The sequence below is a fragment of the Carlito syrichta genome, unplaced genomic scaffold (assembly GCF_000164805.1).
Source record: "Carlito syrichta isolate Samal-C Ts95f unplaced genomic scaffold, Tarsius_syrichta-2.0.1 Scaffold305794, whole genome shotgun sequence".
NCBI classification, from domain to species: domain Eukaryota; kingdom Metazoa; phylum Chordata; class Mammalia; order Primates; family Tarsiidae; genus Carlito; species Carlito syrichta.
In genome coordinates, this window is record NW_007249890.1 from 695,731 (window position 1) to 767,819 (window position 72,089).

A 72,089-nucleotide genomic window follows, 5' to 3' on the forward strand; every position below is an offset into this window, starting at 1 on the left:
ATTGGTTGATTTATCTACTCATTAGAAATGGAGTTATTTATTTATTTATTTATTTTGCTTCTTTGAATGCCTGGTCATTTTTCTTAGCTATTAAGCATTGATAATTTAACTTTAATAGTTGATGACTATGTTAATATTTCTATACTTTTTCTTGATCTTTGTTATGGGAAGCAGTTAAGTTACCTGGAAACAGTTTGATCTTTCAGATTTGATCAAGATGTGTTAGGTGGTATCAGAGCTATCTATTGATGATTTTTCCTACATGCTCATTAATTTCTTCATGTATATATGCTGATTCTTATCCAGAGATTACTTGAGGGAGATCCTCTGCAGATTTCTTAAATTCCCTTGATGCATTGCCGGAACTCTTATTGGAACTCTGTCCTAAAAACTTTAGGCCACCTTGTTCTACCTGGACTCTCCACTCCATCTCATAATCTCAGGAACTCTGGATTATTTCCCCCTGAGTCACAACCTGGATACTCTCTCATGGCAGAATGCTGGGTTATCAGATGCCTCATAAACTTTGTTTTCCCCCTTTTCTCAGGGATTACTGGTTTTTTTGGCTTATGTTTAGTTTTTTATGCCTAATGTTTTGTGTGTTTTTCTTATTTCAGGTGAGAGTATGCATCTGTTTACTGTTACTTCCTCTTGACCAGAAGTAGAATAAGAGACTTTAGTACTAAAAGTGACTAGAAATTTATGAAATCTGACAAGAATATTGTTAAAGAACAGTAAGAAGGATTTGATAGAGCATGGCTAAAAGCGTTGTTTGGAAGAAAATCAGAGTGTCTTATGGTAGTTCACCTGATTAACTGAGATTTTTTAATAAGCTAGTTACGTCTACTACACATAGCAGTGCATGCTGTGTGTGTGTGTGTGTGTGTGTGTGTGTGTGTGTGTTGTTTTTTATTACTACCTTAAAAAAACCCAGTGGAGTAAAATCTTATTATTTGAATTTCACAGTACTTTTCATTATCTGACATTATTTTATTTATTTACTATATATTGATTGGTTAATTTATCTACTCTTTAGAAATTGAATTTTTTTTTTGCTTCTTTGACTGCCTGGTCATTTTTTCTTAGCCATTAAATATTGATAATTTAACTTTAATAGATGATGACTATATTAATATTTCTATGCTTTTTCTTGATCTTTGTTATGGGAACCAGTTAAGTTACTTGCAAACAGTTTGATCCTTCAGATCCTTGTCTGTCTCTATCTAACTGAATGCAGTCTCTGTGGGAATAGGGCTTCATTTGTCTGGCTCACTTCTATATCCCTAGGTACCAGAAGGTGACGGACATATGGAATGGATGTCATCAATTGTCAATTCAGATGCAATGAATGTTATCAATTGTCAATTCAAAAAAATGCAGTCATCTCTCAACAAACCTTGAACAGGACATGATCCTAAGTGTTAAGAATTTTACTTTCAAGTCACTTAAAATCTATATAGACACAGATAACTAATGGCCATAGCAAGTCAGGGTTTGGTGTCCAAGGAGGGCTCCAAATACTGGAATTCTGAGGATGGACATGCTAATAATTTGGAAGATGTTGACATCTTCTAAGCAATTTTGTAGTGTCCATATGACTATAAGGGTAATATTATCCACTTAAAAGTAAATTGGTGTGTCTACTATGAGCCAAGAAATCTCGTGGGGCCTGAGTTGCAATAGTAAAAGAACAGACAAAATTTGTTTCTGCCCTTGTAAAGTTCATGCTCTAATACAGATGTAATGTCATTACAAAAAATTATTTAATTCTAGTTGGGATAAGTATCTACCCAATGATTTCTAATGGGAAAAAACATGTCTATACAATACAATGGCAGTAAATTCCTATTTTAAAGATAGGTAAACAGGCCAAAGAAGTGAGAAATTGTGCTTGTCGGGAATCTCAAGGTAGCTAAAAAGCATCAAGCCCAGAGTACAGTCTTTTTGTCAGATCCAGCAACTCACCGCTTCTGGGACCCAAAACAAGAATTTGTAAAGTGCACATCTCGCACATTCTGGGGTCTCAGTCAAAAGGATCTCAATGCCACTTCTTCTACAATAGTGGCTCCTGGTGTCTGGTCCACCTAACTATACTGCCAATAGTTTATTTTTATTTTTTAAAATTTAATTTATTAAACATTAAAAAATTGACAAAAATTATATGTATTTATTTTGTACAATATATTGTTTTGAAATATGTATATATTTTGGAATGGCTAAATCTAGCTAATTAACATATGCATTGCCTCACTTTTTTTGTGGTGAGAACACTTGAAATCTATTCTGTTAGTACTTTTCAAGAACACAATACATTGTTATTAAACACAGTCACCACGTTGTACAATAGATCTCTTTAACTTATTCTTCCTGTTTAACTAAAATTTTGTATTTTAGACCAATATATTCCCAACCCTTTTCTCCCCTGCCCCTAACACTGGTAGCCACTATTCTACTCTCTACTTCTGTGAGATCAGCTTTATTAGATTACAGAGAAGTGAGGTCTTACAGTAGTTTTCTTTCTGCACTTGGCTTATTTCACTTAATGGAATGTCCTCCAGGTTCATCCATGTTGTCGCAAATGACAGAATTTTCTTCTTTTTTAGGGCTGACTAGTATTCTCTTGTGTGTATAAATCACACTTTCCTTATCCATTCATTTGTTGTTGTATGTTCCCCTTTATACATCCCCAAATAATCTTGACCTTCTTTGTAAAACTTGCACACTGCTTTTTAAATGCATGTCTTTTTTGTCGGGCAGAAAAATTCATAAGGATGGGGACCGTGTTTTCTGCTCACCAATGGTGCTTTCATGGACAAGCACATTATCAGAAATATACTCAGTAGGCACTCAGAAAATACTTGTTGAATGAGTGAATCAATGGAAATGTGGAAGGAGAAGAGTTTCATGTTAGTATTAGAACCAATAGATGAGGTCTTAAGGCTGACATTGTAGAAATTCTGTACAGTAAGATTTGATATTATCCCTCACGGGGACAAAAAGTAGGAATTTACTTTTTTTTTTTTTTTTTGAGTTGGAGTCTCACTCGGTCGCCCAGACTGGAGTGCAGTGGTCGCTCCTGGCCACCGCAGCTTCGACCTGCTGGGCTCCGGCGATCCTTCTGCCTCAGCCTTCCAAGTAGCCGGAATTACAGGCATGCGCTACCACGCCCGGCTGATTTTTTGATTTATTGGAGAGATGAGGTCTGAATTTACTTTTATCTCTTCTCTCTTGCTTATAAATTCTCCAGATTGTTAGTCATGGCATTATTGTTCTTACCTTTCAATATAGCTTTTAGTTATAAACTCCTTGTTAAACCTTGGTCTCCAGATTTTGATACAGGAAGATTTTTCTTGTTTATTCATTTTTCCTTAATCTTCTTTGTCTGTCACTTTGACTTACCATCAATGACACTCAAGCATAAGTCAATGCTGTTTCCCTGGGTTTTAGCATATAAACTTAGGCATCAAGAAAAATAAACAATTGTTTCTTCTTTTAGGTAAGGAAAGCAATCATTGTAAATACTCATCCCAATGAATTTCCTTCTGCACAGGAAGCAAAAATACTGTGCGTCAATGAAACTGAAATAATCAGACTTGTCACTTTAGCTGCAACTAATAATACATCTAGTTTTTCCCCAGAATATTGGCTTGTATCTATCACCCTAAGTCTACATTTTCAAAAGATTGCTTCTAACTTGGAACAAGCTTGGATTTACCTAAATCATTTTAAGGTCTGTACAATAATTGTTTTGTATATTGATGCCTCATAACAAATTATTTGATAAATAAATTAGCATAAACTTTGTTTGATCATTTAAAAATGTCCTCAAGTTTTGCTCTTTTCTCTGCCTGAAAGTTTCATTTTCTAAATATCTTCAAGCCTTTCCCTCTTCCTTCATACTCTGTTTCATTGTAATTTTTATAGTGAGCCTTACCTGGCCACATTTTATAAAAAAATGAGTTTATACCATCACCCCAGCCCATGGCATTTTCTATTCCCTTCCTCATCCTCTATTTTTCTCCGTTAGACCATGACCATTTGAATTTCTATATATTTATATGTCTATTTATTCATTTTCTGAGAAGAGTGCTGGGTACATCATAGGTGCTGCTATGATTTGAATGTTCAACTCCAAACTCATGTTGAAATTTAATTGCTACTGTGATGGTATTAATAAGTGAGGCATTAAAGAGGCCCCCATAAGGGTCCTACCCTCGCAAATGGATTGATGCCATTATTGTGGGAGTGGATTAGTTATCAGGGGAATTCAGATCCCTCTTTTCCTTGGTCTTCTGTGCTCTTGCACTCTATTGCCCTTACTTGCCATGTGATGCCTTCCACCATGATATGATGCAGCAGGAGGGTCCTCACTAGATGCAACCCCTTGACCTTGAACTTTCCAGCCCCCAGAAACACGAGAAAAACAAACTTCTATTGCTCATAAATTACCCAATCTGTAGTATTCTGTTTAGCAGTAGAAAACAGACTAAGATAGGTGCTTCATAAATATTGTTGAATGAATGAATGATTAACTCGATACACATTTATTGGCATGGCTCAATCATTAATATGTTGCATAGTTTTTAGACATAAATGGTGAGAGGTTGCAAAAAAGGACAATAATTAGTACTACTTTTAATGCTAAGTGTCACAGGAGAGAGGCTAACAGGGATCTATAGATGAAGAAGGAAGCTGAATTCAGTGAAGAAGTAACTGGTTTTGAAGCTTTTGTAAAGATACTTATATCCTTAACAAAAAGGTTTCTTCATTTTCTGTATTTGGGCTGTCAGAGTAAGTGCACAGGACTAGAATCCTGAGGCTGATGATTTGTTTCCCCTTTATTAAGGATTGAGAAATGAAAATACCTAGGAGTTCAGGCACTTCAAATAAACTGATGAGCTAAATAAATTAGGAGAAGGACAAATGCCTCCTTCTGAAAGGAGAGATGCCTAAGGGTTTTTGCCTATTTACCCATCTTTAAAATGGGGATTCACTGCCACTACCTTTTAAAGATATTTTTATTTTCTATTAGTGGTTTTTGGGCAGGTACTTATACAACTGCAATTAAATAAATTTTGTGCAATGATCCTACATCGGCATTAGAGTATAAACTCTATGAAGGTAGAAACAAACATTGTCTGTCTTTTTACTATTGTATCTGTAACACTTAATAAATTTCCTGGCTCATAGTGGATATGCTAATTTTCTTTTCTTTTAATTAGATATCATTATCCTTATAGCTATATGGATACCACTAAAATGCATAGATGATGTCGGCATCTTCTAAATTCTCCTCTCCCTCCTCAGAATTTCAGTATCTGGGACTCTTCTTGTATACTTAACTCTAGCTTTCTGTGGTCATTAGTTGTCTTTTCATATATATTGTAAGTGTCCTGAACGTAAAAATTCTCAGCATGTAAGTTAATGTTCTGTTCAATCTGAGGGTTCAAAAAAGTATGTTGAGACATGGTCATATTATTTCAAATTGGCAATTGGTAATATTTGTATACTCCCTTTTCCTTTTCCGAGCAAGTGCTACCTCACAGATCTGGTTTCAGAATCAGGAATTTTAGAGAAACATGTTTGGGATAGCCATACAGTATTGTTGTTCAAGCTATGACAGAAACCTGTTTTGTAGACTCTTCTCTGTAGAGTGTGCTCCAAAATGTTGGAGGAGTGAAGTTGAAGGGTTGAATTTTGTAAGGCAGGTCTGGCAGGAAATTAAGGATTTTAGAAACTTGTGAAGCTTGTTGGTTCCAAGATACATAAATAGGAAAAGCAAATCGAAGGCAAAAGTAGCTGACCAAAAGGGGGGCACACCTCAACAACAAGGGTACCTGCACAATGAATATTTGTATACCTAACCCTTAACTGGACCCCACAACTTTAAAATAAAAAATATATATATTAAAAAAAAATAAGGAGATTCAGGCATGAGAGCACCTGAGTGCCATGAAGGGACAAGACATTGTGGCCAGTGTTTGTGATAATTAGAATGTATTGTTTCATAGGTGGAGCAGCAGCTAGAGGTTGTTTTCAAGCCTAGCTCATGGCTGTGGAAATGAGTTTTGGAAATAAAGTTCATTGGAGCTAAAAATGGCAATGACTTTGGGGTAAAATCATTCATCTATTTAGTAGTATAATTAATCCTGGCACTTGGGTCTGTTAAATCCACAGTCAGAGATTTCATTTTGAGGCAAGTGTGAATTTATACACAAAGAATGGTTTGATATTAGTGAAGAATCCACACACAATGTTCTTTGTACTATTTCCTCACGACTTTACTTCCCTTATTTAAGAATCTTTTCATTACTTTTTTCATTCAAGCATCTTTTTTTGAAGAGACAATCATTTTTAAGTTTTTTTTAAAGAAATAACTCACTGGATAAAAAAATGTGGTACATATACACAATGGAATATTATGCAGTCATAAAGACAAACATATGGACTTTGCAGCAACTTGGGTGGATTTGGAGTTGATCATACTCAGTGATCTATCACAGAACCAAAGAGTAGAGTACCATATGTTCTCACTCATAAGCAGACTTGAACAATTATAATACTATAAGAAAGAGATTGGCAGTAGTGGGAAACTGTCAGGGGAAGGGGATGGGATTGGCAGTTGAGGGAAACTGCTAGAGGAGGGAGGGGCATACCTCATCAACAAGGGTACCTGCAGAATCAATGTTTGTATACCTAACCTGAATTGTATACCATATCTTTAAAATAAAAAAAGAAAAGAAATCACTCAACTCCCAAGAAAGATAAATCTGTCCTCCAGAGGCATTTGAAAACAAAATATCTTACCTTTAAGTGGAGGATATATGAATGGGGGATGAGTTGAGGCATGATGCAGGGTGTGAATCTTTTAAAAACCATGTTCTGAAAGGCAAAATTTTAGCGTGGGTGGAATAGGTTATTTAAAACTGAGATTATATTGGAAAATCTGGAAACATTTCTCTTCTGGGAACTGCTCTGAAATAACCTTATCTTGCAGAAGGCTTGCCTAAAATGATTGTGTTTATTGACATGACTTTTTTTTCTCTAACATAAATGTAGCTTCTTCCCCTTTCTTCATGAAAACACATTATTTGAAGCAATGTTATGTGTTAGTTAAGGACTTGTTCATTGATTTAGTCAACAAACAGATGATGAGATACTAACTAGTAAGAGCTAAGTAATATGACTTTGTGCAAGCTACTTAACCTCTCCAAATCTAAAAAAAGTAAATGTGCCATTCTGTTTGAAGTGAGCCTCAACTGATCACTAGTTTTCTTTATGGTTGCAAACATTCAACACACACACACACACACACACACACACACACACACCACATGTTTGAGACGATAGATGTGCTAATTACCCAGATCTGATCACTATATATTATATGTACTGAAACTATGGGGTTCCTAGTGATGTATCCCATGAATATGTACAATTATATGTCAGTTAAGAAACTGGTAATTGCAACAATAATCCACTTAATAGCATTATTGTTGTGAGGCTGAAACAGAACAACATGCATGTAAAACACTAAGCACAGTGGCAGTGACTGAAGGGTACCCATGCAATGCTAGCATTAAAGCTTGTGGCTTTGGCTTAATGCCAACTAACAAAACCTCATTTTTCAGTCCTGACAAACCTTTAGAGTTTAAACCAGACCTGGACAAATATCAAGTTTTATGTTTTAAAAATTATGTGCAAACTTTCCCTTTTCTATTTTAGTAGTCCTTCTCAAGCAGTTGCATTAGGTAATTGAAGAGAATATGTCTTGATTAAAAAAATAACCTAAGAAGACAAATAATAACAGCTTTAGTGTTTGATTCTTAATTACTAAAAGATTAATCTAAGACTTTTAAATCTGAAAAGAAAAAAAATCAGGTATATGGTGTCTTCAAGAACAGTCAGCAGACAGCATTATCTTTGTTTCTGATCAATATAAGGGCTAAATAGCTGCTGCTGGTTTCTTAATCACCGGTAAGTTAAGCTTCCAAAAATTGCAACTCTCCTCATAATTCAATAAGATGAGATTGTTTTTTTCTGAAGATATGATTGGTCCTTCCAGCAAAGGGGTGGAGAGAGCAGGAAAGTCTAGAAAATGAATGCCTTTCATTTGGTAATGTTTAAAATCAGCTGAAGCACAAAGTACCTAGAGTATTGCTGTGGAAGGAACCAATTGCAAGACGTGGCGAGACCTGAGCAAGCCCAGCCAGAAGACCAGGAAAAGAAACTTCTTTTTTTGGCAGGCCCTTAAATTGGTGAGTTTTAACAAGGGGATAAAGCAACTAAGAAACAAGAATTTCTAAGATTTACTGCCTGAAAAATAGGACTTTGAATTGAATGGTCAATTAAAAGAAATTATGAGGATAAGCTATGCATGATTCATAGGCAAAGAGACAATTCATTTTCCTTTTCTTTTGGTTGTGAGAAGAACGAGGGACACATTAGAGCCTTTCTGTCTGAGCCTTTATTCTGAATACTACTGTGTAATTGATTAAGTTGACAGGGTATTTTTCCCCCCCCTATTGAGTTAAGGCCTGCATCTATCAGCTAATGCTTATAAAAGACATCTCAGAAACAGAATTTCTGATCAGGAATAAAACATGGAAGGCACCTAGCAGTAAAAGAATGAGAATCTCTAAAACTGCAGTTTCTGACGTTTTCTGAAGTACTCCGAGGTTCTTTGACAAAGTGTTTAGCCTATTTGTTTCTCTCAGTTTTTTTTTTTGTAACTTTGCATAGTATATTTATTTCCAAGGAAAAATGAACAGATTCTATTGTTGAAAATTCTGCATGTCTTTCATGCTCACCAGTATTATCACCGAGGGCAACTTTATAACTATAAATCATGGTTAATATGATCTGTACCGATATAGGAGCTCAGAACTGGGGTATCTGAATTTGAGAAGTTAGGGGATTCCTACCCCCCTTTTACAAAGATATTATTATTATTATTTTGCTCAATTTCCTCTTTATACTATTTGAGGTCTGAGAGGGAGACAATATGTCCAAAATGAGAGTGATGCCCAAAGATACTTTCAACTTAAAAAAGATTTACAGGTTCCATGTTCTTTATGATGGTATTGGGGATTCTGAGGTTCTACTTTCATCTCTGGGGCTCACAGTTTCCTGCATGCTGTCAGGCCAATCTTTAGATCAGGTGCTCCCTTTATTATCTGCAGAGGTTTGGGTTATTTGATTGCTTTGATAGGAAGGGCTCTTGGATGTATGGAAGTTCTCCTGCGAGAGAAATAGAAGAATGGATACCATACCAGAGGTGGGCAACATTGTCAGGTACTGGAGTTGGAAGTGCCTCTTATTCTGTGACTAAGTATTGAGGGTTGGCAATTAAAATAGTAATTGTTATATGAAATTTATACCTCATCCCTTTTGCTTAAGAGAAGTGGGTTGGAGAGAACATGGGTATACATTAATTTGAAATGTATTGTTCAGAAGCTGGATAAAATAGTTGTTACATGACAATCAATGCTTTAAAAAATATTAAAAAATGTAAGTAAATATTAAAGTGGATTTCTCTACTGCTTACAATTTTCCCATACCTTAGACTTGTCAATTTGCTGCAAGCTGAACTGGTTAGGAATAAATTGACAAGGAGATTTATTATTCTCAGTAGACAACTCTGCCCTTTTTTTGCATGGCTTAGACATATTGAATTGAATTGATTGCTTTCTTGCTGGCTTGGTTCTGAAAAAAAAAATTCTTTTCTTCATTCTTCCCTCCTTTTTCTCTTTCTTCCTTCCCATGTTTCCTGCCATATTTCTAGATAAGTATGTCAAAAAAATACTATTCTTTTATTTTCTTCTCTAGTATCATATTGAGCCACGGCAGAAACAAACAAAACAAAAACAGAAGAATGTATGTGCATTTCTGTTTGACAGCAGACCTCAGCTAATCACTAGTTTTCTTTGTGGCTGTGAACATTTCCCCTGTAGAGAAGGCAAGGATCTCATTAGCACTAGCTGGTAGATAAAGGTTTTCACTCTGGAGACCTAAATTAGGGTATCTGAGCCTCCAAACTATTTATTTTGTTTCTTGATTGCTACTTTGCATGTCGGGGTGCTTTCAGGGTTGTATTTTCATGCATGAAAGAGAAATACTATATCTTTATATAAGCCAAAATAATTCAAATCTTTTCACTAGAATACAGATTTGGTCTAAGGCCTGTCAGCATTGGTATTATTATGCCTTATTGCGCACGGCTTACTGCTAACATGGGAACAATTATTATGAAGAGCTTCACTTGAGCTTATTGAATTTATAGAACACCTAGTGAGCAAGAAGAGATACAATTACTAGGGAGAAAGTCCCTAAGGTGTCACCTGGGGCCCAACCTCTGGCTGACATACATCCAAGGAGTGCTCACACGATTAGGAGCACAGATGTGAACTGCCATCTGTGTGGAGAGCTTTCATGACTGTCAGGAGGTCTCTTATAGAGAAACCTTCGATTTCGGCTTTTGTAAGGCAACCTATTAATGGTAAAGCTCCAAAGAAAGGAACTCATGGACTCAGGAGAGGTCTGAAAAAATCTGTAGTAAATATTCATATGAATAAATGAAAGGATGTTTGTTTCAGTTTCACCCATGTTATAAATCATCTTCAACAAATTCTTTATTAAAACGCAGAAAATATTGCAAGAAGTAATACACCATTGTTAAAAAGTCAGAAAATGCTCATATTACCTAGTACCCTCCTCCTCCAAATAAAAAATAAAGAAAGATTACTCCTAAGAACATTACACGTTATAACTATGTTATCCCTATACATAATAGAAATAAGTTTTAACCTACTGGTGTATATATTTCTAGATATCTTTCTTTATACTATTCTTTCACTTATAAAAGTTTCCTAACTCTTTGATAATTAGCTTTTCTGACAAAATGTATTATGAATATCTTACTATTTCAGTAAAGTTTATTCATTCAATTTGGTTTGTTTGTTATTTTGAGAAGAGTTTGATGGAAAGGAAAGGGAAGATGCATGAAACCACTGTGGTGCTCAAATTGGGAGGGTGAAGCTTGAAGTTGAAAGAGATAGTGGAGAGATTAGAATGAATGAGCTAGAGGAAAACTCTACTTGCTGGTCTTCAGTAGGGTCCTTTTGCACACAGTCACGGCCCATGCTAACTGACCCACTAGGGTTGTGGTAAAAGGAAGCTTAGTTCTGAGTTGTCATAAGACACTAGCCTAGGGGCTGACACACATTTCTGGAGTTAATGTAAAAAAGAATCTGACCACAACCCAATAGGCTTATTGTGGGTAATCCTTTTAGACCTTAGTAAAAACAGGCAATCAACTATTTGATAAAGACCTATGTAGACCATCTATAGAACTCCAAATTTTTAATAAACTGTGTTTCTTGCTTACATTTTATCAGGCTTACACTGGGCAGATTTTAATCCTAGAGCTTGAATACTTCAATTGTTGCTGTTCATCTTTCTTGGACATCCTTTCTATAGTTCTTAGGTGTTTCTTTGTTAACTTTCTGGATATTTCATGGCCTTCCATGTTCTTTCAGAAAGACCTATGTATTACATGGTTCCCACTCCCTCCTCTATGCCACGTCATGACTGTTTTCAGGTTTGTTGGCTTCTGCAAGGTCAAGTAACTAATTACATACGCTCCTTTGTATTTTCTTTATTTTCAAGTTTTCATGGGTGCTGGTAGATTCAAATCTTGTGTTCTCAGATAAAATATCTCTAGAAAGAAACTTTGTGGTGACAATGCCTTAAGGTAAAAATTTTGAAGGCCAGAGCAGGCCAGTGGGGAAGATCATTTGGGGCAGGAAGCTTTCAGACACTTTGCATAAATGGCTTTCCACAATATTCATGCTTTTTACTATTTCCTGCTTTAAAGTGGAGAAAATTTAGCACGTCAAGGGGAAATTTGTTACCTAATATTTCTAAAAGATAACTTTAAGACCAGATGAAGTTGAACAGAATTGGATTATTTCCCTTGATACTAACTTGTGTTTGTTTCTTCTTAGGAGGTGACCGGTGCTATTCTCTTTTCTATGTCAGCTTAAAGCTATTTTGCAGGTCTATTTAGTTTGGTCATAAGAATTTCTGGCTATGTCTCATGTTATCCTTTAATTATTATTATGGAATTAGAGGATTTTTTTTCCTGGCTAATTCTAGTTACTCAAAAGTTATTTAAGATGTTTATGGGTGTTGAGGAGTGGGTTTTCAACTTTTTCTGTTATAAGCCATTATGAGAACAGTCTTAGGAAGTTTTATTTATGGTAAAAAAGACCATTGATTAGCAGATGTGAGAGCAGCAGAGAACCTTTTATTGCTTAAAAGATTATGCTAACATGCAACTTTCTCCAGGAAGTTTAATTGATATCGTTGTACCACATCATAAATTCAGGGGGAGGTTTGAGAAGTCTTTTATTTTATTCTCCACTTTAAACAAGATACTTTCCTCCAGACCCCTCATAGGAGCCTCATCAAAGAAGCACTTCCAGTGCTGGGCAGTACTTCAGCAGCGACCAAAGCTTCTCCCTTCTATTTAAAGTTCAGGGTTTCTAGGTGCAATTTACTTTTAGAATTCCCTATTATGGAGGTGTTATTTTAATTCTTTATTCTTTAATGCAGTCTTAATAAAGCAGCATTTCCCCACATATGTCATCTTTCTGAGCACTAGTGCCATGCAGCATTTGCAAGAAAAGAAAGTTTCCATGGTTATGCTATTTGGCAAACTCTATGTACTATCAGATACTCTTGGAAATGCTTTTGTGGTAGCTATCACAGCTTCCGGAAGCTGCACTCAGACCATGCCATCTAAAGAGCAGCTAGTACACAAACATAACAATAATAACAGACAAAAAAGCAAAAATAAGTATACAAGTGGCTCAGGTGTGTAGCCAGTTGAGAACCACTGGTTTTGATAATAGGCTGCTGTTTCAGGGAACTGGGGTTGTAGCAGTGAGGGATCCTGAGCACCTGGTAAGACAGGCAGGACATGATGGGCAGTAGCAGTCTTCAAACACAGGAGGTAAAAGAGGGAAGAAAACAAGAGAACAAACTTATTTTATTTATACAGAGGTAATTCAGGCACATTCAATATTAAGAAAATAAATGATCTAAAACAGATCTCTGAACAAATGCCTCCATGAGTGTATGTCATATTTATCTTTTTAAGTAGTACAGTTGGTATTGTTCTTCAGAAATATTTATGATGGTCACATTGCTATAACCTGCTTTTGGCAAAAAGTCTAATTCTGCATTTATAATGAACTAGCATCACAACAAAATTGCCTCAGGAAACTAAGTTGTGTTTTTGAAAAAAACTGAAAACATTTTCAAATATTTTATTTCCAAACTTGAACAATAGCACAAATTTTGATCAGTAGATCCAGAAAAAATAAACCCACATGTGATATGCCAAAAGTAACTCTTCTGCCAGACAGTCTAGGTTTTACAGAACAAGATCCCATTTTGCTGGGCCAAGATAGCTACCACTTCTCACTATCATGGACTCTTCTCCTAAAGAGCCAGTTTTCTTCTAATCCTTGCACACTTTGTCTTCATTTTTGCCCCCAAATCTTAGCTCATGTCATTCCCTCACTAAAAATACCCTCCATATGCCAGGGGAAGGAAGGGGGAAGGATTGGCAGTAGTGGGAAACTGCCCCTGGCGGGGGGCACACCTCATCAACAAGAGTACCTGCATAATGAACATTTCTATACCTAACCCTGAATTGTACTCCACATCTTTAAAATAAATTTTTTTTTTAAAAAAGAAAATATCCTCTCTATATATCCACTGCTAATTAAAGCCTCTTGGGAGCTGGGGTGAAATTTTATACTATCACTATTATCATATTGTCTTAGGTTGTGACAAGACCTGGGGACCTTCAGTTATAGGAAGGACAACTTGTGACACTACACACACACACACACACACACACACACACACACACTCACACACTCTAGCTAAATTTCTCAGAAAATATAATTATTTTCTTGCTTTAAAGATTATTGTCTAAAACCAAATAAGGCAGAATTTTATTGTTTTATTTTTTTATGACCATTAGTTGCAACTTTTCTTTGTCCAGAATGATAGTTATCCTCAAGTCTAAGTAACATGGCAAATCTCTAATGTCCTACCTGTACTGCTAGGTTTATAGGAGATGTTCAGTAAATACTTGAATTAATACACAAGCATAAATTTATTTAGCACAGGGCCCAGAGGCTCTCTGTTTTTATTTTTTGAGTGGAGTCTCACTCTGTGGCCCAGGCTGAAGTGCAGTGGCACACTCACGGCCGCTGCAGCCTCAGCCTGCTGGGCTCAGGCAATCCTTCTGCCTCAGTCTTCCAAGTAGTTGGAATTACAAACATGCACTACCACGCCTGGCTAAGTTTTTGATTTATTGCAGAGATGAGATCTCGCCAAATTGCCCAGGCTGGTCTTGAACCCCTGGGCTTAGGCAATCCTCTCACCTCAGCTTCCCAAAGTGATGGGATTATAACTGGGATTAGCCACCAGGCCCAGCCTGGCAATCTATTATACAATTGCTATATCTTGGTGAACAAGCAAGTTTGGGAAAAGTAGGTGTTCCAGTATGTAATAACTAGACCCACTTAAAATGTGCTTTCAAATTCAATATCCTACTGTTCCCACAGTTAGCACGAATGATTAGTAAGGATGAGATTGTCCATTTTACAGATGATATTGTGGTTCAGAGAGTTTAAATAATCTGCTCAAAATCAGAGGGTGGGTATCAAAACTGGACTTCAGCCCTCATCTTATGATTCCGAATCTAAAGTGAAGGACAAGACTGAACATCCAAGGGGCATGGGGTATCTGTGGAAAGAGAATTTACCAGAAGAAGGGGCAATCAAAGGAGAATCAGGAGTTTGAAAGGTAAAGACGAAATTTGAGATAAGGTTGGGCTGGCAGCCAGTTTCTCTATGACTTTCTATAGCTCCCAGGAGAAGGATTTTGAGTGAACATTAGCACATGACTGTCCTCCAACTGTGTGTGGAAAGAGACAGTCGTTTCAGCCAGTCTTCCACAGAGAGTGTCACAAGTCTCTTGAAAAGTTCCTTGTAAGCTGTAAATTGGCAGTTAGAAAGGTGTTAAATTGGTTTGCAAAGTTGAATTACATCTTTTGAAATTTTATTTCTTTATTTTATTATAGAGATGTGGGGTACAAGTGAGGATTGACTACATAATCTGCTGGTCACCCTGTCACCACCTGTGAGGCACACAACTCTGTTCCACTTGCAGTCTGAAATACGATGCTCCAAATCGCTTCCTAAAGAGCTGAATAGTGACATCTATTGGTTCTATTTGAAATAAGCAATCTAAAAGGAGATTGAAACATACCCATTAATATTTATTCCCTTTCAAAACAAATGATAACAATCACTCCAAAGGAAGTTGTGACCTCAGCAGTGGGCTTTATCTCAGGAAAAACACACCGCTCCAAGTTTCAGGATGAAGGTTATATATGACTTTTATTTTTGCTGAGAGCCCATGAAAGATTTTCGGGAAACCTATCAAAACCAAAATTCAATAGAAACAGTACAAAGATCTGTGTATTTAGAGTTCATTGTTCATGATTTCATCGTGGAACATGAATGAGCAAATTGAGAGGATGGATTTGAAGAGGCAATGGTGGGAAATAACAAAGTTGCTTTCTGCTCTAGGAAACTTGAGAAACTAATCTTGGAGGTGAGGCTTGTAAATTATAATACAGGCTGAATACTTTTCTAAATGACTGCAGATTTCAAGATTAACTGGACAACCTCCCTTGCTCTTAGCCTCATCTAGTGAAATGTCCATGTTCCTTTGTACTCAATGGCCTATTTCTTTCCTTAGTAAAACTCTAAAGCTCACTGAATGCATAACTGATGGAGATGCTTTTCTGGGCGATTTAGATAATTAAAAAGTACTATACTCTGACAGATTAATATATATATATATGGTGTGCACACTTTATACACTTTCCTAGCTTAGACCTTTACAGAAATTGCCTAGAAAAAGTAAAACAGATAGTTTTTAACCTTTTATCCGCCCTGGGAAGGTGTGAAGTGGATCAAAGAGGGTAGTGTGAGAGGGCAAAGGAGAAATTCAGGCTTAGATAATTCACAAACTGAATAATTGAGTATTGACATGTTTGGATCATTAAAAAAAAGTTAAGATTTTAACCAGTTATTAATTAGAGAATCATGCATGATCCTGGGAACTTGCTTTTGGCTTTAAAACAGGAACCATGATTAGGAGATGGTTCAAGCTGGCTTATCTGTTGAGATCTTTACCAATTTGCTTTTCAGACCATTGGTGGCTTGAGAACAGGATGGCCTTAAACCACACGGCCCTGCCCCAGGATGAGCGCCTACCACACTACCTTCGAGATGGGGATCCTTTTGCTTCCAAACTTTCTTGGGAAGCAGATTTAGTGGCTGGCTTCTACCTAACAATCATTGGTAAGCTTCCCTCATTCTTCTGTGTAAAGGCTGCTTTAGAAAATTCACGGGTTGTTATACTGATTGTGTAAAAAGATTTCAACATTTAAGTGGATATTTTAGTGAAGGTAGAGAGTGGGAGGGAGGCAGAAGATGGGGTGGGATTATGACATTTAATACATGTTTTCTAGAAATGAATATTGCTAGGGATAAATATCCCATTGATAATCAAAAGAAATCTTATAGTAAAAGTATTTACCGTGAGTCTGTATTTCATTTTGGTTACTTTGGTAGTAGATTTATCTTCAAATACCAAAATTAATGACAATGATGTCTTATTTAAACAGAGTGCTTTTACTTTTAAAAAATGCTTTTGATATAGTCATAAGGTTTTAGACTCAAATGGACTTAAAAATCATCTAGTTCAGCCTCTTCACAATTGAGGAAATTCAGTGGTGCCGTAGTGCTCCAGTGACGGTAGACATGTTGAGCTTACCTCTACAAAAGTTGCATCATGACAGCAGAGCTAAGTCACTTGGTGAGCGTTGAAAAAAATGTATGGGTGATCACTGGAAGTCAGCCCAGGGTCAAAAGATCTTTGTGATAGTCCACAAAGGGGTGTGTCTGCTTCTAGACTGCACTATCCCATGCAGTGACCCTTTGTGGCTCCTGAACAGTTGAACTGTGACTTTTCCAACTGAGATGTGCTGTAGTGTGAATATATACAATCTACAGAAGACTTAGCACACAAAAAAGTCATATTAAAATATCTCATTAATAGTCTTTGAAATTTAAATACATGTTGAGTTCACAATATTTGGGATATTTTAGGTTAAAGAAAATATATTATGCAAATTAATTTACCTATACATTTTTTACTTTGTTTAATGTTGCTACGAGAAAATTTTAGAATACATATGTGGCTCGCATTTCTGGCCTACATTATATTTCTACTGGACATCACTAATCTAGACAATTAGGATTTAACTACAATACTTTTCTTATATTTAGAACTGCTGTTTTAAATTTGGGTGACCAGTGTGCAGGTGGGTTATGTCTTTAGGTTTGTCTGCCTTTAATCTTTTCAGATGTTGGGTCAAGCTTGCTCTCTTTCTCTGTTTCTTTCTCTCTCTTCCTCCCTTCTTCCCTCCTTCCCTTTCTCTCTTTTTCTCCCTCTCTCATCTATTTGTTCCTGGCTAAGAATTTCATTTAACCTCCTGAAATAGCAAAACTCATTAGAAAAGTCTTGATATCCCTCTATGGTCAGTGCTTGAGGCAAAAGGAACCCATGCGATTGACTCGAATTCTGCTGTAAAGTGATTCCCTGGGTCCTTGTCTTTACTGTTAGGTAGTACTTTACTAATTTAAATTCTATTTCTTATAAATGGATCCCCATGTCCTTTCAATACAAATATATATTGAGCAACCACTTTTTTCCACTGTTTTAAGTTGCTGGGAATAGAACAATGAATGAAACAGGCAAACACTTAGCTGGACCAAAGATTTCTTGTAGTAAAACCCATATTGCATTTTTATTAAACTTAAGTACTTCCAATTATCAGAAACATAAGTATCTTATACTTTGAATTTAATATATCTCAATCACTTGCAATAAATAAATTAGAAAGTAACATCTTTAACCCGACAAATCTCTGCAGACAACAGACAACAGGAAAGGGTATTAGTCCATTCCCAATCCTAGCATGAAGGATTGCAGGAAGAGAGGCAACCAGGGTGGATAAATCAGGAGAATTTCCCACCAGATGCATGTAGCATTGGAAGGAAAATCCGCAAACATATTTAAATGGATTTGTTGTGATGTAGCCAGAAAAAGAGGTCCAAAAAAGTCCCCAAACAAGGGGAGCATCAGTGTGAGGGGTGGAGCCAAAGGTATGTTATGGAATAGTCATTTGGGGTACGGAGAGGGTTGGCTGGAGGGGTTTGCACTTATCCTAGACCCAAAATTGGGCTTGGTCCTGTGTCTTGTTTTCACCCTCCTTGGACAAATTTGTGTAGATATGTCCAGATTCGTTTTTAAGGAACCAGAGCAAAATAAACAACATTCCTGGTGAACTTTGTTAAATATTAGAAGTCTTAGAGAAAACTGGAACATAACAACATTAATATGAGTTTGGAATACAGGAGAAATAAATTAGGGAGCCATTTTCCACTTTCCACACTTTTACTCTTATTGTAAGTAGTGTATTAACAGTCAATATATACAATTTTTTGCCTTCATAAAAATAGGATCTAGGATTTTGAATATAAAAATGTCCCCAGCTTAGTCTTCACCTTCTTAATCTTGTTTTTCTTCCATTAGCATTAAAAATAAATGTGCTTTCTCCTAACACTCATCTATAGATAAGGTTGCTTGTGGGAATAATTTACATGCAGCACATAGAGAGATGACTATATATATATATTTTTTGCTAATGCTCTTGGCACTGAGTAAAACCCCATGAAGTGAGGTTAGTAAAGCCAATCCAAGAAAAAAAAGTAAGAAAACAAAAGAGTCTCAAAACAGATGTAGACAGATAAAGGGTGTTTAAATAAGCCTTGTGTATTGAATACATATGCATACTTATTGCTTTTATTCTTTTTATATACAAAGTAAATGGCATTAGTTTCATAATTTTTCAAGCCATGTTTTCACATTTTACTTTCCCAGTGGGCTGTGTTAGCTGGTTTCCTTTAATGAGACATAAGTTTCATTTTAGTTGGTTTGCTCTAGAACTCCATAATCTCTTCTATTTCCTCCTCTTCTGCTTTAAGAAAGCTAAAGAGGTTTTAATGGACCATGAAGCAGCTCTGACTCCAGGGAGTCGGAATTTCCTAAGAGCACAATGCAGTTAGCTAGTTGCTGGTGGTTTCATACCATCAGCCGAAACACACATTTCTTTCTTTGCCCCCAAAATGAATTGTGGTGGAGGAGTAGAAATTAAAATAGAAAAATCTGGGTTTCTCCTGTTAATACTCTCCTTATTCCTTACTACTAAAGGCAGCTGTACCAGATTCTCATTTATACACAGCTACACTATGAAGCAAGAATTCCTGAAGAAATCTACTCTACATGTTAAGCTATGGAAGTAGGTGTATTCTTTTCTTAAATAAAGTCAGTAGGGATTGGGTCTTTTTGGATTTAAACTGGGTTTGTAAGAACTTTTGAACAGTTTCATTGTAATGCCAAAGTCACTTAGTCATTAATAAAAGGATATGAAAAAAGTGGGGACACACTTCTGCCATTGTTGGTAGTTTTTGTGGGTTGAGGGTCACTTTCTCTCCCCTTGGTGGGAGGGGGAGTGTCCATGTTATCTGTTGTCACCCACTTACCCTTGATACTTAGTTCAGTAGTAGCTGAAGGATATCCTGTCTGCCAGACACCCAGTGTCCATGTCTCCTCAGGAGGCGAAAGTCCTGGGATCTGTCTCCGGGAAGTGACCCTTTCCTTGCAGGTGGCTACGCTAGCCTTATCTGGCCTCTGCCTCTCCTGAACGCTGGAGCTCCCTCGGGAGTCCGCGGAAATACTGAAGGCACACTCTTTGGTTGGCTTCATCTTCAGAATTTATCAAGAGCCAAGGGGCAACCCTATTTATCAGAGGGAGGGAGTTCTATAAAGCCAATAATCTATAAAAATGGCTGAGGGAAACACTCCACCCTGGAGGCCAGTACAAGAACTGACCATGGGGATTCCCACACCCTCCTGAGCTTCACTGGGAAGTTAGCAGGTCCTTTTTCTGGGTAAGTTCAGCCTTACAATCCCTGACTCCTGTCCCTTTGGAGGCAACCCATCCCTTGCTTGTCACTCACAACTCATGCTTTTTATTTCATCTTCTTAATTTAGATTTTTATTTAGAGTCCTCTTACTACCCTCCAAATCTATGGTGTCCATTTTTGAGATTGAGAAGTGTTTCATATCTGAGTGAACTCTAAATCCTAGTTTTAACAATGGGAATTTTTATTTTTCCTTGTAGGGATTCTGTCCACATTCGGAAATGGATATGTCCTTTATATGTCTTCTAGACGAAAGAAGAAGCTGAGACCCGCAGAAATAATGACTATCAATTTAGCAGTCTGTGATCTGGGGATTTCAGGTAACATAGACACCCCATGTCTTTGTGGGTTTAAATTACTCCCCCTTCTAAAGTACGCACTGACTTAGAGGTCACCCCCTTGCTCTTCCTTCCAAATCATTCCCACATTCCCACTTGCTCTTCTTTCCAAATCATTTTTCAGAGTTTGTGGTAAGTCAATAGAGTGCTGTTTGACTAAAGAGATCATTCATTTGATATTTATTGAGTCTTTTCTAAGGGCCAGATATGTTAGAGCCTGAGGACACGATTTGAACTAATATGTGGTACCCAGAACCCCTCAAAGTGTAGCGGGTTAAATGATTCATAAATTGGAACCTAAGAGGTGGACTCCAGGCCACTGTTTTAACTCCTTATACCCCTCCAAATCGTATGGGAGTTTGCTTAAAATAAACATCGAAGGGGTGGAGTCTTGAAAGATAAATGACAGTTATAAACAATCAAGAGTTGACTATAGGAAAAGGGAAGGACTGCCCCGCCAATAATATATTTAATCGTGACTTAGGGGCTGATGACAAGCATAGGAAGTTTCTGGTTCAGTGGTTCTCAAACTTGGCTGTACAAAAAAAAAATCACTTGGGGAATTAAAAAATACTCATACCTGGATTTCATACAGACATTTTGATTTAAGTGATTGAGAACACGACCTGGGCATCAAGATATTTAAAATGAGAATCTCCAGGTAAGTTAATGTGTGACCAGAATCGAGAACCATTAGTTTCTTTAATGTTTCTTTTGCTTCTCTGATAATCCAGCAAGCATAAGTTGGAATAAAATTTCTCTTTAACTATACTTTGTTTTAAAAAAAAGTGAATGACTTTAGGTAAACCATTCTTCATTTTCTTTTTAAAATTCCAGGACTGCGTAAATGTACTCTAATCTGTCTTTGGATCCCAACATCTACTATTTAGCTTACAGTGTTAGGTTATTATAGTTGGGGGAATTGTGTTTGAACTGGATACATCAGATCTTATTTACCACCAGAAACTTGTTAGCGGCTTCCCACCAAAATCCTCCTTTTAAAAATGTTTTCTTATATTTGTTTCTCTCTTGTTAATTGCATTTTTCTGACACTGCTGGTTTTTAAAACAAGGCTCAATAATAATCCTCTACCTATTGAGTCACAACCACACAGCGGTAGGTATGTTGTTCTTTTGTTGAGACTTTGGAAGACCTTGGTTGTTTGAGAAGGCTTTACTCAGTACCGAGAGGCTTAAATGTCATGAACTCTTACAATACATACATGTACACATTAAGAAGACCATGACATACCAGGCCCTTTTCTGTGAAACTAATCTGGATGATTCCCAGGGAATGTGTGAGGCTGCAAACTGGCTGCCATTTTGTCTAGGGCCACGTGATGGCAGTGTCGCAACATAAACGATGGCTTTCCTGGTGAGGTCATTCAGCTGACCCGTGAAGACGCTACCTGGCACTGAGCGTAAAATGTCTGAATGAAACCTGTCATTCCAGCTACATCCTTCACCAACGAATAGCACCAGACTCTTGCTTTAGGCTGAATTATACTAGGCTTGAATAAAATAGTCCTAACTTGGTCTGATACATTCAAAAATGCTTTCAACCAAGTACATCTGCTCTAGAATTGCACAAACACCTCATTACTCTGCTTATGTTTTTAGAGTAATTTGCTAGAAATCATTTTCTTTCACGTGACAGCTTTCTATAATCCAGATTATTTTTTTCAACTTCTATTGTATACTTTCCCTTCCAATAAACCTTAAAATTTTGTCTTTTTAACTTTTTTATTGCTCAATTATATTATATCATAAGCATCTTAAAACAGCACATCTTAGAGACCAGAGGTATGACATCTATGCAACTAATACTTGCTGTCTAAATACCAATGACTCCTAGTCATGTACACATATCAGAATAACACTGGGATTAAAAAAAAAATGCAATGTCTGGGCTCACTCCAGATAAAGTAAAGCAGAATATTGGGGAGCTAGGGTCCTGAACATTGATGTTTAAAGCAAATCAAATCAAAGCAAAGCAAAACAAAGCCAAACAAGACAATCTTTTTTGTGATTCTAACGTGTAGTCAGGTTCAGAAGCATCTACTAAGTGGGGAGAGAGAGAGAGAGAGAGAGAGAGAGAGAGAGAGCAAGAGAGGGAGAGAGACAGTCCAGATGACATCCCAATGGTTCATACAATGCTCCCCTAGAAGAAAGCTAGAAACAACTTGCTAATCAGGATTCCAGGCATAACAGGCACTGCTTTCACTCCATTTGGTCATGTTCACATGTCTTTTTGCTGCCTTTAGTCATCCACACAGCTGACACCCACCTCAAGTCTTTGAGTCTGCTGTCTTCCCTGCCTTGAATCTAGATGACTTCTAGATGTTTGCTCGGCTCGTCTCCCACTGACTTAGGCATCACCTAAATGTCACATCTCACAGAGGTCTTCCCTGTCCTCTTATGTAAAACAACAATTTCTGTCTGTCTCCTTTCTCTGCCTTATTTTTCTTCACAGCATCAATCACTATCTATCATTCTGTCAGGCCACATCTTACACAACAAACGTGTGTGTGTGTGTGTGTGTGTGTGTGTGTTTCTGTCTGTGCTCCCTATTAGAACATAAATGTGTCAGTCACAATCTCTACTTTGTCACCTTGCTGTGTGCTTGTTACATAGTAGGCATTGAATAATTAGGTTGGATAATAATAGACCTCCAAACAGTTCTTTTTCACTGTTTTGTCACTTACGATGGAGTAAGAGTCGCTAGAATTAGGAGACCTTCATACGAGGGTGCCCAGTCTAGCAAGTTAGAGAGTAGCACTGTCTAGATAACCAGAGGAGAAGTGTGTCTAGCTTACAGAAGGCACTCAGTAAACATGTGTCAATTGAACAGGAACCCCCTTCAATGTTTGTATACCAAGGAGAGGCACACCTGGGAATGGTGGGATCAAGCGCTTGCAAGGCTGTGACTATCAGCTACTTAGTTTTCCTAATGCATTAAGGTTAGGGAACCTTCTTTTGCTGTGTAGATCACATAAAGGCTTTGATGTACATCCTCAGCATATTGTTTTTAGGGAATGAGAAGACCAAATATAATAGCTGGATGGGGAGAGCTGCAGGGCATGAATTAAAAGTAGAAAAATGCTTTCTAAAAAGTTAAAAAAATTCTAGGAGGCCCAAGGAATAAATTGTCTAAATTCCAGAAATCTGGATCTGGTTGTAAACAGATTGAATCCAACATTTACTAAAATAACTATATTGTTTTTCAATAAAATATAACTAAACAGAACAAGAAAAAAGAAATAAAACAAACAAAAAACAGAAACGGAAGAAAACATGTGGAAATGAAATCTGGTTGTTACATTAAAATAAAAGATTTTAATAGATGGTCTCTAAACATTGTTTTTTAAAAAACAGTGGATTATTTTTCTTTAACAAAGAACATGGGCCGGGCTCGGTGGCTCAGCCTGTAATCCCAGCACTTTGGGAGGCTGAGGCAAGTGGATTGCCTGAGCCTGCGGGTTTAAGATCAGCCTAGGGAATTTGATGAGACCTCGTCTCTACAATTAAAAAAAAAAAAAATTAGCCAGTCGTGGTAACGCACACCTATAGTTCTGGCTACTTGGAAGGTTGAGGCAGAAGGGAGCCCAAAAGGTTGACGCTGGGGTGGCCGTGAGCGTGCCACTGCACTCCAACCTGGGCGATGGAGTGAGATTCCAACTCCCCCAAAAAGAATGTGACTTAAAAACTGAATATATAAAACAGGTGAGAAAATATCTTTCTTGATTGACAGAAAGTGGAGGATGGAGCGCTTCTTGCTTAATATCTCTCTAAATGACCTACCTACCTCCCAGTCAACACACACACACACACACACACACTCACACTCCTCTTAGATGAGCACCATGGACTCCCTGGGCTCTAACCAGGAGCAAATGAACATTGTTGGACCATCAGGGTTCTCTCCTAGTAATCGAATCATATTCTTTCTCCTTCTTTATCTTCTCCCATCCTATTGCTTCCCTGGGAAGACTGTCTGGGCTTTCTTAAGGTCTTTATATTTATTAATAATAATAACAAGGAAATAGCAAAAAACCAAATAGTAAAAACATACAGGAAAAATTCAAATTTCCAAGAAAGTTATCCACACTATTCTGTCAATTGTGCTTGGAACTCAGGGCAGCTTCCTCTTCCAGCGCACTTTCTAATTTCTGCTTGAGTGCTTTCAATCTACTCCTCTGCAGAACTCACAGCGGTTAGTTTTCATGCTTCCCTAATTAAGGCTTTCTCTGATAGATCACCTCTCCTTTTCCCCTCTCAATCCCTTTCACAGACACTTAACTTCTAAAACATAAGGTTACCTCCGGGTGTTAGCAACCAAGTTCCCCTTTTCATTTTAGGAATCCCATGCCCTACACACGCAGACTCTAAACGCCTCGCTTAGGAAAAAGGATGGAAATCACCATTTTGCATCTTCTTTTTTGTCTTTCTCCTTTTATTTTTCTCCATTCTCCCCTTCCTCTGTTTTTTGAGACAATTTTGTAAAGTTATTATTAAAACAGGTTGTATTTGTTCATGGAATATAATTATGTTTCAACAACACAAATCTATTAATAATCTGTATTAACAGATTCAACGAGGGGAAAATAAAGCCCTTATGGTCAATTCAGTAAATATAAAAAAAAACATTTAATAAAACTTAATGGCCAGGCTCGGTGGCTCAGCCTGTAATCCCAGCACTTTGGGAGGCTGCCTGAGCCCACGGGTTCGAGACCAGCCCGGGCAAATTGGCAAGCCCTAGTCTCTACAATAAATCAAAAATTAGCCGGGCATGGTAGGGCATATCTGTAGTTCCGGCTACTTGGAAGGCGGAGGTGGAAGGATGGCTGGAACCCAGGTCAATGCTGGGGTGGCCATGAGTATGCCACTGCACTCCAGCCTGGGTGACGGAGTGAGACTCCAACTCAAAATAAATAAAATAAAATAAAATATAATAAAACAAAGCTAGCCACAAGACACAGATGGCTGCTATGATCACTGCTACTCGACATTGTACTGAAAATCCTAGAAATGGTAATACAAGAAGAAAAATAAATCAAGTGAGCTAAAAACTGTAATTAATGGTAGAGCATGAGCATATGTAGAAATATATCACCAGTCTTTGAATTATCTGACTTGGGCAGCTATTCTGATAGGATGTATGTATGTTACACACATTGGTAAGGGTTCCTTACAACTAATTACAATTTAGTTCAGGACAGATATCTTAGTTTTAAAAATTCTTCCTATTCAAATGAGACCATGTTTTGTCATTCATAGAGCAGCATTTTCTAAAGGATAATTAATGTAATGTATGCAAGGTTCTGTGGTGGAATAGGTTTGGAAAATTCCATAGCACACAGAGTTAGTTACTCTTCTGACTTTTGGAAATTTTTAGAGCCCTGAATTTTGACTGCCAAGAATTGTGTTTAGCAGGTAACTTTGCCCAGTTGTATTTGATTATGTAAATACTTTCGTTTATTTTTATCTTTATTTTTGGAGTCCAACTCATTGGACCGTTGCTCTGCAGAACCTCAATTTCTGAATGAAGTTTCTGAAGTTGAATGAATGTGGAAGTGCATTGTACAAAAACTGTATTCTATTAATACCTTTTGATCCTCATACTTGAATGTCTAATATTGGAGGGAGAAAAAATATGGAGTCTTGGGCACTGTAGGGAGGAAATCAGTGTAGAAAATTATTCTTGAAGAGGAAATCTTCTCTCAGAGATTTCACTGTGGATACATTGGCCCTTTCTCTTGATTTTCAAATGAGTGGCCTCAATGAGACATTAACATTGACCAGATTATTGTCACATCTCCTGTATTTCCTGAAGCCAGGTTTCTTTGAGACAGTTCTTTATAGTAATAATTACTTTAAAATTTTTCTTCTATATCTTTTCACTATCATTGGCTATTGGAATGACTGAAAACCTCTCTGGGTAGTTTCAGACTCAGTTTATCCAACAATAATTGCCAAAATTGTATCAATCTAGACAGTCTGTGCAATCAATGGTATGTGTGGGCATTCACATGTGCCCTGTGCTTCAGGGGAGGAGGGGCCAGGTGAATTAAGGTAGGTGGGAAATTTTCACTGGAGGTTCTTGGTGCTCTAGTTATAGGCAAACCGTTCACCATCATCTCTTGCTTCTGTCACCGCTGGGTGTTTGGCTGGATTGGCTGCCGCTGGTATGGATGGGCTGGATTTTTCTTTGGCTGTGGAAGCCTTATCACCATGACTGCTGTCAGCCTGGATCGATACTTGAAAATCTGCTATTTATCTTATGGTAAGTTGGCAGGTTTCTCATTTCCTGATATTCAAAGCTAGGTGCATTGAGTGTCAGATCTGTACATATTTTACACAGGTAATAAATGAATATTATTAATAACCTCAGAGATCAAGAGTATTTTTATGTATAGCCTACCGTGTTCTAATGTATGTTTAAGGATTTTAATCTATGTCAAAGTAAGTTTCTTTTAATACTACTTTTATAGGTCATGCCTGGAGTTTGGTTACAGTGCTTTTAAAAAGTATCATTTTCTTATATCAAGTGTGTAAGCCTCCATCATGTTTTGCCATGCAAAGAAAAGAAATAAGATGCATCGAAAGGATGTTAGTTCCAAGGTGTTTGGCTGATTCCCCACATAGGAAGTGTAACTCTAAGAAAAGCTGTTTATGATTCTCTCTCAGGACTCAGGCTCCCTATGATTTCAGAGACCAGGAATTTCAAAAAGTTTACTTCCAAGTTAGAGAGTTCATCTCCAAGTTTCCTGTAGCTCTTCCTGCACGAAAGAACACATATAGAAATATCACTCAACATTTTTTTGTCATATTGGTAGGTAGAAAGGTGAGTGACTAAGAGAATTGGTGAGGGTGAGCCAGCAGAAAATAAGCAGAAAATAAGTTTTCAGAGCCTTATCTATATGTATATATATAAGTATATATATATTTATATATATAAATATGTGTGTATATATAAAGGCCCAAGTACATCCCTTTCAGGTTCAATAAATTCCCAGAGCCCCAAGAAGCAAAAATTCTAAAAATTATTTTAAATTATTTGACCATGATCTCATATAATTTTTAGAATTTTTACTTCTTGGGGCTCTGGGAATTTATTGAACCTGAAAGGGATGTACTTGGGCCTTTATATCTCATATCTAGAACCGGGTACAACCAAGGAGTAATACTGACTTTCTCTGTATAAAGCTGCTTTGATAGTTAATTTGTCAATTAGAGTGGTTGAGACAGATGACAAACTATGGGGTCAGAGTTTGACCTAGAGATTGAGGTGGAAAAAAAATCAAGTTGACCTGACACTCTCAATGTGGTAGTATTTTCCTTTTTATTTTAAAAGTTTACAATCCCCAAACTCCAAGGAAACCATGCATGGGGGAGGGACGTGAACCAACCTCTTCAAGATTCAGTACTCATTTTTAAAATTTGCATCCCCTTTTTTAAACATTTAAAACTTCCAATAGAAATAGCTTGAATCAAAATTTCCAATAAGATTAAAAAAATACAATTATACATATTCTGGATGACATCATAGTCTAATTCTTTTTATAGACTTATTTTTTTGTCATACTAAATAGATTTTAACTACAGATTTTATAGATAAGAAGGCAAACAAAGTTTAACTTCTTGAGAGTATTTGAGGAATACTAAACTTTGATGCCTCTGTTTTAAAATATTTTCTTGAGTTTAGGCTTTGTGTCAATTAAAGAAATGATGTTGCCCGCTGCCAGAATCATTGCAAGGCGTAACACCATATGGGAACTGTATATTTTCCAGCTTTTTCTAAGGGTGAACATCAGTAGTATGGTTTCATCCTTTTATCTGATGCACTATTAAACCCTCCACACAGCTTCCTAGAATGTTGGAATTAGAAGGTCACTTGGGGACATATACCCCTATCTCCCATGTAACGTGGTAAACTGTTTTTTTTTTTTTTTTTTGAGTTGGAGTCTCACTCTGTCACCCAGACTGGAGTGCAGTGGCCGCTCCCGGCCACCGCAGCCTCGACCTGCTAGGCTCCGGCGATCCTTCCGCCTCAGCCTTCCGAGTAGCCGGAATTACAGGCGCGTGCTACCATGCCCGGCTGATTTTTTGATTTATTGTAGAGATGAGGTCTCGCTGCCCAGGCGGGTCTCGAACCCACGGGCTCAGGCAATCCACTCACCCCAGCCTCCCAAAGGCGCGGGATTACAGACTGAGCCACCGAGTCCGGCTGTGGTAAACTGTTTTAAGGCATTCCTGAGAGACGACCCTTTGGCCTCTTCTTGAATAATTCCAGTGACCAGTGACGGGGAGCTTACTACTGCACAAGGCAGCCCATTCTCTGATTGGTCTGCTCTCATTGTTACAATGTTATTCCTTATATTGAGACAAAACTGCCTCCCAGTAACCTCCACCCATTGGTCCTAGTTCTGACTTCTGGAGCAACACAGAACCAATCTACTAATCTACTCCCTCCTGTACTTGACAGCCTTTCACCATACTCGAATGTAAGTATAAAACACCTCACAAGTAATCCTAACCATAAATGCTTATACGTATGCCTATGCACATTCCCGTGAATATATGTGACTACCCGTGCCAATGTTTTATCCGCTATAATGGATAATCAAGAGCTGACATATATTGTGGCTACAAGCTACCCCTATCTGGCTGGGTTTGAGAAGTTTGCATTTCATGATACAAAATGCCAGGTATTTGAAAAAATGGAGACAAGAGAGTATAGAAATCATCTGTTTTATTTTTTGTTAGCGCTCGATGAGATACACTTACACAGAAGTAAAAATTCACATTGATGTTGTGCTTCCTAGCTTGCAAAGCAGGTCCCTTACATATTTTACTTAACCCATATCAAAACCTGCAAGCAATATGCTTCTATTTCCTCTTCCTTACCGATAAGAACATTGACTATCTAGAAAGGTTACATGAACAAGAGCAAATACTAGACAAAGAAGAATTAAGCCTGACTGACATCTCAAACCTCACACACAGTAAGCAGAGGCAGGCCCTGAGTGTATGTTGAAGAAATAATTTGGCTTTTATGGAAAATATTTTGACATTTCTTCTTTGCTACTACAAAACCAAAGCAGAAAGGAGTCTCTTCCCTGGTTCTCTTCGTTGGAGGTGATGAGTGAGGTGTGAAGGTAATTACCTAAGGAGGCTGCTGCACTAAATCACGCTGATCTGTCTTTGGTGGTTGTGTTGAACTTCGGGAAATGATCGCCAGTGCTTTATAGCTTTTCATGGATGACTGCACTATTTCTTCCTCTTGGAATTCTCTTTTGGTTAACAGAAACTAGTGCTGAAAAACAGAGTTCATTTTTTTGCCTTCCTGAAAATATCTTCACTGAATTACTTTTGCAGAACATGATGCAACCTTCCTAGATTCTCTGCCTCTCCTGCCATGGGCTGCGTGAGCGTGACTGTTGTGTGTGAATAATGGCTGAAGATTCTAAATCTGTTTCACAAATCACCAGGCACAGTCAACCACTTTAACCTCACACCGTAGTGTCATGATCATAAGCCACCCACACCCCCTCAACAAGTTCTTAGGAAGACACATGAGATTAGAGACACAAATGCTTTTAGGAAGAAGAGTGTTTTAAAGACACAAGCAATGCTTTGTGATTTCTCACCTCCCAAGAAGGATTCTCCCTTGGATGACTCAGTAACACATGTTTTTGAGATGTTTTCCCACAATCCTCCATTGTCTTCAGCATCCTCTCATCTCTTTACTGTACCCTTTTCCCAGCTTTTGTCACTTCTCCCTTCCAAAGCTCCCAGCTGCCTAGAGAAAACCTTCCCTGTGAAATCTCTTCAAATTGTGTTCTCCTGGAGAAAGGCCCAAGCTCTGGAACTTTTCCCCTTTTACTGCACTCTCCCTCAGGCTTCAGTTATCTGCCCATGTTTCCCAGAATTCAATGGAATAAATCTTTGGAGGTGGAATTTGACAGATCGAGGGGAGGTATTTGGGTGTAGGGCAGATTACATCCGGGTAATGCTTTTCTTCCGCCTCCAGGGGTTTGGCTGAAAAGAAAGCACGCCTACATCTGCCTGGCAGCCATCTGGGCCTATGCTTCCTTCTGGACTACCATGCCCTTGGTAGGTCTGGGGGACTACGCACCTGAGCCCTTCGGAACCTCGTGCACTCTGGACTGGTGGCTGGCCCAGGCCTCGGTAGGGGGCCAGGTTTTCATCCTGAACATCCTCTTCTTCTGCCTCTTGCTCCCAACGGCTGTGATCGTGTTCTCCTACGTAAAGATCATTGCCAAGGTTAAGTCCTCTTCCAAAGAAGTAGCTCATTTCGACAGTCGGATCCATAGTAGCCATGTGCTGGAAATGAAACTGACCAAGGTAACTGTACTATAATTTACACAAATGTTTTCTGATCACTTAAGACTTCACAGGGCAAAAAGGATAGGGGATATTAGAGATTAGGAGAACTTAGAATCTCCATTCTTTAAGACTCGCCTGCCCAGGCGGGTCTCGAACCCGTGGGCTCAGGCAATTCACTCACCCCTACAACAAATCAAAAAAATTAGCTGGACGTGGCAGTGCATGCCTGTAATTCCGGCTACTTGGAAGGCTGAGGTGGATTGCCGGAGCCCAGCAGGTCGAGGCTGCGGTGGCTGGGAGCAGCCACTGCACTCTGGGTGACAGAGTGAGACTCCAACTCAACAAAAAAAAAAAAAAAAAAAAAAAAAAAAAGAACTTCTAAACTTTGTTATTGCTTATCTGGGCCTTTGCAGTATCTTTCTCCTCTGTCCCCTCACTTTCTCTCTGTTTCCTGCACACACACACACACACACACACACACACACGGATTTTTAGTATCTACCAAATTTATACAATGGATTCTTTGGGGGATTTTATCTCTATTGAGTAGGGTATTAATGATTCTTAATAATTATTTCAGTATAAGAATAACTTGTATGACTCATAATGCCCCACAGTATTAACTGTTTTGCATGGGCTTTGGGACATCCTTAGGGACATTCTACTATTCAAATTATTACAGAGTAAGAATTTGCCATACATTGTTTCCCATGGGAAGCTTGTGTTCACACAAGAGCAATTTCTGCAGGGTTGAATCCCTTAGTAATGCTAGTTTCAGAGTTGGCAGTTCTTTAGATATTGTGGTGTAAGGAAAGAACATACAATCTAACAACAGACCAGAATTTTAGTTCTATCACTGGCACTTGCCAAGTTTGTGACCCAGGGCTAGACTCTTGGTTTTTTTGAATCCCTGTTTCCTTATTGTGTAACAGGAATAGTAACATCTATCTCAATGGGTTATGGTGGAAAATCAAGGAGATAAAGCATGTTGTCACCTGGTACATGGTAGGTATTAAAGGAACCGGGTTTCTCCTTTACCCTTATGCCTTTTAAGAATCCCTGGTCAAGTTTAAAGCAGTAGTCTTCATGCTTTCACATATCTCACCCCTATGTTGAAAAAATACTTTCCAACATGTACCCTCAATAGAAATGACATACAGGTAATATCATCAAACGGTGTATTAAACATTAGCACACCCTAATTTCTGTCTCACATTTTAAAGATAAAAATAAATGTAGATTTAAGTTCTAATAATTTCTTCCTGTATCTGAATCAAGCACACTGATCAATATCCCACCCGCAAGTGTCCTCATGGCCCACTTTAGAGACTACTAGTCTCAGGGACCCACAGCAACTAAGTTCCTCTCAAACCAGAGATGGCCTTGATCCTAGGAATAGTCCTCTCTTCAAGTTGCAGAATGTTTGGAATTGTGCGAAGATTCCTTAATTCTTTAATGTGAACTAAAGATTCTTGATGCCTCCAGTTCATTTTTATACCCTAAACCCTACATGCTGAGTAGAAGAAGCTTTGAGAGTCATTTTCATTACTCTAAATCTGTATTGATAACTTCATAATGGAGCAGTTCTTGGATCAAAATGCAGAATCAGGAATTATGATCTACTTCTGTCTTATAATTGGCTGTAAAGTAGGAAGATATTGCATAAAATATAGCATTATGAATTGGGTTCCTCATTTCTAGCTCTCCCTTTAGCTCTTATCTGTAATTCTTAAGAAATAAATTTAATCTAAGTAAATAAATCCCAATTAAATTCTAATTACATTTAGTACAAATCCTACTCTGTACCAGGTACCATTTTAGGAAATGGATAAATGCACTGATAGTGAATATTTTCCTTCTTAATCATTTATGGAAGAAGTGTGTCCAGAGAAACAATGCGATGTTCATCACAGTGGTGTGTGGGTTGAAGTTTACCTGACAGCCTTGTAGTTTGACATATCATAAAGTTGCTGTGAAGTCTAATGATTTGCTTTTTTCTCACCATTCCCCTCATCTCTCTGTTTGCCATTCCACAACTATGTTATTGGCCTTGAGACACTGTTGATCTTTCTCAATGACTCTGGGTCTGGGTCCAGATTCCCATGAGACCATCTCCAATTTCCCCCAGTTTGTTACTCATCGTGTTTGTTTTTATTAGTTAAATTGTTTAACTCCACTCACTCACATTCTATCATCTTGTTCTGTATGTTTTCTTGAGGGGTGAGCAGCTTATTTAGTCAATATTTCTGAAATTCATTTAATATTATAAGGTATAGCTCAGCATACACCATTTGATTTGGTTTGTACTTATTCTGCTTGACTTGGATGGTGTAGTTCAAATAGCTAGGCTCATTTTAGATCAGATTAACCAAAGAAATGTTAATGAAGTATAGTCATACATCTGCATAATTTCATTACATATATATTTATATTCTTTCAATTTATATACTAAATAACATTAGATCATATCATAAGTAATATTATACAATATGTCTATATTTCTTAACCAAAGAAATGTTAAATAAAATACAGGCATGCATACATATAATTTTGTTATATGTAATTTATATTCTTTTAACTTATATGCTAAATGACATTTTATCATATAATATGTAATATTATACAATATATCTATATTTCATTTGTATATATGAAACCTACATTAAAATAACCTAAATATGAAATGTTTCTAATTATTATTACTTGTGCAAAAAATTTAAGTCAAAGTTAAACACAAGTTTTGTGATAACTTCTGTACTAAATTTTCAATTACTACTCAATTTTGACCTTGATTTTTCCTATTGAGTGAAAATAAGTGGAAACAACCTTTCACTGGCCTTTTCCTAGTTTAGAAGCCTTTCCTCTCATTTAACTACTGCTCAGAATTGTCAATTTGCTTATTCACTTGGTGCTTCTGATCTTCAGAATAGCCTGGTCTAAAAGCTTATTACTTCAAGGCTACCTTCCTGGATTCAAGGATCAAAATCACTTTGTTTTATGTGTACTCTAATTATTTCTAGCTGAGTTATTATAAAAGCCTGCATTCTGCTGGCCTGATTTTTGTCAAGCTAAAAATTGGCATTCCATCTACAAACCTTTCTTTTCTTTGTAGCTTTCCTCTAATTAATTAAAAAATGATGGTTTTGCTTCTTTTGTAGATACCTGAAATTTCACAGACTACAAACAGGTGTGCTCACTCTCTCTCTCTTTGACTAACTATATTTTTCTGACTCAATATAATCTTGTTTCTATGCCTGAATTTGACCTTGCAAAACAAATTTCATGTTGAACAATGAGGATAAATTCTGTTGAATCAGGGATTCCCTCCTTTTCCCAGGGCTACCTAAAATTTCAGGGAGGTGGGTATGGTTTCCTCATCCGGTTGTTGTCATTCATTGACCCTGTCATTGCTGAGATATTTAGGATTCCTCTGGTCTCAGTTACAGTTGTCATGGGTCACTTTGCATCTTCCTTATTCCAACTACAAGGCCTTTTTAGGCACATCGACACTGCAAATTGCTTTCCCATTTTTCTACTGGAACCCATCAGGAGAATGTTGGGTGCTTGGTTGGGTCCCTGGGTAGGAAGGCACAAGACTTCTGCTTCCATATCTCCAAATGATTGAGGTTTCTATTATTCTTCTACCCCCATTCCTGGCCCTTGTGCTCAGCTCAGTGGGGTAGGTTAAAGACACCTTCTCAAGGTCAGTCACTGGCTCCTCTGATGTCTTCCCTTGCTCTTGGACTGTGGGCCCTTTACTACTCTGGAGTAGGAAAACTGGCTCTTCCATGTGTATTCTCTAAATTGTTCACATAGTAATCTTAATGTCCTGATTCCCTTAGGCCTCTGGCTATAAATATGGAAAGTCATCCCCCCCATTCAAAACCCTTTTCTTATAACTATTTTCTTCCCTGTAAGTTTCAAATTTCCCTTTTGAAACTCAGAAATGAATGCTTTACTTCTTTGGGTATTTCTGCTTGTAAAAATCGCCACACACTGTAGCGAACTTTTTTTTTTTTTTTTTGAGTTGAAGTCTCACTCTGTCGCCCAGACTGGAGTGCAGTGGCTGCTCCCGGCCACTGCAGCCTCGACCTGCTGGGCTCCAGTGATCCTTCCGCCTCGGCCTTCCAAGTAGCCGGAATTACAGGCATGCGCACCACACCTGGCTGATTTTTTGATTTATTGTAGAGATGAGGTCTCGCCACCCAGGTGGGTCTCGAACCCGTGGGCTCAGGCAATCCACTCACCTCAGTCTCCCAAAGGCGCGGGATTACAGGCTGAGCCACCGAGCCCGGCTGCGAACATTTTTACTGTTGATTTAATGAGGGGGACGGTAGAGTGACAGGAAGGCAATTCCAGAAGCATGAATTATTTTTCCAGAAATTATTATGTCTGCAAGTTGGTATTTCATTTAGCACACATGGATCATCTAGAGTGTTCCAGGCCTACAGTTAGTATTTAGATCCTGTGGACACCTGGATTCCTCTTAGTGTCCTTTATTTATACCAGAAAGCCTTCTGAATTTCCCCTGGTTAGTGTTAAGTTCCCTTGCTATGGGCCATCAAATCACTGGCACATTACCTGTAGTGATGCTTGTTGTGGTATACTGAATCACATGTTTGTAACTCTGCTTTGCCAGGTAGTAAGTGAGGTGAGGGCAAGTTCTGTGGAGCCTTTTTGCTTTGAACTCTATTAAGATAATTTGAATAAACACATAAAAAAATAAACGAAGTTAATCTAGCTACTTTGGTGAACCTTAAGAGATTACCTTGATCTCTGACTTCAGTGCCTCTGTTCCTTTTATACCTGACGGGGCATTTTGTTTCACATTCCTCTTTCACACTGAATGTGAAATCTTTTAAAAACTCTTCAGCATAAAGCTCTGTTCCCCTTAAATGACTCCTCTTCTTTATAGCTCATTAAATGCTGTTTATATTGAGCAATCAGTGTCAGAGGGCCTCCGGTATGGACTCTAAGTGTAGTTTGTGGGAATACTGAGCTGTTTTGTTTGAAAAACAAACAATTAGTTAATTATGCCCCCCTGTTCTTTGTTTAAATGTCACTTCTCTTTTTTTTTGTTTTTTTTGAGTTGGAGTCTCACTCTGTCACCCAGACTGGAGTGCAGTGACCGCTCCCGGCCACTGCAGCTTCGATCTGCTGGGCTCCGGCAATCCTTCCACCTCAGCCTTCCAAGTAACTGGAACTACAGTCTTGCGCTACCACGCTCGGCTAATTTTTTTTGATTTATTGTAGAGATGAGGTCTCACCGAGTTGCTTAGGCGGGTCTCAAACCCGCGGGCTCAGGCAAACCACTCACCTCAGCCTCCCAAGGCGCAGGATTACAGGTTGAGCCACCAAGTCCGGCTTAAATGTCACTTCTCAGAAAAGCATTTCCAAAACTGAATTCAAGTTTTCCTATTATAATGTTTTATTGCAACCTTTACATTTTCTTCTTGGTGCTTGACACAATTTTTAATTAATTTACAATTTCATACTTATTTTTGTGGTTATTCTTTCAACATCTGTCTTTACCACCGCTCAGTAAAGTCTCAGGGGAGAACAACCTTGTCTTTTTGTTCTCTTTGTGTCCCCAGGACCTAACACAATGCCTCATACATGGTAAGTGCTTAATATATATTTGCTGAAGGAAGGAATAATTAGTTCAAGCCCACTTAATTATGAAAACAAAATTCAAACTAGAAGCCAATTCCAATTTTGCCAGTAGCTCACTGAGAGGTGGGTGTCACATAGTCTGTATTTGTTATTTATTTTGGCTGCCAGTGGCTGAGCCCCTTCTGTGTCTGAGGAATTTTCAATATTTTGTGCTCTGCTGGGAGTTGGAGGAGGAACAATGTGCCTCTTAATTTAGAAGACACTCAAAGGACCACACATGATGACTCTCCCCTGCAACCCCAGTACTTTGGGAGGTTGAGGTGGGAGAATTGCTTGAGCCCAGGAATTTTTGAGACCAGCCTGGGCAACAAAGCAAGACTCCATCTCTAAAAAAAAAAAAAAGAAAAGAAAAGAAAAATTAGCCGGGTGTGGTGGTGTACACCTATAGTTCTAGCTACATGGGAGGCTGAGGCAGGAGAATCACTTGAGTCCATGAGGTCAAGGCTGCAGTGAGTCGTGATTGTGTCACTGCACTACAGCCTGGGTGACAGAGTGAGACCTTGTCTCAAAAAAAAAAAAGACACCAAAACTACTAGTCAATCATTTCCCAAGATTTTTCTGCAACTAGAGCACAGCTATGGACTGAAGTACCAGTCATCGGCTTGTCTCAGCAACTAGTGACATCAGGTCAAGGGGCAAGGAGTTCTATCCCAAGACAGTGGCTACAGCAGCAGTGGTTTCTGCATCAGAACCAGTTCACTATCGTAGTTTGGGTATCATTTTTGTCTGCTTGGTCTCAATTCTAAATGCAGCATTCCCAGAGATGCTGCTCTATATTGACCAATATTCTTTAAATTAATTCCTTTTCTGCCTTACTCAGCCAAAGGCAATCTCTGTTGCTTGCAATTGAGGATCTTGATTGATTCATCTAGGGCTAACCATCTAATTTCTTTGGACCTTAGTTTCTCATCTGTGAAAGGAAGTGGAGGAAGGAAATTAAGTGATATCTCAGCCACCTTCTAAAACTCTGAGGTTCTGTGAAAATGACTAGATTGGCTCCATTATTATTATTATTTTTATTATTTTTTAATTTTTTACTTTTTTTGAGTTGGACTCTCACTCTGTCGCCCAGACTGGAGTGCAGTGGCTGCTCCCGGCCACTGCAGCCTCAACCTGCTGGGGCTCAGGCGATCCTTCCGCCTCAGCCTTCCAAGTAGCTGGAACTACAGGTGCGCGCTACCACGCCCGGCTAATTTTTTGATTTATTGTAGAGATGAAGTCTTGCCTGCCCAGGCGGGTCTCGAACCCGCGGGCTTAGGCAATCTACTCACCTCAGCCTCCCAAAGGTGCGGGATTACAGGCAGAGCCACCGAGCCTGGCTGGCTCAATTATTTAAAGGTCTATGGAAATACCCCTTACTACGAAAGCCACTTGGCCTCTTAATCTGAGTATTTGTTCTCCTCCAAGCAATATTACCACCCTACCTCAAGGGCCTTGGTTCATCTGTAATGAACAGTGAAGTTGCCCTTGTTTTGTTGAACCCGATACTTGTAAATGATTTTCTGTTCTTTAAACCAGCCAGTGCCTCATTGGGGAATATTGTGTTCAGTTTTGGTCCAAAACCCCAAAACACAGTTGTATAGAGTGATATGACCTAATTTGCCTCCTCTCTTCAATTGCAGCTTTTGCTTGTTTATAGAGTAGTGGTATTTTAAGATTTGAGAAAATTGCAACTAGGAAGTATGGACTTCTTCTTTTACTTTTTGTTTTTAGTAAGTATGGATTCATATTTTTTGCTTGGATCACAACCAGGGCTAACATATGGTAGGTGCACCAAAGATCTCAGACAATTTTTTCTTTTCAAGTTTATGGAAGAGGGTCTAGGACAGTTGGCCTTAATTGTCATCCTATGGATAAAATAGAAGGAAGGAAGAAATTCAAGCTAGGCATGCTCAAAGTTGTTAATTACCTAATTTCTTATAAGGTAGTATGAAAACTAAGTCTAACCACATATATGTGTGTGTGTGCATATATATATGAATTGAGGGCCAATGAAGGTTGTCATTGATGGGGAGTAAATCCATTAACTTGCTAGCTGGACCCAAGATAGAAAAGTCAGATCTTATCATCCTTCTGTGCTTGTCAATTGTGTGCTCTCCTGAAGCAGGTAGGTCCCTCTGCTTTCCTCTTCTCTCAATACATAGATATGGTTATCTTTCCTGGTAACTGCTATCACACCCCAGTCACTAACATATCTTTGCTATCACAGTCTAACTGGTGCTGTAATGTGATTCAATCTTGTTACTGAAAGGGGAATTTATTCCATCTCTTTGGCCCTCCTTTCCAGCCTTTACTTACGTCAATCCTGTGTCATCTTTTTATCTACTGCATTTTTCAAGGTGGCATGCAGCTTCAAATGTTAGCTGAAGTTTTGTTCATACCTGGGCAAAGAAGCCTTGTGAGAGGAATGAGGAACCCCTTCTAAAATGGTGGTTCCTAGAGAATCTGGGATTCTGCCCCACCCACATTGGTGGGTGGAGCTGAACCATGACTGATATCATGGAGTTACCCAGAGTATCAATGCCAGTGACTTTTCCATTGTTGCACACCACTTCTGCAAATTAAGAGGACAGGAATTCCATTCTTTGAAATCTTTTCTACTGGCATGATTTAGAGAAACTGCACCCAAAGGCACAACCGTGTGTGTATATATATGTATATATACAAAACTTGGAGAATTTACTTTCAACCATATTATTCTATTATTGCTTTAATTGGTTAATTTGCTGGAATTGAGCAATTGTGAATGATATCCTTTCGTTACACAATGGCAGCTTGAACTAGAACTGGAAAGCGCCTATATCCCTTGGTCCTCTGCAGCAAGATGTTCTTAAAATGAACTGGGTTGCAGATGTGTGATTCTTTTGTAGAAGCTAAACACGTACTCTGTGAATTTCCTCCCACAAAACTGTCTAATTTAGGATTTGAAGTTTTGCTGCTTTTCCAGTGACCCAAAAGGCAGTGAAAAAGTGAAGCCATTAAAAAATAAACAACTAACTTCAGAAAGGTTGACAGGTACAGGTGCCTGTGTTAGAACTGGTTTAAGGATATCTGGGATACAAATTTTGGAAAATAGAAATGAGAACACACTTAGAATTGAGGAAAGTGAGAAATGAACTGGTGGAAAGATTAAACATATTCCAAACTGAGGAGAAAGTTCTGGAAAAAATAGAGGATAACATGAAAATTTTGAAAACTTTTGTGGCATATATCTGAAAATAGTTTTAATATTTAAATGTTCAATATTTTGTGGAGTATATTTTAAAATGAAAAGGTTATGGAAAATAAACATGCCTTATATTAATTTTATATTTACTTCAAAAACATAAATAACATTTGACTGTACCCTTTAGGCCTAGCTTTTTATCCCATCCCTCTTTCTGCTCTAAACTCAATTTCTAGTCTTTCAACTTAACATATTTAGCTTTATTCTAATTCCAATGATTCATTTGCTATGTGTTTATAAAACTGAAGTATATTTAATTCTTCTATGTTCTTTTAAAAAGGATAACATAATGCAAATGTTTTAAGTGTTTCCTGTTTCCCAGTTGCACACTCCTCTAAAAGTAGAAGGCATGTAAAATGTAGAAAGTATTATGGACTAAGTGCTGATCTATTTTTTGTCAATGACTTTGGCTGAGACACAGAAAATGGCTTTTGAGATACTGTGTACTCATCATATGACTCACCAAAGAAGCAAAGATGGTGCTATATTAAGTCCCCAGACATCTGCTAAAGCAAGCTTTATTTATATAGTTAGTGTTTACTTGGGGGTTTAGAAAAAGAAGGCCCTCACTGTGAGCTTTGAGGCATCTATTCCACTTACAAACAGAAGTCACTTGGACTAAACCAAATAAAAATTTCCCCTGGTTAAGTTTCTGTAGAAAAATGGAAACCCAGGTCCAGTGGGAGAGCTGCATGTGTGCATTAGACCTTGGCAGTTTATAACGGCTAGAATAGGTAAGAGTTGGGCTCAGGACCCTAAGACAAGTCTGCAGGACATGCAGGAGGTCCGGGCTCTCTTGATGCCTATCTTGGGGTTTTATATCCTCTGTAAAATGGAACAACACAGATATTGTTAAGATTGGTCTCCACTGCAGCTAATTTTCAGAGACAAACCTTGAAATTATTGGGTGGTATTTTATTTTATTACTATTTTTTATTTTAGGGGTATACGTGCATGTTGATTACATGGGTATACAGTGTGGTGGTGAGTTGTGTTCTTCTGTTAAGCCTGGCACTCAAATGAGGTGGATTGCCCTGAGTGGAGTTTTAGAACCTGAAATTTTAGAGCAGATTTTCCATAATTCATTCCTATATGTCCCACAAAAGGTGGGTTCCCAGGGCAAACACACCCCAAAAGCAAACTGTTCCACAGGTCAAGTAGACTGAGGTCTGTTGACCATTCCCTGCAAACCTCTAAAGCACACGTGAAAGCATACCATGACCTGATTATAAAAAAAAATATACAATCAAACATCTAAACCAAAAAAGCATTCACAGATATTGCTGTTTTAACTATTTTTAATAAAACATTTTGTGTCTCACTCCTTATCATTTATCCTTTACATAACAGGTCGTGACCCTGATTTGGGGAATTGTTTTACTTCTTAAATTAGGGGATGGGAAAAGAGGAGGTAATGTCTAGCCTTAGATAGCTTCGTCCTTACTCAGAGATAAAAGGCAGGTTAACTTTTCCTTGAATTCTCTCATTAAAATCCTAAAGATGGATCCAATCACAATCACTTGAGTTTTGTGCAGATTCCTGTTCCTATTATTGTATTTGGAGGCATGTGTACTCTGATCAGACCTGGGTCATGTGACGCCTATGAAGTCAACTCTATCAAACAGCCTGGGAGGTAGAGGGCTGCTGGGAATACTAAGGTAGGTGGTAAACTGGGGAGATGAAAATAAGGCAAACACACAAACAAAAACAGGTGTCTACAACTCAGAAGGCTGATATGTATAGTTTCATTATTTATTTTACAGAAAAAATATTCTAGTAGATAACGGTATAAGAGTTTGAGGCTAGTATACTCTCTCAATTAGAGCTTGAAATATCTCATTTAAAATAAAAACCAAATCTTTGACTTCACTTGTCAGTCTCAGTATTCTGAGGAAGATCCATCTTATTTCTTGTTTAGACTCTTGCCTTAGCAGGCCTGCTAAGTGTAGAAATTCTGTGTTGGTAGAGATGTGACTGCTTTGTTTATTTCTTTATCTTCCAAACAAAACATATGGAAGATGCTAAAAAATGCTTGTTAATTGAATGAATAAACAACAATCTTTTTACCTCCTATTTTTTTCTGCTCCATTTTTATTCTACAGGTTAATCTTCCTAAGCAGAGCTGTCATCATGTTTCCTGCTCAAAAGCCTACTAGCATAAAGAATTAAATGCAAGCTTAGTAATATTTTATACAAAATCCTGAATACATGGATGCTATCTTCTTTTTTTTTTATCTCCCTTTGTTGCTTTTTTATACTGAAGTGAGTTGCTCACTAGCTCCTGTATAAACCTCCTACATTCCTGTCTATGCCTTTACTTGTGCTGGTCTCTCTACTAGTCATTTATTTGTACTTGACAAGATGCAGGTTATATGCCATATCCTCCATGAAACCCTTCTAGATTTGCCCAATAGGATATAAATTTGTCCAGCTGGCACTTTAATCATATTCAGCTTTATACTATCGTTATTTGTATTCGAGAGGGATACAAATCAGACCCTCAGTTATATACCTGAGTTATACTCAGTGAATACCACAGCACTTGGCATACTGTCTTGTACAAAGCATTTGTGATAAAGGGTTTGTTGAGTTGAACTGAGATGATGTGTAGGGGTCAGGTAAGTCGTTACACAGCACTAATTAGGACTACATTATTAAAGGAACTGAATTGCAGATGGTGAGAAGCTCATGAGGGTGTTTTCTAATTGTTCTTTAGTCTGAAAGTAAAAAGGCCCCTAAGGTAATTATAATTTTGTGAGAGTGAAAAGTGCTTTCTGAAAAGGTCTTGTTTTATACAACTATGCCATTTTAGCTGAATCTTGATGACTTTATTTTACTTTACACCTAATGAATTTCTGTTATCTGAGCCTCAAACATGAGAAAAACTCAAAAGAAATAATATTTAATAGAGATTTCTGTAGATTCATATTAGAATTTCAAACCATGGTAGAGTTTCTAAATTTCCTGAGGCAAATATGGATGGTTTAAAATTTCATCAAGGTGCACATATTTTCCATCAAGTTTTTAAATGAACGTGTGTTGAAAAGTCTGGAAAGCTGAGGAGCACAGATGTCTTTTTATTTGATTTCTTGCCCCATGTAGGCACAATCTAATGGCTATTATAGGTTTATAGTTTGTGTTATTGGGTACATTCAAATTCTAGAGTAGAGAATGGATAGGATGTGGTAAATGGGATAAAGAATTGTAACCACTTCTGGTTGGACTTTTCTGAAGTCCATATGAAATGATTTCTCTGGACAAGATAAACTGAAAAATAAGAGACTTGGGTGTGAAGAGGTGACCTGCTTCTTCTCCATACCCATCATTTCAGACTCTTGTCTTTTATCAGGTTTTCTTGATTCTGTTTTCTGTGGCCTTCCCTCATTATTAGGTGGCGATGTTGATTTGTGCTGGCTTCCTGATTGCCTGGATTCCTTATGCGGTGGTCTCTGTGTGGTCAGCTTTTGGAAGGCCAGACTCCATTCCCATACAACTCTCTGTGGTGCCAACCCTACTTGCAAAATCGGCAGCGATGTATAATCCCATCATCTACCAGGTCATTGATTACAAATTTGCCTGTTGCCAAACTGGTGGTTTGAAAGCAACCAAGAAGAAGTCTCTGGAAGACTTCAGGTAAAATTTCAGAAGTGAGAAATACATCTCTTTGTTTCAAAATCCTATGGAGTTCAAGCCACTTGGATGTGCTGTCTTCCTAGGGTTAAAGCTCATCGCCTAGGAGTAATGTTAAGGAGAACTTTATTTTCTCCTTATGAAATTTCTGAAATCAAGTAATCGGATGTGTAGGGGTTGTATGATGTGGATAGATAGTGAGAAAGGTGATTTTGCTTTTGATCCTGGAGCAACTAAGATACAGAGCTATGTGTATTTGAACAACCACTATGTATCAATGGCTCTCACCCTCTTTTTCTGGGACCAAATTCATTTTGGTACAAGAATACTGTTTCACATGGCATCACTGCTTCATGTGAGCATAGGAGTTGGGCAGTCACAGAAGGGGAAATGACATTTTTGCTCTGTGCCAGGTTATATTTTTCTATTTTCACAAGATCCCTGTGTTATTCTTTTTTTTTTTTGTCAGATGAGGAGACTGAGATTAAAGTAAGTTTAAGGTTAAGTAAGCTGCCCATGTTTAAACAGAAAATAACAGAGTAGGGATATAAATTCAGGTCTATTGAGTTTCAAAACTATGTTCTCCTGTTCATACTGTTTCGGCTACATGTTGAACAAGAGAGTGTGGGAATCCAACGCTATTTTTCCTAAAGGGTTAAAAGACTGGAGACCCTCATATTTAGTGAACTACCACAGAAAGAAGGAACTGAATACTGCATGTTCTTACTGATCAGCAGGCCCTGATCTCTGGTCACATGAGCACAAAGGTGGGAACAACAGCCGCTGGACACTGCTAAAGGAGGGAGGGAGGGAGGAAAGAGAGACGAGGGGCACGGAGCAACACACTTGGTTCCAGGTCTACTATCAGAGAGAGCTCCCTAGAGGCTCAAACCTCACCTGCATGCAACTTACTTCTGCAGTAAATCCTCACATGTACCCCACAACTCTAAAATGAAAACAAACAAATAAAAAAGACTCAGGATGAGTAAAGTCTTTGGAGTAACTGGTGGTCTTCCATGTCCACTCAGGGCCAATCTTAGTAGCAAAAAGAGGAATAGGCACCTGAATTCATAATCTAGGATGAAGAGTGTCAAGAAGGTCCTGGGTTTGAGCGCTTTTCTTACTCACTTCATGTCTAGATATTGTTCAACCTCTTTCCTTGAGTAAGTAGGGGGCAGTGGATACAATGTAGAACTAGCTATGGGATGATGTGGGTTTTGTCTTGTTCTTTCATTGTGCTCATGTGATTGGCAAATATTTTGAAATTTAGATTTCTTTCCAAAGTCAAATGAAAAAGATGATAAAGAGGTACAAATAAAAGATGGTATTGTCATTGTTGCTGTGGTACAGGAGAAAAGATACACAATTTGTAAATAGAAAAACCAGTGTTTAAGACCGCTATTTACAATTGCTCTATATTTTTGGGCAAGTTAAATACTTAGAGCATAGGATTGGAATGATTACCCATCTCCTAAAGTTGTAGAATTAAGCACAATGGTTGTGTAAGAAGGTCTGGGGACAATTGTTAGCAGTTTTTTTTTTTTTTTCAAATTTTTGGTGGTTAATGCCTTCACTTTTGAATAGTTAAATCCAAAGCTAAAATACATTTATTTTGGAAGTAATAACCCTATGCCCTCATCAGCTATTGATACTTTATTATGAACCCAGGTTGAGAGAATAATTTTAATAGAGCAGTTGTGGGAGAATGTAATGGGGCACTTCTTCATCGGGAGGAGATGGGAATTTGACAGGAATGGCCGCAAGCAAATTTCACCTGCCTCCTAATTTTGCCTCAGACTGGCTCTGTGTTCTGTACATTCACTCACAACTGTGAGCAGCGCATAAATATTCAGTGCTCAACAATGGAAAGAGGGAAATTTATGTGGAGGAAAGTGACTTAGGGCCAGAAACCTTTAGGAAAATCAGCCAGGCGAGAGACAGCTCAGTTCACTTGTTCCCATTAGCCATTTATACGAAATATAGCAATTGTTTTGCTGGAGGAGGGCGAGGGCTATTTCCTTACTCTAGCGTGTCAACTTTCAGTGAGAAAAGCAGGCAGTAGTGATGAACAGCGAAGAACCCTTGGGTTCTAGGGGTTGAAATATCTCTGGGGAAGGAATGCTAGAGAGGTATTGAGTTGCAGATTTTAGAAGATGTTTCAGAGAAGAGCAGAGGGGTGGAGAGTGGCCACCAGAGGTTTCTTTTTTTATCTTTACAAAGAAGCAAAACAAAACAAAACAAAATCTTGTTTATCTCTGTTGTTATTAAGAAACTAAGCAAGCGAGTACTGTGGAGGCCCATGGAGTGAGTTAAGTGATATGAAGAGTTCAGAGTGGTAATGTATTGCCAGAACAATTAAATTAAACCAGATTAATTGATATTGTTCTTTCCTTTTATGAGCTCTGAAATGTATTTGCTTATAAGGGAAGACTGTCTTGGGTCTTGAATTCAAATAATAAAGCTACAACTAATTTTAACAGTTCATGAAAAGTTAAACTCACCCTCTCTACCTTCCCCAGTTGAGTCCCCTGAGATTTTGGTGGAAACTGATGAATCAAAGGAAGAGCCCACCCCATATTTTATAAACAGTGCATTTCCACTCTGGCTGTGTAATGGAGACACCTGGGGAACTTTGATAAATGACCACTGTCTGGACCCTGACTGCAGAAATTTGGCTTTAACTGACCTGGACTGGGCCTAAGCTTCAGTTACTTGACTGTTTACTTCTTCCAGATGACTCTCATACAGTCATTATTGAAAGTCAATGAACCAGAGGCTGAGGAAGGATACCTTGGCAGTGCAGTTCGTGGAGTTCTAGACCTTTGACCTCACCTACACAGAGACCAGCAAGGCCACATATGGTCAGTGACAGAGGAAGGAGCCTTCAGATGCTGGGACAATCTTAGATGGAGAAGAAATGTTCAAAATATTCTGGGAGGTGTACAGTGAAGAATGGAAGCATTGTTATCCTAGTACTTAGTAAACAGACAAACAAAATAAGGGAAAACCAAACCTCAAACTTTGGCATTACTGTTGTAACTAAACCTCCTTGACTGCATTAGCTTGCCGTGCTGTCTTTCCAAGGAGTGTTCTTTCAGTAGGTGAATCACAGAGCCCAGTTGAGTGGTAGGTACGTGTGCAATGGATGTTGTTCTAGAGAACAGAAAGCTCACCATGGCAGAGGGATTGTGCCATAAATAAGTGATGTGCTTTAGAAAGCTCTGCTCAAAGGATTCCTTGACTTTTAATATTCTAAATTGAAATACTATTTTTCATATCTCTCTAATCCAAGTCTTGTGTACATGACCCTCATAGTAGTCGAATACATCTATGTGTATTGTGTATACATGCATGTATATGTGTATACGTGTGTGTATGTATATATAAACTGTATTTTTCTTCTCCTGTCTCTAGGCTGCACACTGTTACCACAGTCAGGAAGTCTTCTGCTGTGCTGGAAATCCATCAAGAGGTATGAAGATTGCTATGATATCCCTCATGGAGACATTTATTCACTTGTTTGCCTCTTCACTGCTGTAAACATTTGATTGTGGCCACATTTTTCTCTTTATATTATATATTTATATTTTGTATACTTCTCCTCTTATTCCTTGAGCCAGGGTTTGCTGGGGAATTCCAATGGCAAAATGAAAACTAGATTATAGAATGCTACTTTAAAAAATATTATTGGTATGAGGGTCCCTGGAAATTTATTTTTATTGTACTTTAAAACCTTTTGTCATGCCAAGCAGAATTAAGTTTGAGATATTAAGAAAAATGTTGAAAAGTTGTATTAGTTGTTGATTAGGGCATTATTTAACTTTATTATATCATTGTCATTATTATTTCTTAATATGGGGTCAGGAGGTAGTTTAGGTGGGTGATCATGTGTGTTGGGTCATGGCTTTTTGACTGGTAGATGCTTTGGTTCTCACAGCCAATCTCTTTTCATGCTTCTGGAGGATCACACTCTGTGTATGGCGATTCTGCAAAGGAGTCCTCTAGGGAAATCATTTTTGCTTCAAATCCCTGAGTGGAAAACTCCTTTGTACCTCCAAAATTGAGGACAAAAATAATTCCCACTGATGATAATTTAACCCATATGGGTTTTTCTCATTAAGTTCTACTTACCAATATAGTGGATGTAACAGGGCATTACAAGTTGTAATTGCTTAAGCAATGAATTTAGTGGAGATAGCTCTTTGTAAGTGGTGCTTCTCCTCCTTGTTTGTTCTTTGTCCTTTCTTTTGTTCATTCTTTCTTTTTTTCAAAAAATACCCTTTGAGGCCTATAGGCAAAGAGATTCAGGTATAAATGAGATGGAATGATTTCAAAGACAGATCCTTGCCCTTTAAGAGCTAGTGAAAAGGGAAAGCATATAAATACTAGGTCCAAATAGGCTGTCTACTCCTGGTATATCTGACCTTCTCTCCTAATCTGATAAGCAGGGCCATCTACCTGTAATTCTTTTAATACAAGGCCCAGGCAAGTGTTCTCCACACTTCCCCAGTCCATCTCCCTCCCCTTCTGCTATGAACTATGGTGTCCCACATCAATTCTGATTCTGCCTTTCTGACAAATGCTGGTGAAAACAGTGAAAAGGGGAGGAGAGTAGCCCCTCTTATACACTGGGAATCTCTTCGCTCTTTCCATTTGAAGGTTTATAGAGAGTTTTGCCCTCCTCCACGGCTCAGCCTCAGTACATGGCAACCTCAGTTCCTTGGACTTTTAGTTTTCTTGAGAGTCAGGGTGGAGGATGATGGATAAGCTAATCTGTGTCATTGGTTTGAGACAAATGCTAAAGAGATGTTTTAAAACATACTCTATGATTAAAGAAAAATAAAGTAAAAACTCTGCCTGGGGCTTGGGACTGCTTATCAGAGTCTGGAGAAAAGAAGCAGAATTGTCATTAGAATAGAGAGGCAAGGGACATTTAGCCAGATGTGACAATTATAGAGATGTGAGTGAGTGTGCCACCTCTCCTGGAGGTGGACATTGTATAAAACATAGAGTTGACTGCTTGGGTTGCACTTTCTCTCTGAGTCCTTTGGTTAGCTTGAAAAGTAGGGATGTAACAACAGTATTACAGGGTCATTGTGAGGCTTAAGTGAAATAATATCCACATAAATCACTTAGTGCCATGCTTGTAGCAGCAGAGGAAGCACCCCTGCATATTAGCGGTTGCTCTTATTATGATGGGTGATGATGGTCAGAAATAAGACTGGAAATGGTAGTTTGTAAGAGTTAGATCAGCCCCCAAGGGCCTTGTTGTTTATACTGTTTTATGCATCTTATCACGAAGGTTATAGGGAGATCATGTGGGGTTATTTTAAAGATATTTTTAAAAGTAGGAGTTCTTTGCAATTGATTACATGGAGGTAGCAGAGTCAAGGATGATTTGGGGACATCTGCTTAGGAGACAGTGTGGGTAATGGTGTCTACAGAGGAGAAATTGCAGAGGAGGGAGTGGGATGGGGAGAGAATAAATTATATTTAGGATGTGCTGAACCGAGAGTGTTTGCAACATAGGTAAAGATATTCAAAATAGATTGTTAAAAATAATCAAAAGTCATACCCACTGATATGGGGATTATGGAGTTAGGAAGTAAACAGATAGGAAAACATGTTAAAAAAGAAATTGCTGGTTTTGAAAGACCCGAAGAAAGTGAATTGAAGGTTTTCTTTGTTTTGTTTTGTTTTGTTTTCAGGGGATTGTGGAAGTGGATGATAGAGATAGAGGTAAGAAAAGGAGAAAAGACATATAGGTTAGTGTAGGCATGTAGGTTAGTGTAGGTTTGTCTAGAAGTTGGAATTTAATGTTAACATTGTATAGAAGACCCTGAAGGTAGATTGCATTCTCTCATTTAACTGTGTAACTAAAATGTGGTGTTTAACATAGCTTTAAAAAAGCATGTATAAGAAAGGATTAGTATTTTGAAAAGGGAAAAAAGAGTTTAAATAATAGGAGCTTTTGGTGGGGCAGATTCTAGAGTTCATTTCTATTACTTATTTGAAAAATAGAATTTAAATCCTCCATGATCTGAGTCCACATTTTTTTGTGAGAGTAATACTCTAAGAGCTGAGAGGCACCAAAATTTATGTAGAAAGAGAGACTTGGTCCTTGGCGTAGAATTAAGGCAGAAAAGGATAAGAAATCGTTGGGGTTGGCTTGTGTATGCCAGGCTGCCTGTGGATAATTTCCTGAGTGGGTTTCCCTTCTTCAGGGTCTTCCAGTGATTTGGAAAACTCTGTGCAGTCTCCACACACTCCTACACATTCTATTTCTGCTAACTTTAGCTTTAAAAAAGGATATATTTCATTTTGTGTCTGATGGAGTTGTGTGTGAGAAAGATTACAAACTCTTTTAGCTGGTTCTATGACTATTCTCTTTTGGGTTCTCATAACTGGCTTAGTGTCTGACTTTTGAAGGACACTTGGAAATTTAATGGTTGGAATCAAACAAGTAACTATCAGGTTGTGATTTGGGGGATATTTGGAAACATGGGATAGAGTACTATATCAAGAATGTAAAATCCTTATCCCTTGACCTTCATTTAAACATGATCTGTCCATTAATAAATGAATTAAAAAATAAATTTGTAAAATGAGGACTGAGAGGAGAAATGCCCTACTAACTTGAAAGTTGGTTTTTTAAGAATCATAATAAAATCCAAATGTATTTTGATTTTTTTCAAGTAAAATGAGGCAATAAGAATATATTTTACAGTAAAAACTGAGTTTTTGACTCTTAGAAATGCAATTGTCTTAAGAATCAAGCATTATGTCTATATAGAACTAAAACAGTAACTTAAAAATGTCTCCTTAAATTTTCTTTTGAAAAACACACGACTGCATTTGATGGCCTTTAGCAATATGACCGCAAATCCATGAAAGGAAATGCTTCTTCATTAAGTTAGTGCAGATGGAGAAAAAACAAAGAAGAAGAGAGGGAGAGAGGAAAAGAGTCAGAACCAGCTGATGAGTAGGCTATTGAAGGAAACAATGGTGCTGGCATAATGAAATGTCTTAAAGGTTGTCAAAACCTCAGAGAACATTATATAAAATAAAGGCATATATCATTACAAAAAGGTTAGTGAAGTTAGCATTGGCCATTGATTCAGTAACTAATTTTGTAGAGAGGGAGTCAGGCTTCCTTGCCCAGAAGGCCAAAGTGTAGACCATTCTGTACTCCTCTTGTGAAAATGGGGCAAAAGGCAAAAAATATAAGGCCCACAGGAAATTTGGTAAGAAAATATTTCGAAGGGCATGCCCTCAGTCAGTACAGACTTTGCTCAAAGCCTCAAACCATTTGTGGATGCCACATAGCAAAACCCCACTCACCTACTCTGACTTTGAAGGATTTTTAAAACATTTTACTTTTAACATATTCATCAGGTTATAGGAATTTATGGACTATATTCTGGAAATAATTTGAATCAAAGCAAGCACTGTCATTTATTTATTTATTTATTAGAGAGAGAGAGAGAGAGAGAGAGAGAGGATTTTCCTCTCCAAGGTTGGGCAGGGGGCCAAAGCTTATGAAAACATGGCCTGGCCATAGTTCAAAGAACACATGGCCACCCATAGCTTAGCAAGGCAATGACCCCAAACAAGCACTGTCATTTAAATTGCTTTTCTCAATTACTTTGAACCTGCTTTCTTTAGTCATGCCAAATATAACCTTACAAGCACCATGGATTTTAGAATGGACAGATATACATGACATGAAACATATTTGAAAGAAAAAAATTATTCCAAATTGTGCTTGTGCTTTGTTGGTTTGTTTTATTTGATTTTAACATTGGCCAAATCTACAGAGGCAAATGCTGCATTCACTCATTCAGCTCTGCATTCAAGAGCTTTTGCAGTATAGACTATCCTGAATGTTTTGGTAGATACAAAAGAAGGGGAGAATGTGTATTCAGTTTTTCTTTTTAGAGGTTTGGCAGTTTTGGCAAAGTTTTGACCTGTATATACACTGTAAATTGCTTTTAATTGTAATAGTTTTTAGATGAGGAGCTATGAACACCATGAGGATTTACTTTAATGCAATACTTTGAGAAACTGCAAAATATCAGGGCAGGTTCTGGGAATTGTTTTGCATATGTGCCTCTATTCCTCAGATGAAGAGATAAATATGAACCTTTTACAAATCCTCTAGAGAATAATTCTTTCATTGCTAGGAACAGTCATCTTCTGATATCTTTGAATGTCTGAATGTTTGGTTTGAAGAAAAGAAAATTTCATGAATCGGTTTTCTTCCCCAGGATACAAGAAAATGGGGCTGGCCAGGTGATTTAGGGCAGTGTGAGTTACACATTTTTTCTCCCAAACAATGACTGGAGCATTGGAGATGCAGTATAGACGTTTAGAGTACAGTTTCAGAACCAGTCAGACTTGATCTCAAACTCAAGAGCTGCCATTTGCCAACTGTGTGGGGACAAATTTTTCAGTGTCCTTGGTTGCCATAGCTGTGAATAGGAACAGCCTCACCTTATTGGGATGTGTTATAATTCATGTGAGTCTGTAAGAATCTTAGGACAGTTCTGGCCTATTGAAAGTATAAAATAAATGGAAGTTATTGCTATCATCATTATTAGAAGGAACATTAATTATTCCAAGTGTGTTTTATAGTGATAGCTTAAACTCTTTTCTGAAGGTGATAGGAGAACGTTTTTTAATATGTCTGGTCACCACAGATCTGGGGGTATTCAAACTGTTTGAAAAGGTGGGAAACATACCAGGATTCTGTAGGAATAGCCACCGGTAGCTCTGCCACAGGAAATCACTAGTGCTAGGAATAGATACTATGAAGAGATGCTGGCCTATTTGAGTCATTTTTGGAGGTGACAGGTAGTGCATCTGACCAAGAATAAGGGTTTGCTCCATGCCAGTGGGAGTCATCCTGGAAAGAGAAGGGGGTCAGAGCATCCTATCCTGTCTAGTTAGCACTGATGAGAGGATCAAGACAACCAGCCTTCCAGTAGACATATCACTGAGGTGAGGACACAATTTCTTACTATATAGTTGTTTGCGGGAATAGAGGCAGAATCAGAAATTCTCTTTGCGGTTCATGCCAGCTACAGAACTTCTCAGTTACCTGAACCTTTGGTTCTTAGCTGGAGTGTGTATTTAAATCAGAGAAGATCCCATTTTGAAGGTTTATCTAGGATTTTTAACTCACTAATGCCTACGTGTGATGTTATTGTAACAGGGTAGTTTAAATCCTTGTTGTCCAAAACGTAGTATGTACACCCCGAGCTTGGGTGTCATCTGAGAGCTGGTTAGAAATGCAGAACTTGGTCTTAACCCCTGACCTACTGAATCAAAATCTGTAATTTAACAAGTTGAGATTTGCGTTCCCGTTAAAGTTGGTTATCAGGGGTTCTATGAGGACTCATGTGGTCGTGTCTTTTCCCATTGGATATGGTCACAATCAGAACTGGTCTGAGCAATATCAGCCTGACCAATGGACAGCTGGGTAAGAGTAGGGACTTGGAGTCTTAAAAGTGGTCCTGGCAGTTATAGAAATAGTTAAAAAGAAAAAAAAAGAAATTGGTACTGCGTACTGGAGATATGAGTCTTCTGTGAGCAGGGTACTCTCTAGGGTATGTACCACCCTTAGGACAGAAGGGCAGTATGGCATCAGGTACCTTGGGGGGAGAATTCTGAGACCACAGTCGTCTGTGGAATGCTGGGGAAAAAGGCCTATTCACCTCTCCAAGAAACCAGAGAAGGGGAAAATGAAGCTGTTGAGTAAGTCAGCATTTCTTCTTATGCAGTCATATCAGCAGCAATTGACTGATTAGCACTAACTTGTTCAGAGAGAAGTTTACCTTAATACCAAGAGTTATGCTTTTCTAAGTATTTTCTACTTTGAAAGAGGCATTCATATCCAACAGCCATGACCCACATACATACACAATCCAATGAACAAAATGAACAAAATGCAATTTGTTAGAAGAAAAGAAAAGCATCTGATCCATTTAAAAATGAGCCAAATTTGTCAGCAGGCATGTGGGATTTATACAAACTTCTTAGAATTAGATCTGAATCTATACATTTTGACATTCCATCCATGTAGAAGCAAAGCCATGTGCGAGCCCAGGCTGATAAAATGTTTTAAAGGATTGAAAGTGAAGAATAATAACACTTAAGCAGCAAGTTACTTTCGACACTGCCAGAAAAAGGAGAATCTGTCACCCTTCTCTAAATATAGGACCTGGCCTGAACATCGTACAGACACTTCCAAGCTGGTGTTTTGCAGGAACTCACTGCCGGTGGGGATTTGACAGGGTATCCCTCCAAAGGAGAATCTTAATCTGCAGTTAAGCCTGCTTGTGGAACATAGATGAGGCCCTTAGCTCAAGGTGGCATGAAACCAGGCACTCCACAAAGATGACACCTTTCCAAAGAAGGTGAAGATACTTCAGGGTGAGAGAAGACCCTATTCTCCTCTTTCAAGTGGTTTCCTGTATTGTTGAATGAGAACCTGGGCAGCAATGGGAATCAGCAACCAGGTCAGCCTGGGATCCAGAAGACTAGGCAGGCTGTGTTGTAAGAAGCAACGGGCTCAAGAGTGTTCATGACAAGAGTTAAAAGCAACTGGAGTGTATTGGGGCTGAGCAGATAGAGCAGAAATGAGAGAATGAGTGGCGGCACCAGTGGTTGTCTGAGAGCATTAATGAGCCTGAGAATTTCCTGTCTCATCTTGGGTTGCAACAACTGCTGCTGGTCCAGGCCCTGCAGATAAAGACAGGCATTTGGAAAACCTAATAAACTGGGGGCTAGGTGGGCAAAGGAGAGCAGCTACTTCTGGAAAAATCCTGCCCCCCCAAAAAAAAATTGCTTGCAAAAGTTAATACAAAAAGGAGGCAGTGTGACTTTTTAAAATTCATTTAAACAAGCATTTATTTTTAGCTCCTAGAGCAAATATCAGAAGTGGTTAAGTCGTTGTACCTGTAATTTTGTAGCACACCAGGAACCATAACAAGAATATTTAGCTGTTGGTCTCACCCCCAGGACACCCTAAATTGTCTGAGTAGTGACATCGATGCCTTGAGTCGCTAGTAAGTAATTCTGAAAGTTAGGAATTTTTTTTGGTACTATAGTATAAGCAGTAATGTGATACTAGAGGAAAGAAAGAGTGATTTATTCCATATTCAGTAGTTTAGTACCTTGGTTTCATTCAGTATTGTGTGGATTTAATTTAAAATAATTATTAATTAATAGTTCATCATTCAATATCAATGATTTTCAAATGACTAAAATCATTTACATCAAGCAGGCTGCTGCTATCAGCACGTTTTTGTTATAGTGTCTTACAGGTTTTTCAAATTAAGTTCTGTGCTTCAGAATGGTTGAAATGACAGGAAACTGTATTATTCCAGAAAATACCTTGTTGGCTTTATTTCTGATGATAAACATAAATGAGGAATGGTGAGAAATCTTCTGAGGTAGTGAGTCTCACATGGCAGCTCATTTTGTATTGATTCCAATTAATATAAATGGACAAGATGTGTTCTTATTATAGTGAGAACATGATTAAAGGTTTTTATGGAAGGCTAAAACTTGACTTTTTCACCAGGAAGCAAATTTCTCCAAGGAAAATAGTAGCAGCTATGATATTAGTAAGCTTAACATGTGCCAAGCATTGGTTTTGTGCAAAGGTCAGCAAGCTACAACCCTCTGGCCAAATCTGGCCTGATTCCTGTTTTTGTAATTAAAATTTTATTGTAACACAATTATGCTCATTTATTTACATATTGTCTATAGCTGCTTTTTCTTTTGAATAATTGAGAGACTGTCTTGCAAAGCCTAACGTATGTACTTTCTGGCACTTTATAGAACAATTTTGCTAAAATCTGCTCTACTGTTTTACATATTTTGCCAACCATAGAGGATATTCGTTGTCCTCTATTAGGAAACTGAGGCACAGATATCTTATGCAGCCTGCTCAAAATCAAGTAGCCTGTTGATGGAAGAGCTGGGATGCCAGCTTTCTCAGTTTGCCTCCAAAGCCTGTGCTGCTTACAGCTCTGCTATACAGTAGACAGAGATTTATTCGGTATTTAGATTTTCTTTTTTACTCTTGCTTGAACGTCTTACTCTAGGTCTTTTACAATAATGTTATTTTCTTGTTTAATTTACAAACAAGGTGGGAAATTAAAAACTTATTTCTATTCCTTTTAAGGGAGTCTGGTGGTCCTGGACCAGTTGCATCAAATCTTAGCTTGGTTTATGGGGTAAGGGAACCAGGTGTATTGGGTGTGATAGCATCTGAGGTTAAGTTCAAGTAGACATGGTTTATTGAGTGCTTTCTACATAGGAGGATAAACAAACAATGATGCACAAAAGGAAGTCTTGGTGTGATGGAAAAACAGATGAGTAAGAATAGTTGACTTTTGGACAATATGGGAGTTGGGGGGTGCTGACTTCCCAAGCAGTTGAAAATCCACCTATAAATTTGACTCCCCCGAATTTAACACTAATGGTCTTCTGTTGACCAGAAGCCTTGCCAATAACAATTAATGCAAGCCTTACCAATAACAATCAATTAATGCATATTTTGTATGTTTTATGGATTATATACTGTATTCTTACAATAAAGTAAGCTTGAGAAAAGAAATGTTATTAAGAAAGGCATAAGGAAGTGAAGATATATTTTCTGTGCATCAAGTGGAAGTGGATCATCATAAAGATCCTTGTCTTCTTCATATTGAATAGGCTATGGAGGAAGAGGAAGAAGAGGAGGAGTTGGTCTTGCTGTTTTAGGGGTGGCAGAGGGCAGAGGCAGAAGACATGGAGGAAGGGGATGAAGAGGCAAGAGAGGGAGGTACACTTGGAATAATTTGAAAAAAATCCACACGTAATTGGACCCACACAGTTTGAACCTATGTTGATCAAGGGTGAACTGTAGATGATTTTAATACAGAGAGGGGAACGCTGTAACATAACTGCATAGAGAGCTATAGCAGCATAAAAAAACTGTTCTAAATCATAATGAGAGGATGAAACCCAGAGACATCCCTGATATAAGTTTATCAGAAAAAAATTGCTTGGAAGGTCTTCAAAATGAGGCAGCTTAGTGAGGAAAAGCATGCTATGTATCTTAGCATAGCATGTTCTGGAGGCTCTGAGAATTTGGACAGGACACAAAGAAAGGAATCAATTCATAAGGGTCTTTGAGCATAATATCATCATAATCAATAGCTTACATTGTTTCCAGTTGACTGGGGGAAAGTACGTAAGCATTTTTGGCACATATAGATTGTTTTCAGATTTCCATCTTAGACCATATACTTTGAAGCCTATGTCGTCTCCTTTCTCATCAAAATGTAGCGTTTGAGGCACTTATATTAGAGTGGCCTGGGATGCTTGCTTAAAATCATCAGCCCCCACTCCACACCTTTTACATCAGACTCTCTGGGAAATGGTGCCTATGAATCTACATTTAAGTAAATGCCCCAGGTGATTTTTATACACTCCACAGTTTAAGAAGCATTGAAAGATGATTTGAAGAAGGACTATGAAGAAAATTCATCCAGGTGAGGGCTGTGAGGGTCTGAATAATGGTACCTGGGCTTCAGAGAAAGGACCATTCAATTTTAGAAGTTTTTTTGGAGATAAAAATCAAAAGTTGGTGATTACTTGATTTAGATGGTGAGTAGCAAAGGAAGAAGAAATGCCTTTTCTTATTAAAAATGTGACTTAAGTTATCAACCTGAAACAGAGAATATATTTTTCTCTCACCCAAAACTACACCTCTTCCTACGTTTTCTCCAAGGTCAATTCAGATTCTTGCTCCATAATATCCCTGTTTGTCACTCTAAAATGAAACATGTCAGCCAGTTTGGAAATGAAAGCCAAGTTTAGTTCCCCAGAAACTCAAAACTATGTTCAGAGTAGTTGATTGGAACATATATTTATTGAAATGAAGAACCTGACACATAAAATGGTATTTTTGAAATTGTCTTGCCAAATGCGAGTGATGTGGAACCTGGCAAGAAGGGAAATTTAGTTCAATTAAGGAGTCTGTCAGTGGGCAGATTGGCCACCAGAGAGCTAATAAAAATTTGTTCATAAACCAATATCATAACAGTTTTTTTTCTGTGGAAAAATGTTATTTGGTTGATAGTTTTCATCATCCTACCCTTCTGTTGATCAAATCTTTCAAATGCATTCCTCAAACTTCATAATTCCACAACTATTCTGTCACAGATAATCCAAAAGTGGAATATGTAGCATATCCCCATAACTCAATAGAATCGCTTTTTTCTTTGTTTGGAACTATACAACAAAAACAAAATAAGAATAATCTACCTTCATTTTAAAGGTAACTCCTAGGTAAAGAAGGAAATCATTACACCTGGCCAGAGGGAGAGTGGAAACAGGACTTTTAGAGAAGTCCACCCACTTATTTGAAGGACACACATTCAATGATACAGTTTGCTTTGGCTATTCCGAATAGCACAAGAGAATAGCATAATACTCTGTTGTGACTTCAGCAAAACTCCAAGCAACATAATTATTGGAAAGAACACAGCCAAGGAAGCCACCAGACCTAAGTTCTGCCTCTGGTTAGTAAGGAGACCTTGGCCCAGTGTGAGACTGGGTAGTAATGTTGAGTAAGACATGAAATTAGCCCTCAAAGAGCTCATTCTCTAGCACAAAAAGGCAGAGTCGGGTTGGAGAACTAGTTTGGATTTCAGGAAGAAGTGCTATTTGAGCAAAAACTTAAGGGATAGATTAGGCTTTCAGGCATAGGAGGAAGTGGAGAAGCCTGCCGGCAGAGGCATAATTAGAAGGTAGCAATTACTATTGGATGTGTTGACGGGTATGTAGAAAAATATTCTTACCTGGCAAGGGAGATAATGGGACCACTAAGGTGGTTGCACTTTTGATGTGCTGATCCCTGCAATGGATATTACTTTTCTGACTTGTCACTTCCACTCCATTTATCCTGTCAGAAAAAAGTAATTCATGAGGAATTTCAAAACAATGATGCACCCTAGGAATATCCATGCTCTCTCCTGGTTAAAAAAAAAAAAAAAAATCTTGAAAAACAATTTACAAATGAAGCCTATGTAGGAGGAAATTAGGTGGTACAGGTGAGTAGGAAGCAGATCCTGGAGGTGCTTACAGGTTCATCTTTAGAGGTTGTAGTTTCATTCTTGGCAATGCTTAGGTGTAGATGACAAGGAAATGTGTTGGGAGACTGGAGGTGGCATAGATAAGACAGATGTGGCCATTAGAACGTTCAGGAAGGGAATAGGATGAGATGTGTTTGGAAAGCAGACTCTGCAGGATTAATCGTGTGTGGGAAAAGTGAGAAAGGAGTTCTGGGAGAAGCTGTTTATCCCAACCTCTGTCCTTTTGGTATGTGTGTGTGGAGTGTTTAGGCTTAATTTAGTTTTGGAATCTCTCCACTTACTGACTGTGTGCTTCACCCAGAAATTCAATTTTTTTCTTCTTTACAGTGGGAATAACAAGTGTGTTGGTTGTGAAGAGTGCGTCTAGAGTGCTTACACAGCAACTGGCACACACAGAGAAGTTAGCTATGCATATTACTTTTCTGACTTCTCACCTCCACTCCATTTACCCTGTCAGGAGAAAGTAATTCACAAAGACTTTCAAAACAATGATGCACCCTAGAAATATCCAAGTACCTTAGCTGAATGATTTCACTCTAGTATAGTGACAGAGTTACCAACTAGACAGTGCTAGAAACCCATGCTTTCAACATCCTGCCATGCACACCTTTGTCTGGTGAGTAAGGATATTGCTTTCTACTGCACTGGGGCTTGTGAAAGCTGGTCTAGAAAATCTGATTAAAGGATATCTAGCTGTGTCTCTCTCTGGGACAACTACTTTCCACATCTGCAATTTGACTTGTTCAGTTGCAGGTCATGTACTGGGCAGAGGTGAATATGAATTGGTGGAAATATATTTTTTATGACTGGTGAAGCAGTGCAAAGAGGTTTTCACCTGGTGGGAAGTGTCATCAGTTTAGTGAGGCAGGGTTTGACCCCAATGCAAGTGTTTTAAAACTAGCTTGATATTGGCCTGTAGTTCTCTTTCTTTGTTGGATCTTTACCTGGCTTGGGTATCAATGTGTTGTTGGCTTCGTAAAATGATTTGGGGAGAGTTCCATCTTTTTCAATAGCCTGGAATACCTTCAATAGGATTGGTATCAGCTCCTCCTTATATGTCTTGTAGAATTCTGCTGGAAAGCTATCTGGACCAGGGATTTTTTTTTGTAGGAAGTTTTCTTATTACGCAGTCGATTTCCTTGATTGTTATTGGTCTATTTAGGGTCTCAATTTCGTCTTGTTCCAACCTAGGTAGGTTGTGTGATGTCAGAAAGTCCTCCATTTCCTTAAGGTTTTCAAGTTTGTTTCCATACAAGTGTACGTAGTAGTCTCTAATGATCTTTTGTATTTCTTCAGGGTCAGGTGTGACTTCAACTTTTGTGTTTCTGATTGTGCTTATTTGGTTTTTTTCTCATTTTTTCTTAGTCAGTCTAGCTAGGGGACCATCGATCTTGTTTTTCCTTTCGAAGAACCAGCTTTTTGTTTCATTGATTTTTTGTATTATCTTTTTGTCTTCTATGTCCTGGATTTGGGCTTTTATTTTGGTGATCTGGATTCTTCTGCTGAAATTAGGGTTTTTGTGGTCTTGCTTTTCCAACTTCTTTAGGTGGCTTGTTAGGTTGTGATTTTCTGTTCCTTCCATTTTCTTCATGTGTGTTTGTAGGGATATAAATTCCCCTCTTACTACAGCTTTCAGGGAATCCCAGAGATTTTGGTAAGATGTTTCTTCATTTTCATTTGTTTCCAGGTATCTTTTGATCTCTGTTTTGATTTCATCATTGACCCAGGAGTTGTTTAGCATCATGCTGTTTAGTGTCCATGTCTTTGTGGGTTTTGGGGGGACTTTGTTGGTGTCAATGTTTATTTTTATTCCACTGTAGTCCGAGAAGGAACATGGTAGAATTTCAGTCTTTTTAAATTTGCTTATGCTTGATTTATGGCCGAGTATGTGGTTGATCTTAGAATATGTTCCATGTGGTGATGAATAGAATGTATATTCTGTGGTCTTTGGATGGAGTGTTCTGTAGGTATCAATTAAGTCCATTTGGTCCAAAGTCACATTGAGGTTCCGGATCTCCTTGCTGATTTTTTGTCCTGATGATCTGTCTAGGGTTGTGAGTGGGGTATTAAAGTTCCCAGTTATGATGGTGTTAGAGTCAATATCTTTCTTCAGTTTTCCTAAAAGTTGCTTTATGAAAGTTGGCACACCTATGTTGGGTGCATATATGTTTAGGATAGATATTTCCTGTTAATGGAGTGAAACTTTTATCATTATGTAGTGGCCGTCTGTATCTTTTTTGATTTTTAATAGCTTGAAGGGTATTTTGTCTGAAATTAAGATCGCTACTCCTCCTTTCTTTTGTATTCCATTCACCTGAAAGTTTGTTTCCATCCTCTTACTTTGAGTCTGTGGGTGTCCTTTTTAGTGAGGTGAGTCTCTTGAAGGCAATAGATTGTTGCCTGATGATATTTTATCCATTTTGCCATTCTTTGTCTTTTCAGTGGTGCATTTAGTCCATTCACATTTAGGCTAATAATTGAAATGCAAGAGTTGATCCCTGTCATAAAGAAAGAGAACTACTGGCCAATATCTTTGATGAACATAGATACTAAAATTCTCAACAAGATCCTAGCAAACTGGATTCAGCAATACACCTCAAAAATCATCCACCATGACCAAGTAGGCTTCATTCCTGGGATGCAAGGCTGGTTCAACACTCGTAAAACCATAAATGTAATTAAATACATCAACAGATGCCAAAACAAAAACCACATGATCATATCATTAGATGCAGAAAAAGCTTTTGATAAAATCCAGCACCCTTTCTTGATAAAAACTCTTGAACATCTAGGCATATGGGGAACATACCTCAAAATAGTAAAAGCCATCTATGAGAAACCCACAGCCAGCATACTCCTAAATGGACAAAAATTGGAACCAATTCCCCTGAAAACTGGAACTAGACAAGGATGCCCACTCTCACCCCTCCTGTTCAACATAGTATTGGAAGTCCTGGCTAGAGCAACCAGAGAAGAGGAGGCAATCAGGTATATCCAAATAGGAAAAGAGGAAGTCAAGTTATCTCTCTTTGCAGATGATACGATTGTCTACCTTGAAAACCAAAGAGAATCTGTCAAAAGCCTCCTTACATTGATAAAGGCCTTTGGCAAAGTCTCAGGATACAAAATAAATGTACAAAAGACAATCGCATTTCTCTACACCAATAATAAACAAACAGAAACCCAAATAAAAAACACAATTCCACTCACAATAGCCACAAAAAAAATGAAATACCTTGGCATCTTCCTAACCAGAGACGTGAAAGACCTTTACAATGAAAATTACTAAACACTGCTCAAAGAAATCAAAGCTGACACAAACAAGTGGAAAAATATCCCATGCTCATGGATTGGAAGAATCAACATTGTGAAGATGTCCATCTTACCTAAGGCAATCTACAAATACAATGCAATACCCATCAAATTACCAGCAACATTCTTCTCAGACCTGGAAAAAACAACACAAGAATTCATATGGAAACACAAACGTCCAAGAATAGCCAGAACAATCCTCAGCAAAAAAAACAAAGCAGGTGGTATCACATTACCAGACTTCAAATTTTATTATAAAGCTACAATCATCAAAACAGCTTGGTATTGGTACAGGAACAGGCATATAGATCAATGGAATAGAATTGAGATTCCAGAAGCAAAACCTCAATTTCTCAACCAACTCATCTTCGACAAAGCCCCCACCACCTACCACTGGGGAGAGGAGAATCTATTCAGTAAATGGTGCTGGGAAAACTGGCTGACCACATGCAGAAGATTGAAACAGGACCCCTATCTATCCCCATGCACAAAGGTTAACTCCAAATGGATCAGAGACCTAAATGTAAAACCTCAAATCATAAGAACCTTAGAAAATGAAGGAAATACCCTCATGGAAATCGGAACTGGCATCCAATTCCTGAACAAAACCAGAAACCCACAGGTCATAAGAGAGAAGATAGACAAGTGGGACCTTATTAAACTGACAAGCTTCTGCAAAGCCAGAGAAACCATCAAGAGAGTAGGGAGACAGCCTACAGACTGGGAAAAAGGATTTGCCAACTCCAGGTCTGACAAAGGCTTAACATCCTGGATCTACAAAGAACTCAAACGTACTGAAAAGAAAAAAACAAACAACCCCATTATAAAATGGGCAAAATATATGAACAGACACTTCACAAAAGAAGACATCCGAGCAGCCAACAAACACATGAAGAAATGCTCAACCTCACTAATCATCAGGGAGATGCAAATCAAAACCACACTGAGATACCACCTAACTCTAGTCAGAATGGCCATTATCAACAACTCAAAAAATAACAGCTGCTGGAGAGGGTGTGGTGAAAAGGGAACACTTCTACACTGTTGGTGGGAGTGTAAACTAGTGCAACCTCTGTGGAAAGCAGTGTGGCAATTCCTAAAAGCTCTAAAAATTGACCTTCCCATACAACCCCGCAATCCCCTTACTGGGAATATACCCTGAAGAATACAAATCACTCTATAAAAAAGATACGTGCACATGTATGTTTGTCGCAACATTGTTCACAATAGCAAGAATCTGGAACCAACCATGCTGCCCATCAAAAGAGGACTGGATTAAAATAATGTGGTACATATACACAATGGAATACTACACAGCCATAAAAAAGAACAAAATCATGAATTTCGCAGCAACCTGGATGGAACTAGAGTCTATATAATACTGAGTGACCTCTCACAGAAACAAAGATCCGAGTATCACATGTTCTCACTCATATAATGGACCTTGAACATCCAATGTAATACTATAAGAAAACGACTGATGGTACTGGGAAACTATGGGGGGGATGGGATTAACAGTAGCATATATCTGTCTGGGGATGGGGAAACACCTCTTATCAACAGGGTGCCTGAATGAAACATAATTGTACACCTAACCCTTAACTGTACCCCACAAAACCATAATAAAAAATATTGATAAAAAAAAAAAAAAAAAAAGACTAGCTTGATGATACCATGGGCTTTCTATGCCCCAAATATTCTCACTCATTATAGTTAGTGTGTAAGTTACTGTCCTGATTCAGCTACAGGTTTCCAGATGTGGGTTCCATGTAGGTAGAAACTGACCAGTTCTTGCCATTGAATTGCTTTTTTTTTTTTCTTGCTTAAGCCTCCTGGGAATGCCTCCTCTTAGAATTTTTTGGAGAATAAGAAGTTAAAGTAGAACAACCTGAATCTCTTTTTTGTAAAGAAGAAATTGGAATGCCATTTTCCCCACAACTCAATAGAATACCTGTTTTCTTTCTTTCTTTCCTTTCTCTTTGTTTGGAACTATAGAACAGAAACAAAACAAGAAGGGTCTACCTTCATTTTAAAGGTTACTCCGAGGTAAAGAAGAACATAATTATTCCTGGCCAGAGGGAGTGTGGAAACAGGAATTTGAGAAAATGGAAACAAACTTAAGCGTCTTGTAAATTTTAAGTGAATTGTAAACACATAATAGATGAGTGAAAAGGGCCAACCAGGAAACTCTGAAATTGTCCATTGGGGGAAATGACTAATGTATGAACATAAATCTTGGTGACAGGTAGGCTAGCTATTTGTGAAACTTTCTAAAGGTTAAATGAACCATAATAGGATTTCGTTAATGCACCAAAATGAGATTAAACCATGAAATACAAATGCAAATATGAAAGTATTTAATTGGGCATAATCAACAGCAATGAGGTATGTTTAGCATAATAACATTTAGAACAAGAGTGCAGTTAGGGAAAATTTGTCTAGAAAGTCAAAGAATGATAGTTGCTTGGTGATGTCATCATTATCAGGAGAGATGATTCTCTTAGTACAACAAATTAGGCACTTTGGCAAGTGAAATGGGTTGTAGGCCAATTGTAAGTCCCTAAGGATTTCCTGATAGCTAGAAAACTTGGCAGTCCCAAAAGACAGCTTCAGTCAAAATAAAAGCTGTCTTTTAACGAGCCTTCAAGTCAAGCCTACTACTGCACCATTCATCGGATGTTTGATGACTTGATTCTCTATTATTTTGGAGATGATGCTTTTCCCCTTGTTAAACCTTCAGTTGACTTTTGACTATAGTAGCACATCTGGCAGGAATATGAGAGAATAAAATTAGTTAAAAATACAATTTTTACATTCCATTATTTTTTTCTACAAAAGACTTTATGAAGAAGAAGGTTGAGATTATGACTGGGGATGATACTTGCCTCGGGTTCTCCTTAACTGCTGTCATCACAGGTGATCTCTTTTGAATCAGAAGTATGGGAAGAGCTTCACTGCCAAGTTAGTGAAAGAAGCAGATAATTTGCCTTTGCTTGAGTGAGTCTGTAAACCTCTGGAGGTTTAACTATTTCTCTTAGACTTTGGTGCGTGTATTAAGATAGACCATGTATGTATATGCATGTTATATTCTGGTTTAATTAATATATTTTCAAAAACATGTGTGGAAGTTCCCAAACATGTGTAAGAAAGAAGAGTCTAATGAACTCCTATGTCTCCATCACCCATCTTCAACAATGATCCACACATAGCTTATCTTATTCATGTTTATACTTACCCACTTCCTTCCCTTTCCTTCTCCCCTTGTTATTTTGAAGCAAATTGTATCCTGGGATTTCACTGCACTCTTATTAATGACGTCTTTGTGAGATCAAAATTTCCCAAAGCATGATCCCCAGAAACTCAGTTCTGCAAAGCTACCGCAAAATTAAAGGATTCTAATTTTCAACTACTTTGGGTAATTGTTAGACACCATCTCTCCTTTTTGGAGAGCCATCCCATTCATGACTATATTAATAGTTTTGAGAATTCTGCACCTAAATACTCATTTAAACCAATATCCTCAAAACTTAATTGAGCTTGGAACCTTTTATTTCTAGAGGGTTCTATTTACATTATATGCGAGAAATGTGAAGAGATGTTTACAACATTTACCAGGCACTGACTATGTGTGAGGTTTTCTGTTCAATATTTTTAATTTGTGTTACCTCATTTAATGCTTATAATAATCCTGTGAGGTTGGACTTGCAGATGAATATATTATCCTATTTTCAGATGAAGACATTAAAGCTTAGAAATATAAAATAACTTACTAAGGTCACACTTCAGGTGAGCAGAGGCAGGTTTTAACCCAGATTTTTAGGAACTTTGAACCTAAGTTCTCAACCACCATATTATGGATTTGGAGGAAGTTTTTTTCTTTTAAATTTTAAAGATGTGGGGTACAATTCAGAGTTAGATATACAGACATCAGACATTGATTATGCAGGTATTCTTGTTGATGAGGTGAGAAAGGTTGTTAACAATACCTGATGATATGAGTATCTTCTGGTGGCTTGGACATACTTCTGTTTTCTTATTGTGAGAAAGGAAACAAAGGAACAACAACAAAAAAATACACTTGATCAGAGTCACTAGGCTAAGAACTGCGTTTAATAATATTTTTTCCTTCCACAGGAAAAAACTTGTTTTGTACTTTTTAGATTATTCTCATCTCTATTATCTTAGATAAACTTCCCAATGCCTTTAAAAAAAAGTAGGATACACATTTTTCCTATTCAGCAGATTAGGTACAGAGAAGACTCATATCTTGCCCAAGGTCATAAGGAATTAGAATCTGGGTACTTATGTCCAGAGCAATTTTCCTTTGACTACACCATGAATACTGCATTGACAAATATGATATGACCCCAACTTTTGGCTTGTTCTGGTTGATGTAAACCAGGGAGGCAAAGAAATGGGAGGTTGGGGACACTGCCTTAATTCAGAATTACTTGATAGCAGAGAGTTCACTTGTGGTAATACTCTTTTGAAAATATTTTAGAAGCAAGGATTGGTGCTCCCCTTAGTGTTTATATCATGTTTTGCATGTTTTGGGGTAGGAAAGGAAAGTATCTAAAGATTTAATTTTCTGAGGGCAACCTGTGAACTACCATCATATTCCTTTGCTCCTCTAGACCATGGGAAACCCTGCCGAGGCTTATTGTGATATGCACCCACCCCCAGCCTGTTCTGGAAGCTCTGATCCATGTCCCAGCTGTGATGAGAGAGGCTCCGTGGGACCACTCAGGGGCTCCTTACTGGAGGTGTCCACGGTATAGTTGGGAAGAACACCAAATGGAGTGTCAGAAGAGTGGCTTTTTACCATCTATTTCACTTTCCTTGTCAAGGTCAAAGTATTGTCTTTTAGATGATATGTTTAGTATGTTATTCCCTGAGTCCAAAATTATGCAAAAATATTAAAAAATATATACAATTATTTTGAAATGTATTATGGGAGGCAGGGCAGTTGTGTAATAGCTACAGAGAATTAAGTACCGGCATTATTAAAACATTAGCAAGGCAAACTAAACACTGCTGATTAACTGGACATTTATTCTGGCTGAGACAAACTCTCATGGAGATAGGGAACATTTGGATGTATGGCTGCGAATAATGAGTATTATCACTTCATTAAAGTAGGTCAAGGTAAGAAAATGTGATAGGTTTTTTTCCACATGCTATAATTACCAAGGGCAATTCAGTAGGTTTTAGTCCGGTGTATATCTGGACCATAAAATTATATAATGAGCAGTCATTCACTGCAGGTGATTAAAAATAAATGTCTCCAAGCAGATTAAGAGAGGAGAGATACAGAGTGAAGCACCATGATCCCACTATTTATTATATCCACTCTCATAATTAAGGAAGGTGTAAATTTAAAGCTTATTATTAAAAATGTGGAGGTACCATGATAAAGCAAAACAGAATTGGTCCTGGAATCAGACAACAAGTGTTAGGAATCACTTCTTAGACATTTGAAAATGTGGCCTCAGGAAGATGATCTCTGTGAGCCTTGGTTTGCTTATTTGAAAACAGAAGATGACAATAAACCTTTCAAATATTTTCAGGTGATCAATACTATAATATGTGGGCCTGCAAAGTTCCAAACAGAGGGTTATTATTACTAGTGGTTAAACAAAATGGGAACAATAAAGGCAGAACAAAAAGGAAGCACCCAATGACTGCAGGGCCCTGGCAAGAGTTGACCTCTCTGGTGTGCAAACCCCAGACCCGCTCCTCTGAAACAGTCTCACTGATGAGAAGAAGGTCAACTGGTTTGAGGGCAATGAGCCAGGGAAAAAATAGAAGAGTCAATTACACACTGTTTACCTAAGTGTATAGTAAGTATTGACACCAATCTGTGACACTAGGAAAGAAAGAAAGAAAAAGTTTTTTTTTTTTCTGGCCTGGCCACCTAGTTCCTCATTGCAAGTATATGTATTGGTAGTCAACGGTCAAAGTGACAGAAGAGTCAATGTTGGTTTTTTTCTGGTTGGTTTAATCAGTTTGTGATAATCCAGAACGAAACATGCTCATTCTGTGCTCCCAGGAAACTTCTGCTAACTCCAAACGTTGAAATCAATTAATGTCTAAGGTACTCACTTACCATAGGAAGTCAGTTAGCCCATGCATGCTTCACTTCTGGTGGCATTAGGACTCAGAGCCCACCCCCAAAGACTTCCAATAGCATAGACAGTGATAGAGCCAGAAAAGATTTCATGAGTCAGGACTTTTCCATCTACTTTATCTACTGGAAGTTAATTGGATGTTTTGTAAAATATCCTAAGCAAAGCTGTTATTCCACACAAACATTATTGCTAAGGAAAAAGGAGACCTTAGAGAATAGCAAGGATAGGTACCAGTGTCTGGAATATGCTGAAGGTAATGTTCAGAGGGATTTGTGGAGATCTGGTGTGGAGACACCAGAAAGTCCACAGTGATTACTTTTTCAATAAGAAGATAGTGTAAATAATCTTTCAAATTAAAAAGGATGCTTGACTGGAAGTCCTGGGGAGCACACGAAATTAGCAGTGGAAGGAGGTATTTTATACTTTGGTGAGGGAGGTGGAAAGGATAAGTTAGTTAAAGCCTAGTTAGTTGGCATCATGGGAAATTTCATTTTAAGTTAGGGTAGCAAGGAGTGGGTGGAAGGGATTTCTGGACCTAGAATAGTCTCTGGCAGTGCTATTGCCAGTAACTGTCATTTCGTTTTCATCATATTATTTGGGATAAGTTTGCTATCTGACAATTCCCATTGCTAAATCCCCCAAAGTAACATATTCAGTTATTTTTTAGAGCAAACCTTATGTGAATTGCAAATTTTTTGAGTGACAAGTTGAGTTATTGGGGGAAAATTATTTCCCATGTAATTAAATTTGCCTCTTATGTTATAATGTCAAAATGAGAGAAAATGTAGACAGATTTCAATTCACCCTAAAAAGAATAGAGATACTAGAAAAACACTGAAAAGAATTTAAAAGTTTTCATTTGATATTTTCAAGTTAAAATAGTAATCCAATCTCATTGAAACAATTAGAACAATAATGCACAAAAATGCACAAAAGAAAAGAAAACTAATAACCTTCCTTCCAATATTATCTTAGTGTTCACAGCATAATATGAGTCTTTTCACATAACCCCTTATTCACACATATGAGTTTTAAGAGGCAAAATCTTAGAAAACAGAGAATCTCAAAGTAATTGAGACTTTGAAGCAGAATCAGCACTGACCTTCTTTGGGTTGAATCTTAATATAGAATAGTGTAGACTGAAGTGTTGGGTTTAGAGTCAGGTGGAGGTCAAAACAGCACCAAAATAAGTATACTTAGAATAATTTACTTCTATAAAATTAGTCCTGTGCAGAATCCTAGATGCTAGACAACTGGAGTTCTTCCCTCAATCTTTACCTCCCATTTACTTAGCCTAGGTTCACAGAGAGCTATACCATGGTGACATGTCAATCAGTGACTCAGGTATCCTTAGGACAGCTCTTATCATCAAAGTGTATTTAATATGTGTCTTTGTGAGCATGGTTGTGTGGTACAAAGGTTAGGAAATCAAGCTAAAGAGACATGGTCCAAATTTCGAGAACATAAAAAGATATCAAGAACCCAGAGACATATGATGAAGTAAAACAAGTAGCAGAATGAACCAAGGACTCAATCTGTTTGCAATGTGTGTGGTTTGCATTCTGAGGGATGATGAAGGAAGAGCATCTGGAGCAGGTGCACTTTCGCACAAGGTGGGCCTGGAGAGGAATAGCTGTCTCACTTCCAGATGTGCCGCTGTTTCTGCATAGTGAATACAACACAGGGATGGGCTGGAAGAAAAGGTACTTTTCATGTGCAGAGATGAAACTTCAGTCCAAATCCAATAGGTTACTTTAAAAAAAAATCTATTTTGGACTTTTGACAGGCAGTGTGCTACCCAAATTGTAAAATAATAAATATCATTATGGCTACATCATGTATTTGTCCACCCCATGAAAAAATTTGAGGAAAAAATCTTTTATGTCCTTTGTCTGTCAGTCTGAATGTCTGTCTATCTATTTATGTTTTCTTTCTTTCATTTCTCTATTGATTCATCCATTTGTTTATATAGCATTTGTATATTTATATACATGTATATGCCTGGATATAATAGGTCTATCTCTCAACCAAAAGTTGTTTAAAGACTTGTGACCATTAAAAATTGCATTATTTCTGGAGTTCTCTCAAATGGGAAAATTGGATATTTCTTACTCTAGTGATAACTAGCTTTATTTGCAGGAAGGTCAATAGTAGACTACTTTTACACACTTTCTAGTGGGGCAAAGTACAATAGGTCCTCTGGTTACAAGTTCAACTTATTTCAACCACTACTCTTGGAATTCTCTCCTTCATACTGGACTTTCATTTGTAAGATCTATCTGAAGTTCTCTAAAGCAAGCATTAAACTAGCTGCTCTGTAAAATACCATAGAACCCTCCATCTCCACCTCAGCATCCATAAATAAATAGTGTAATACTTTGATAAATGAGTCTGGCCTAAGGGAGTGTGGTTCAGAGTTGTAGAGCATCCACACTGTTCTGCCCTCTATGAATATGTATGAAAAACCATTGAATAGATGATAAAATCAGTGGATGTGTTGTGCCTCAAAAATATTGTTCTCTTAACAGAGTAGGTACAAATCGACTGGTTTCCACGATCTGGATGGAAAGAATCAGAGTAATGTTGGTGACTGTGGTAAGAAATATGAACCTATATTTTGAGGCCAAGAAACCCCACAGTGAGATTTTATGAGTCATGCCAGGATGTTTTATCTGTCACTTCCACCTACTCTCCATTCGGTCTGCTCACCAGGGCTTCAGAAATAAGTGGCAAATACCAATATATATATATTTTTAATGTTAAAAAAATTTAGTGTATTATATGTATTCATTACTTTAAGTGTGAGAAAATACATGGTCAGTGCCAACTGAAGTGTTCTTATTCAGGTTTAATCGTGAGTATGGCACATATATTAACTACTTATGCTTCAATCTTCATAGATAATTAAAAAATAGTGACCCAAGATGGACAGACCATCCCAAGCAATGGAAAGGCAGTCGCTTAAGCTTTTCATTCATTGTGGCAGCAATTGAGCTTCTTGATGTATTTATTGTTGTAAAAATGTCTTTGACATCACCAATTACTTTTCCTGTAGATGGCTAGAATTTTGAATAGTATCTGGGAAACTTATAGAAACATAATCTGTCCAGTCAACTTGTATATAGCATTTGTAAGCAATCTTTATGAGAATGTTCAGAAGATATTTTAGTTTCGGACTCATTCACTCTAGCCCAGGTGTGTATTGAACTGAAGGACAATTTGACTACTGTGCTGGGAAAAAATGGATTAGTTCTTTTTATCTCTGTCATTTTCTCTTTATCCATACATTTAAAATAATTTCGGTCTCTTTTCTTTTCAAGTCACAGCTGTGTTATTCAAGTGTGTGTTTTTTTTTCAATAAAGAAAATATACTGTACTGACATTCTGAGTCATTTTGGTTTTGTTGGTATTGTTTATTTTAAATTTAAAGATTCAGCAACGTAGTGGATAATACATGAGAGATTTTAACAGAACTAAAATAAGGGTACCTTACATTAAAGAGATCAGTCAAATTGCACAATTCAGTAATTCTCCATTTGTCCATAATTGTGATTTGTGTGGACTTTTCTAAAACCAACAGGTTTAGGTAAACATGCTCACGGGTCGGGAATATTTCTGAACATTTGGCAGCACTGGGAGTTATCCAAGAAATTCAGAATAGCTCTGTGAAGTATGCCACTTATTTCCTTGCTAAACAAAAACAAATATCTCAAAGTCACCCTCTAAAAATTGGAAAACTAATAAACATTCTATTGAAACATTTATACATTCATCTAGCAGGCAACATTTTCTAGTTAGAAGGGCTAGTTTTCCCACTGACTCTAAGTATTTAGAGCAGTCATCACATACTGCAACAAGGGCCCCAGAAATTTAGAGGACATGCTATCTAATAAATCCAACACTACTGCAAATATGCTGATCAATATTATGGCCATTAAGAGAAAGAAACAGAAAAACATGGGAGAGTAACAAGAGTTATTCATGAGAGTATCACTTTACTGTGAAGTGACAGCCACATTTTAAAACCGTTTAACATATTGCTACTGACAAGTGGAGCTATTTTACAAAGCTATGTAA

The 72,089-nt window shown here is 37.9% G+C and overlaps 1 protein-coding gene across 1 annotated transcript; it reads left to right on the plus strand.

The window, feature by feature from the left end:
* The first annotated feature begins 16,302 nt into the window (after positions 1–16,302).
* On the plus strand, positions 16,303–59,249 carry OPN5 (opsin 5). Its single transcript, XM_008062681.1, has 7 exons — positions 16,303–16,454; positions 20,405–20,524; positions 26,654–26,824; positions 30,575–30,909; positions 43,182–43,423; positions 46,835–46,892; positions 58,900–59,249. The coding sequence occupies exons 1-7, from the start codon at positions 16,325–16,327 to the stop codon at positions 58,906–58,908; spliced, it is 1,065 nt and encodes a 354-aa protein (XP_008060872.1). The 5' UTR covers positions 16,303–16,324; the 3' UTR covers positions 58,909–59,249.
* Positions 59,250–72,089: the final 12,840 nt, after the last annotated feature.

Bases quoted from the DNA above. Each gene is read 5' to 3' on its own strand.
- OPN5 (XM_008062681.1), top strand. From the start codon at position 16,325: ATGGCCTTAAACCACACGGCCCTGCCCCAGGATGAGCGCCTACCACAC. The intron at 16,455-20,404 runs GTAAGCTTCCCT...TTTTCCTTGTAG, and splicing joins CTTCTACCTAACAATCATTG to GGATTCTGTCCACATTCGGA. The intron at 43,424-46,834 runs GTAAAATTTCAG...TCCTGTCTCTAG, and splicing joins AAGTCTCTGGAAGACTTCAG to GCTGCACACTGTTACCACAG.